Here is a 72,089-nt window from a genome sequence, read left to right as displayed (position 1 = left end):
ACCCTTTTCCTTGTGAGGAAATTACTCATACAGCTAAATTATACCAGTATATTATGAAAATGAAGTCATTCTCTTCCCAGGCAACTCCTCTTACAGCTAGAAGCCATGTCTGCTATTTTTACATCTTTCACTACTGTTCAGTTCTGAACTCCATGCAAAAAGAACTGCTCTTTCTCTTCTTTTTGTGGTACACAGAATGCTGTGATCTAGACAAGGATCACAGGATTAAAATCTTTTAACAGAAATAATAGATCCAGAATAATTTTGTAGCCTAAGGAGATTGAAAGAAAATATTTCTTTATACAGCATATAATGATACAGTCTAATTTCCTGAACAAGTAACTGATTCAAGATAGTAAAGCAACAAATATCCTACTGAGGAAAAAAGTTCAAAATTAATTAAAGAGGCAGAAAGAAATTATCTGAATAATTAAAAAGTCATCTCTAGTTGTTCAAAGCGAGATAAGCATACAGGAATATCTCTTTAGTTCTTATCTCTGAAAACAGATCAAAGATTACCTCCTTGGGATGAGAAAGAAATTCATTAAATCCTTAGTCATTCGGTGGAATCATTCACTTCAACAAAATTTGTCTTTGGTCAAGTTTGTAATTGCAGAGATGTAATAAATACACAAATAGCATGGAACCTCTTTCAAAGAGCCAAAGGAAAGCTTTTGAGAGCCACATTGACAGTGGCATGAGGTCTCCTGAGCATTCTTTTTTATAGGAAATGTTTAATTGCTTTTTATTGAGCAGAACCTTTCCTTCTGCTTGTAAAAGAAATTGCTTTCTGCCTCTGGTTCAGTCAGAGGAAGTTAATAGTCCCAGTTTCCTCTGGCAAAAGACACAGTTAATGACTGGAAGACTATCATAAACAGGGTTTATTGCCCAAATTACAATCCAGTTCCTAACCAGCCTTCTCATTTCAAATTGCCCTCCTGGCATTTTGGTGATTTTGTGTCTTATTATCTGGTACACAGATAATAAGTTCTCTGATATTTTAAAACTTTACATGCTTCTTTTTCTTCTTTTAATTTTTTTTTAATTGTATTCACATTGCTGGAAATTGTTAAGTTCATGTGAAAGGTATATTTATTGACTTCACAACACCAAAGTGCTTCTCAACAGAAGTGATTCTTCAGCGTGCAACAAAACCTGTGTCCAAATACAAAAAAGAAATTATTCCTTCTCTGCCCTGAAGCTGTTCCTTCTGGTGTAATATCTAAGGGCAATTATTAGGGCATGTATAAAAAATACGATTGTATAGGAAAATACTTGTGAAATCTTTAAGGTAAAATGTTAATAGAATACTACATATGTGATAATTATTCTTACTATGACATCATAAATGTACAGAGAGATTTGCAGTTAAACTAAAATCCCTGCTTTATAGTGCTATCAAAGAAGTCAGACATATTGACTAGGTGTAGCTGGTACTATGGTTGGAACATATTGTGAAATGACGAGACTTAAAGAAAAATTAAGTCAGATTTTCTGTATTTACCAATTTAGCAATGAGAAGTGTTATACAAAGCAAAAGCTAAAAATTGTGTTTCTTTGAAGGGGATTTCAGAAAGGAAGATTTTGGGATTGCACACTAGAGAATTTCTTTGCTCTTACACCTCATACCTAGCTGTCAGATTTTCTAAATAGATAGATACATCCAAGACAGACATTAACTCAGAGTGAAATACAGTAGCAAGAAATGTAAAAGCCAGGACAAAGACATAATTGCAAACACTGCATAAACCTAATCAATAAGTTGTATTGTCACAGATTGTCACAGAAATAACAAAAGTCTACAAAGAAAATAGGTTTGAAATGTGATCAAGTCTCATCATGAACTCTAAAAGCCATTACTGCATTTATATCAAACAAGGCTCTAGAATTTTACATTATTAAAAAATAAAAAACCAAAACAAACAGGATAGAGGGAAAAAATCTTAAATTGTGGGAGAAAACAGTGATGATTTTAATTATATCACCCACTCCCTAAACTTCTGAAGCATCTGAAGACTTCCAGCGCTATCATGGCGCTTCAATAATGCTGTCCTTTATAATTCAGACTGGTGATCTTTTAAATTTAAGTGTTGTGTAACCATCAGCATTGCAATTCTGAAAATATTTACTATCGTTGCATCAGGATTTTTACATCTTATATTGGCATTTTTATACTCTAAATAAAAATAACTATATAACTTTTAATTTTTCATTGAAAATGAAGTATCTGTAAAGGATTTCAAGACTGACAGGAAAAAAACCCATCTATGTAGAATAGGGATAACATCTAGTTTGCTTATGGCTAAGGATTCATTCAAGGATATATCTATGTCTCTGTAAGAGGTGTTTAAACAGGTGCAATAAAGATAGTAAATATTTTGAACAATCAGGCTAATTTATTAGAACACCTAATTAATATTAATACAGTATTTCAATGTCACTAACTGTAGCATACTACAGGATTGAATTAGAAATCAACAGTAGCAACTGACAGAGGATTGTGTAACCAGGGCATAAATGGAGAGTCTTCCAAATATTGCTTCTTTTTAGCTATAGTAAAGATTGTAAAAACGTATTTATTATTTCTAAAAAGCAAAGAGTGCTTTGAAGCACAGAATTTTGTTTAAGTCCAGTTTCAGCCTCACTATATTCTTTCCTTACAGTGTCAGTATTCTCTTTGGCTCAGAAGCTATTTTGTGCAGGGGAGATACCGAAAAATAATGCAGAAGACTGCAGCTGATGACCAATCCCTTAACATTTTTATTTTTTGTTATAGCTGTGATATATAATCAGTGATTTCCTGAGTCTGGTACCACACCAGAGAGTCATGGGCCATAGTACATGTACAGATTCTCCAGAAAAGCTGTCCCACTCCCTGGTTTCTGCCTGGGAATTGGAAGCTCTTCCGCAACATCAGCAACAGCTGCAGCACAAACATACTACAAGAGTTACATCAATCTGTGAGAAAAAGCCACTCTAAATTAACCCTGCTGAGCAGTGCCACTTTCAAGAGAGCTGTCCTTCAAATAAAAGCCATCAGACATTAAATTTGTCACTCTGTGTCTTTCAGCAATCAAGTGCCATCATTTCACTTTGACAGCAGAGAGAGGAATTAATCTCTATAAAAAATATCAAGACATACCTTGAGTAGTCCATGAAAGTGAAGTTGAGGGCTGGGTTGTTTTCTGCAGCAGGTACTTATTTCAACAATTCCAGCAAATGGAGAGAAAAAGGATACCTAAAACCAAACCAGAGCCTTACAACAGTAACGGAATGGCCACTTCTACAGCATTTCTACTCCAACATGTCCATTTTGAGACTCTCAGTCTATATTTCAACGTGACTAAATCCTGAAAGCCTTCTCTGAGTGACAAGTAGACAATCAGAGGACTCGGAAATCATAGCCTCACATGGGAAGAAGCGTGATACAAAGATAGCACCTTGCAGAGCACTCCTCAGGACAAAACTGCACCCTGATTTTTTCATATCCCACAGTCTGCATAACACTTTTACAGCCCCATCTTATGTCTGCCCTACTCACAAAAAATGTCCCAGCACTCCACGCACCTACAATGCAGGCAATCTGATGATTGTCTCACAGCACAAACCTGCAAAACAGGAAGGAGATGGATAACATGAAGTTATGGGAAAATAGGAGAAGAATAACTTGGTCTCTCTAAGAGGAGATAATCCCTAGAACAGATTAGTTCTACATACTCTGGCACTTGAGCTCCCTCCTCTCATCCCGGACAGAACAGATTGGCATTACGGTAAACTCAGTAGCCTGTAGCTGTGTTGGTAAGAAAGGCAGAATGTGTGTCACAACTCCTACACTCTACAAGTACTTTATGCATTCCTGTTATGGGACCTTTATTTTTTAAGTGAAACAAAATCCAAACAGATTAATCTGATTTGTTATGAACAAAAATTCAGTTGATTTTTTTTTTTTTTTTTTTTTTTTTTTTTTGTGAGACAAAGGTTACCACTACTGCTGGGCTGCTGCCTGTGTTATGGTAATTACAGGTCGTTGTTGTTAATAGTTGTTTTTGTATCGGTAAAAGCTTGGCTGGGGCGAGTTAATAGCTCTTCTCTCAGACAGTAAAGGGTGCGGTACCTCCCAAACAGCGAGGAGAAAAGACTTTGGAGGGGAGGGATATGCAAAATAACTCTAAGGACCAGCATGCTGTGTGGGACCCCCTACTCCAAACGTCCAGGAAGAACCCCAAAAACAACGAGCCACCTAAGAGAGACTGGGTGATGTCTGGACGTGAGGAGCCGAGTGCTGAGCCTGCAGAGATGCGGAACACCTGCGGAGTCCCTCTTACCCTGACCATGGGAGTCGTCCCGAAGCCGGGAGCCGGCGGGAAGGGGCCTGGAAAAGTAATGTGGAGGGGATCACCACATCCTAAAGGCTCCCACGAGGACCTGATACCCAGCTCCGCTCCTAGTAGACAAAGCTGCGCATATCTTTCTTCTCTGAGTGGCGCTGGGAGAGACGACGAGAGACTGCAGCCCTGTGAGCTGCCCAATCCTGAGCTGATCACTTTTAATAAAGGCATTAAAAAGGAGAAGAAGTCTCCTGGCCCTGTTTATTTCATTATTTAGCAGCTTTATAGCAGACTTGTAGCTACCATATGTTGGATAAGAAGATAATTGGTTTGGAGTTCTAAGAGTCATAAAGATCCAACTTATATCCACTTATTCCCGAACTAAAAGGATATATGTGGTAAGACAGTATAAAGTATAGTCTAATGGACTATTAAGAGAAGCATGCTATTACTGTGGCAGCCTTTACGTTTTGTCACTAAACACTTCATTAATGACCAATTAAAGAATACCCCTGAATTAGCTCATTTAGCTAGAGGTAAGTTTTTAAACAATATTTCAGAAAACTAAGTTGTTACCATGCAGCATATTGGAAAACATGGTGCATCAGAAAGATGTGCACCACTATTAATAACATGTCAATAATGTCCATTATCATCCACCCAGTTACGCTTCCAGCAGTACTGAACATTACCTTGGGAAAATCAGATCTGGAACATTAAACATTCCCCTTAGTGACAGGAGTGGTGCAGCTGCAGCTAACAGGGACACCACAGAGCAGGCTGTTGCTATCTCTCATAAGGAAGGAACGGAAATAACTTTCAGTGACCGCAACAAAATACACTGTTTTGTCTAGAGCCTTGCTTCACTGAAATATTTACAGATATCTTACATCAATGCCCATATGCTCAGTCTCAAGACTTCGGGTGATTTCATGGCATATTTTCAATTATTGTCCAAAGAAAAAAAGCACAAGATGGGCATCACAGTTTCAATGCAGGACACAGAGATTCATCCCCTTCTCTACAAAACAGCAGTCACAGCCATAAAAAGCCCTCAGCTGTGAAGCTGAGCTATCTGCCCTTTGGCCAGTTTATCCCCAGTTGTCACAGATAAGGAAATAATTAAAAGAACAAAAGACAAAATGCATGTATCAGCAAAAGAATAATCAGGTCATTTGCTCCACAGCTCTTGCTAAAAGTGCAGGGCTACAGTCTTCTGGAGAGCAGTTTTTCCCTACAGGAGCATCCCACAGCCGGCTGCTACCTGAGCCGTGAAGAGACTGGTCCAAAGCATGCGGCTGGAGCCTGTCTGTTTCTCACCCCTTGACTGATGGCAGATTCACTCTGTCTTTATACAGCACTATGATGAAATATACCTAAATTTTTGGCCTTTAAAGCAGCACCTCCCCAAGAGCACTGAACTTGAGAGCACCTGGCTGACCAATCAGCAGCAGGAATGGCATTTGCTTACACTGGCACCCAAGCCATGACTTCTCACCCACTCCACTCATTCCTTCTCTTTTGCACTTCATATCAGTCTCCGTGTTCCCACACTGCAGCCACCTACTCTTGTATCTCCTGCACAATTTTGATCTATCTCCCTGCAAAGGGAACACTCTCTGGGGACCCAAGCCACCAATGTGACTTCTGAAAAATTCATAGCATGCCCAAGTTTAGGGAAGGAGCTTCAGCATTTCATTGTAAGGACTTTTACAACTCCTGCATCAGAATATGAGAAGTTGCCATACCATGTCAGTTAAGTAACACTCTTATCATCTCTTCTTTTTCCTTACTGGCAACAGGTCTACTTTCTTTCTGGAATTCAGAAACAGCTTAAGAATTCCTCTCATCTTTGCTTCTATTTCCAGCTCAGTTTCTGAGTCTCTTATCTTCTCTTGCTCAAAATATTGTCTCAAGTGTGAATTGTAAGTACCTCTGTCTTAAATACCTGTTATTGAATAATGTTTTTTGTAATAGGATAATAAAACACTGCACCATATTTTGTCATAGGCAGCACAGCTGTAATTTATAGTGTGTTTTATGCTTATTGTCCCTCAAACAATAGAAACTGCTTTTCATTCTCCTTTGCCCTAGCATGGGACATAGTGTGTGTCCAGCCAAGTTCAGATTGTGTTGCTCTCTCTTCATTAATCCTCATGTATTCCACTCAATATAACCAAAAGTGGCAGCAGCAGTGTTGAGAGCAGCTGCAAGGTTTCTGGGATTCTTGTTATGGCTGTGATGAACTGCAAAGTATCCTGCAATAAACTGTAATCAGTAGCACATCACCTTCAGCCAGCTAACCTGCCTGACTGAATGTGTGAATGGGGAAAAAGATTCAAGAAGTGCCATGACTCAGAATATGCCTGGAGTAGGACGTACCAAGGCCCACTGCTAGTGAGGTCTCTGTCTTCTCCACTAGAACTTCACATCTTGTTGCTAAAACTTACAATCTGGTATCAGTTCTCTTTAATAGCAATGTAAAATAGATGTAATCCAAATAATTTAAATGAGCATAAGTAATGGAATGAGGGACATATTCTCTTTTATCCTACATTTTCGCAGAAATTAATTTTTTTCAGAGAATAATCACCACTTTCTAGAACTGAGCTTTTAACAGTATTGCAGTAATTTAATACAGGGACTGTCATTTTTGAGATTTCATTTTAGACAACATAATACCCCTTTCAGATTTTAAAAAAAATTGTAAGGTAAGCATCACTCTAAGAACAAACTCCAAGCAATGCCCACATTCAGCAGTCTGGGACATTTTAGCTCCTTTATATCACAGGTTTTTGCGCGGGGGCGTCCACGGCCCTGGAATCCGGCTATCTGGTGAGGGGCGAAGGCCAGGGCCCCTGCGCATCAGAAAACAGCCCCCCTCGGCGTCTTGGCCTCGGGCTGAGCTGGGTGATAGCTCCGAGCAGCGCGGTGAGAGACGAATTAGGAGGCGACCACTTGCTGGGGGTAAACAGTCGGTTTATTACAGAAGAACTAACAAGGAGGGGAAACACCCAGCAAATGGCCCCGACCAGGGGGCAGGAGAGGGTTTTAAGGGAAAAGGGGAGAAGAAGGCAGGGAAACCCGGCTATCTAATAGAAATACATATTTGGAGGTACGAAACATAACTGATATACTAAAGTAACTAACTGTTATAAATCATAGGAGGGGCTCCGGGGCTACAGCCAACCATAACTCCCAGAGAAAAGAAAATTCTCGAAACTTGGGAGGAGAAAAGGAGAAAAGGACTGAGCCCAAGGAGGAAACAACTTTCACTTTATAAGAGAAACCAGGGAAGGAGCAGTTTCATTTCCATAGCAACCTAACTGACAGGGTCCTGGGAAAGGAAGAAACCATTTAATACAGAAAATGGGGGGAGCAAACTAACAAACTTAAGAACACACCACAGCAGGTTTTGATATGGGTTGCTAGATTAATATATTCTGTAAAACATCCTAAAGATAATCCAAACGTAGTCAGACATGTAACAACCAATTCTGTAACTGCCATTTGAATACTTAAATGAAATAAATTGCTCTTTCACAGTTCCATGCTGCAGTACCAGGAGCTCATGGTTTCTCAGGGATGTACAGCAAATTGTCCACCAATTGCCTGTGGTGACTGGAATATTTTCCATTAGTGAGCCACACCGGTAAACTGAGAAAAGAGATTCAGGCCTAGCAAGTCACATCAGAGCTGTGGCCATCTCTGGTGATGCCGATTCAAGTAAAGCACTGCTTATCTGGCTCTTCACTCTTGTGCAACTTATGAACTCTCTTCTGTGTTCCTGGACCTCTGCTCTACACAGAGCTGAATTGGGCTAAGCTATTAATTGTCCACAAAAGATGATTTCTTACCAACCTGAACTATGATTTGCTCCAAAACATTTAAGTTTGAAATGTGCACTAAGCCTTGAAATGTGCATTTTCTGACCCTTTTTGACCTTGCCTGGAATTGAATTTTCCAAATTCACTCATACCTAAGCACTGATCATTTGCTTTATACTGAGTAGGGCTCCATCCCAATGTCTTTCACACAGACAGGCACACGGAGTGTTTGCAAGCACTTGAGCAGAGAGCAAGAAGAAGCATGACACTGTAAATCAGTGACCCCCTTCTGCTCTTGCGGATCTTAACCATGAGTATCTCCTGAGACAGAGAACTTCTCTGCCTTTCACAGATTTCTTTCACAATTTTCTAAATGGTTAGCCTGTTTCTTTGGTTTAACCTGACTGAGATCAGACTGATATACAAGGGTATTCTTTGTGTGAAAAGACATTACAAGGAGCTTTTCAGATTCTCTGGGGGTTAACACAGAGGATAATGGGTATCAACACTCCAGACTGTTTATGCTGTCTTCTAGCATCTTCCTCTGTGAATACCATTTTATTATTTACTACATATACTTCTGGCTCAGTCTTATTCCAGAACTAAACTGCTTTAAAAGATGCTTTTTTTTTTCAAAATATCCTTCCTTTCACAGACATGTGAGAGACACACAAAGTGTGTGCTGCTTCATATCTCATCCATAGACATCTGATCCTTTAAGTAAATTCCTCAATGCTTTCCATTCTGCATTGACCATTCTTAATATAATAAGCTCTGTATTTCCTACAGTCAGGAATGAGAATATTAAGTGAATTGCCTAAACAAAGATTTTAGAAAAGTGAGAACTGGAAGCAAATATACTGAGCACAAGAGTTTTCCACTGCCGTTTGTTTTCTTTCAGTAAGGATTTAGCAATGTTCAGCAACATTTTAGCTCAATATTTAAAAGCATTATTTCAGTATTACAGAGCAATACTGAATTGGCAATTCTATGGTGTGAACTTCCCCTATTATTCATTTTTCCCATTCCGAACATCGATTGTTACACAAACATCTATCATTTTGCCAGGTGTCACACTGATTGTGGTATGAATCTTGAACTGAGATTTACACTAGCATTTCTCCAAAGTAAAATGTTTGCTTCATCACAGAGTGGTTTGTGTTGTAAGGCGCCTTCAAAGATAGTCTATTCCAACTCCTATCCCTAGTCCTACCCCTACTGTGGGTAGGGACTCCTTCCACTAAAACAGGTTGTTCAGAGCTCCATCCAAACCTGAACACTTGAACTTCTTCCAGGGATGGGAGATCCACAGGTTCTCTGGGCAGCCTGTTCTGGTGCCTCACTACCCTCACTATAAAAAATTATTCTTTATATTCTATCTAAACCTAGCATTTTCAGTTTAAAGTTTAAAACAGTTATCCCCTTGTCCTCTAAGTACAGATTGTTATAAAAAGTCTTGCTCCGTATTTGTTATAAGTTCCCTTTATATACTGAAAGACCACAGTAAGGTGTCCCCAAATCACTTCAGCATCAATGGAATAACTGTGGAACTATTTCCGTATTGGATAAATAAGTCACATTTAAGGGTATATATAAAATCATGGGAATCAGCACGATCAGAACACAAACTAAAACATCATAAAACAAGGGTATCTAATATTCATCTAGACATGGTATATTTTAAAATTTAAAGGATCTGTGGTTGAGTTTTGAATGTATTTCCTTACATGTGGATCACTGAGTGGATACGACTGGAAGGCATCAGGGTAGGTCATCTGTTTCAACCTTCCTGCTCAAATAGGGTCATCCTAGGGTACAAGGCACAGAATTGTGTCCAGATAATTCTTGAACTTTCCCAGTGGAGAAGACCCCACAACCTCTGTGTGCCATCTGTTCTAGGAAAGGAAAGGTCCTGTGCATCCATTTTTGCTCATTGCCTCTTGTCCTATTGCTCAGCACCACCAAGCAGAGCCTGAATCCACCCTCTTGACACCCTCCCTTCAGATACTGATTGACATTGATCAGGTCCCACTCAGTCATCTCCCCTCTGGGCTGAACAGGCCCAGCTCCCTCAGCCTTTCCTCATAAGAGACATCTCCAGTCCCCCTGTCACCTTTGCTGCCATCCACTGAACTTGCTTCAGAAGCTCCATGTCTTTGTTGTGCTGAGAAGCTCAGAAGTGGACACAGCACTCCAAACTTGTCTAACCAGGGCTGAGCAGAAGAGCAGGATGATCTCCCTTGACCCGCTGGCACTGTTCTTCCTTGGACACACCAGGACACCATTGGCCTTCTTGGCCACAAGGGCAAAATTTGGGGGTTTTTTTCCATTCAGGAGCAGTTCAGAGCATCTACCAACCAGCACTGAGATGTCAAATCAATCAAAACTTGGCAGAGAGCTACCATCAGGATTCCAGATGTGGTTGTATTCCAGATGTGTTCTCTGTGTCAAATGTAGTAGGGACAGAAATAATATTCTGGCTTTACACATACAAATGTGTGAACTTTGCATGAAAAAGCTAAAGGTTTTATGTTAATACAGTGGATTATTTTTCACTTACTAAAATGCACACTCTATTGCCACTTAAAGATTCTGACTAGGGCTGTCAAACAAGCAATTTGATTTCAAAGTAATGCTGTAATTAAAACTACTGCTGGTGGGCATCTGGAACACAATGGGACTGCCTCTCTCCTAACAGAGATGTAAAGAAGTAATTGAACAGAGAATTTTGTTCATCTGCAGCTATCGCTACAATACGGATCAAATAAATTATACATTGGGGATACATTGTGTGCTTGTACAGGGGAAGTGAGAGTGTAGTTCAGTCCTTCATTTAACTGACACAAGAAATATGTTCTGCCTTGCTTCCCCATCTAGCCAGGTTTTTGCTACAGCCCTTATGGTTATAGAGCCCCAAAACAAGCAGTATTCCTCCCAGGTGAAGAGGGTAGGGAAGCAAGGCAGAGGGCCACCTCTCCAAAGTGGTACACCAATAGGTGACAAAATAATAACTTAAAGTTGTACTATATTCTTATTGTTTTTCTTCTGTTTCTATTCCTCTCCTTTAAATTTACACAAACTAACTCCAAACCTTGCAATATATCCTCCTATTCACCAGCAGTCACCCAGATATACCCTGCTCATACCCCACCACTAACATCCGACGCTTCCTTCAGAAGTCACAGAACACATAGCTCCGGAGAAAAGAAGAGACCTCACAACTTGTAAAAGTTGTAAAGCCCAGTATGCTTTATTACGACGCGCGCCGGATGCAAGACTCCCCAAAAGGGCATGCGTGCCCCTGGAGACTCCGAGTCCCCTTTTTATCCCCCCTTCCAAATGCATATGCATACAGTTTCAAATTAAGTTCATACATATTCATTCCACGCGACATTTAGCACTAATTCTTCTTTATCGAAGGAATTCCTAGGTCGGGGGCAGATTGACCTCGCGGTTTTCTGTTTTTCTTTCTCTGTCTCCTTGCTGTCTCTGGAATGCGGCCTCTCCTTCAGCTTTAGCTCCACAGACCCTTCACCTCTCCTAGACACTTCACCTAGTTCAGGATGGATACTCTGTCTCATTCTCCCCTTTCCTAGGAAATAAGTAAATTCTTTTACTTAAGGAAAATTTCCACGACAATAAGTGTCTTTTAGCGCTTTACCATGTACATTCGACAAAGAGGTTCGTACAGCTATTCGTTGTAGCATCCTACAGTTCCAAATTAACAATATAATAGACAATCCTAAGCTTATCCCAACTAATATTAGTAAAACTACAATGGGGTGACACAACTTATTAAGGACTCCATTCGCAGTTGGTGACCATCCAAAGATCACATCTCACCAGTGATTATCCGTATTTTATTCTTTGTAGAACTCTGGTTATTTCCTTTGTATCATGTTGGACAGTAATTAAGGTTTTCTTTCCACTTTCTCGGATTTCTTTCAAGACTTCTAATAGGTCTTGGTGCTTAATTAATTGTTTTACCAATGTAAGGTTCGCCCCGATAGGGGTAGGTGGTAGTCTGTGATACATTGTGTAATTGGCTGTAATCAGCTGGTGGGATGTTACTGGTACCAAATACGAAAAACCACACCCAATAATCTTAGCAAAATTACAAATACAAATACAGAGATTAGAATGGTTTCCACTAGACAGAATAACATCATTGCTATCAATTTGTACAGCAGCACAAGCAGTTCTCAAACATACACCCTTTTCCAGTATACACGAGCACAGTTTTCTGGTCAGTGACTGGATGAATTTCAAAGTGACAAATACTCTGTTCAGTGTCCAAACACATCCTGGGCATTAGCAGTATTGCTTTCACAAATGAATCCCATTTGTTCTCTAGTAATGCAGGATTCTAAGTTTACTATCTGCCACTTTTCATTCATCTTTTCGTGCCCACACTCTATGTTCTGAAGGATAGAGTGTTGTTTCTTCATGGTTTAATCTTAGGGCAATGATGGGATGGATAACATAAACAGTGGCATTACATATGGTAAGCACAAAGGCAGTGGCCACATTAGAAATAGGATCATAGGTGAAATTCACCATAATCCACCAGGATTAAAACTTCCTTTCAAAATCAATTGCATTATCCCATTCAATTTTCTGAATTTCAGCTGGAAAATTACCTTCACCCCTCTCCTATATGATCAGAGCTGCTGTTGCTTGTATCCATAACTGTGCTTGTATACAACTGAAAGCTAAAGACACATTATCTTGAACTATACTAAGTGCTTCTACTATCAATTTGTGGTCTTGGTCCCCGGCCTCTTCATACTTCTTTACTTTGGCAGTACTTTTGAAATCTGTCACTGGCCAGTTCCTAATGCCAATAGACATTACTATAAAGGCTGCTTCAATTTTGTTAGGCTACCCGCTGCAGCAGCCAGTTTATTCATCAGTATTTCTGAATCAATTCCATTTAAAACTCCTAATCTTGTCCCTAATATGCCAGTTACTGCTCACATACTTGATTCTCGTGGATTACTACAGTAGATATGTTTAATATAAACCTTCTTTATCTCAAAAGGTTTTCCTATGGATCCAGTATACTGATTAAATGCCAGGGACCAAGGCCATTCAGCATTGCTTTGGGTAGAGGTACTCTCTAGTTCTAAAACTTCAGTTATAATTCCATACAAAACAATTCTGTACACTAAAGTATGAGCTACTCCCGACCGCAATATACTCATTTTGCCCGAGTAAGTTTTAGTCTCAGTTCATTGTCTCCTGGTGTCACTCCTGAAGGGGCTTCTGGGCCTTCTTCACCCGAGAGTGATGGATCCAGCATTCTGCTCCTTGATTTTGATTGCAGTGAAGGTGGTGAGAGGTACTTGCAGTGGTCTCTCCCACTGTGGTTCCGAAGTCTTCTCTGTAAGAGACTTAACATATACATCAACCCCAGGCTATCCAACTCCCTGCTCCGAGTTCCAGCCACAAGTTTCTCAATTACTCTGAGCTGTTTGCTTAATGCCACCATGTAAGTGGACATTCTGGACATTCCCCTTGTATTCTATGGTCTTCTATAAGGCATTCCAAAAGGATTCAGCATTCCTTTAGCTCAAAAGGTTTAGTTTGAATTTGCAATAGTGCAGGTGGAAGAGCTTCTTGCCCCAGTCTTATGATTTGCTGCTTAATCAAATGATTCATTCTCTCCCCCTGGCCGCTTGATTGGGGGCGGTATGGGGTGTGAAGTCCTTAATCTATGCCCAGATGGCTACTAATCTGTTGCACTATTTTGGAAATGAAAGGTGATTCTTTATCTGAGGATATTGTGGCTGGAACTCTGAAGCGTGGTAATATCTCTTGTAAAAATGATCTGGTCACCTCTTGAGCTTTGACAGTTCTGGTGGGGAATGTTTCTGGCCACCCTGAAAATGTATCCATTAATGCCAGTAAATACTGATACCCCCCTTTCCTTGGGAGTTCTGAAAAGTTGATTTGCCACTGCTATACAGGCCCATGGCCTCTCCCAGTCTGACCAAGTTTTGGCCCGGGGGTATTTTGAGGTTAGTCTGGAGGCAAGGATCACATTATCAGCTCACCTGAGTGATAGTGGCATATAGATTCCTGACAATGATACAACAGTCCTTTCAATCAGATGTGTGTTCTAGAAAGCCTGTGGGAATTACTACTTCAAAGTCAACACTTCATTCCAGTGCACTCTGTATCACTCGCAGCCTTGGTCATTTTGAGAAAGGAGCCACACTCTATAAAAGGCTTTAAGTAATTAGGCCCTAGTGTGTTTTCTAGTGCCCTTCCTTCACTAGTAACCACAAAAATGGGAAGGGATTACTAGCTCTCTTTCAATGGTAGCCCACCCCTTGCAGTTGTACGTCTCTTTTGATTAGTATTATTGTATTATGGCTTACCTTCGAGGAAAATCTGTACCTCACCCTTTGCTGCTTTCTTTGCCTCTCCATCCGCCAGCTCATTTCTTTCCTCCAATTTTAAGCTCACTCTCTGGTGTGCCTTAATATGCTTTTTCAGGTAGCTGAACTGCTTCCAGCAGCCGGATTGTCTCTTCTTTCCCTGTGAGGTCTGCAGTCCCCTCTCCTTCCAGATGGCTCCATGTGCATGCACAACTCTGAATGCCTTTTGCTGTTTCTAAGGCATGGGTCCATGCATTTATCTCAGCATCCTGTGCAGAGGTACCTGTTGGTAAGGGTCCACACTCTATTACCTCTCTGCAGGTAGTCACTGTGAACTTTGCAATGTCGCTTTCTTGTCAGTGAACCAGGTCTCTGCATCGTCCGGAGGAGTGTCCTTTAAGTCTGGGCGGCTGGAGTAGGTAGCTTCAGTGGTCTCTAGGTAATCATGGTGTACTGCTTCTCCTTGATTCCACTGAGAAAAGAAGCTGGGTTGACAATATTAGTCACCACTATCTCTCCATCATCTTGCTCTACCATGATGGCCTGGTATTTCAGAAACCTCTCTGGTGAAAGCCAGTGGCCACCTTTTATTTCCAGTACTGCAGACACTGTGTGAGACACTAGCACAGTCATTTTTGTCCCAGGATAAACTTGTGTGCCTCTTGAATGTTCAGCACAACTGCTGCTACAGCTCTGAGGCAACCTGGCCATCCTTTGGCTGTTGCATCTAGTTGCTTAGAGAGGTAAGCAACTGCCCTCCGGTATGGACCCAAGTCTTGAGCCAATATTCCCAGAGCAATTCCTTGCATGGAAAAATAGAAAGAATGCTTTACTTACATCTGGAAGTTTCAAAGCTGGAGCCGACATGAGGGGACTCTCTAGCTGGCGAAAGGCCCGTGTGGTGTCTCTTGTCCACTGGAGATCTCAGTTCCCATTGGCAATAAGAGCATAGAGGGGTCTGGAGATTACCTTCTGTTTCACTACCTGTGCTTTTTTCTTTGAGACTCTGCGTCCTTGGAGTCCTAGGAAATTCAAAAGGCTTACCGTCCAGGCTTCTCTCGCTTCCCTCGTCTGAGTGGCTACTAGAAGATCATCTATGTACTGCAACAGCCTCCTTTCCTCTTGTGGAGCTTCCTGGGACTCTGGGTCTTTGCAAGCTGTTCTCCACTCGGAGTGGAGAATTTTGAAGCCTCCAGGCACATGGACTATGTGAGCTTGTGTTTGAATGCAAAATGTTCTGGCTGGCTTCGTGGATAGGGAGGCAAAAGAAGGCATCTCTTAGGCCTAAAACAGTGAACCAGTTTAGCTCAGGTGTTAAACAAGGTTAGTAAGGTCTATGGATTTGCTACCACAGGGTACAAATTCTGTGTTATCTTATTGACAGCCCTTAATCCAGTACTACCAGTTATTGGACTGATTCCTTCCTTACCTTCCTTTTGAGGGTACTACTCAGTTCTCACTGGTTGTGTTCTTCATTAAGCTTGATGGGGGAGCATCCCATGGGGGAGCATCTTTCACTCTCCCTGGTGCAGCAGAGGCCCATACCCTTGAAAACACTTATTTACTTATTCTAATATCTCCTTACTAATGTCTTTCTTAATTTCAGTGTCTGTTAATATTAAGCCTAACATCTTTATATTATTTGCCTCCAGAGTAACCTTTCTCATTTGAGAATGTTTAGCAAATTGAGCGAATTGTACAAAAGCTTTTAGGTACACATAGTACACATGTTACTTTAAAGGTTTGCAAAACTATGCCTTTTCAGACTGGCCAGTTGTTCATTCCCCACACTACAACATAAACATTCTCCACAGGTACTAAAGCTTTATTTAAAACTGAACACATAACCCTTGTGCTGACAAAAATTCTTCCCTTTTGGGAAGGTTACCTTTACCCCTCCTCCCTTACCTTGGGAGGAAGCCTTTACAAATCATATGTACTCATTTTGCGAACTGTGATTGCTTCGCATTTCAGCGTGATAATCCTTGCCTGATTTCATACGTTGCTATCTTATGCTGCATGCTGAACAACATGTTTGATTTGCTTTCTCTTTGCCTTGTTTTCCTTTTCAGGGGCCAAGACCAGAGAGCAGTCCGATCTCACAGTCTCTTTGTCATTCTGGGTGATTTCTTAAGACAAAAGACATTTCAGCATACAAAAACTATCCCATTTATCTTCCTATTATAAAACAGTACTAACAACAATGAAGCACTATAAATCGTTTTATTTTCTGAGCTGCTCTTACTGGCAACCTCCTCCCAGCGAGCCCCTCCCAAAAGGGGCTAATTTAGGAACCTGTTTGCTCTGGTCAGTTCTCATTATTTATTTCTCCTTGCCCTATCTCGCTTCCATTTGAACCTTTTTACAGACCTTCACAGTAGTTTCTCAGTTTTCCTCCTATACACACAGCTCCAGGTGGCAGGTATCAGATGTAATTCCCACACACAAGCTCTAAGACCTTAGGTTCTGAATCCGCTTGACCAGAAACCTTTAATTTACACTCGGGGCGTGTACCCTGACACATATTGGAACAGCAAAACAGCAATACCAGTGTCTCTCATAAACACCGCACTGCAATAATACCTGCACATCCAGCTTTTGCCCACAGGCCATTCCCGTGTTCCCTGGGGAGACAGGGCAGCCAGAGCTGTCCCTGTGCCCAGGGCGCAGCCACTGTCACCTCACACAGCCTGCTAGCCTCTTGATGTACCAAAGGCTCCCCGAAATTGCTCACAAAGGCAGGCTATTCGGTTTGTTACAGAGAACCTTAAATCCCTACAGCAGATTGTTTCCAGTAAAGACTTACTGCAGTACCAACTGAAGTCTCATAAATCTCATAAGTCTCATTAACTAATTCATCTCATTCACCTCTTCTATATAAACTCTGTTTTACAAAATATCAGTCTTTTCTAGTTCTCTTCTTGCACAATCTAATTAAGCACTGTGTCTACTTACACTTGTTTTGCTGCTTTGCAAAAAGGCTGTGCTAGTCACAGCCAAAACTCTGATATACCTGCAGACACAGACACACGCACTCACTCCCCCCTCCCCCTTATCTCAAATTCACTAGAGCCATGGCTTGAATTACTATGAGGGGGAGAATTCTTGGAATTCCTTTAACTCGCTTTATCGAAGTTAAACATAAATCACCGTACTATAGTTCTCCTATGTAAAATGCTACTCTTGTTGCAACAAAATCTTAAAATCTCCACAAACACCACTATACAATCTGAGAATCAAATTACCACAATGCAGCGGAAGAAAATCACCACACAAAATCACCGGGAAAGGGCATATTTCTCAAAGTGCTCACTTTTCTCAACACAACACAGCACACCATAATTCGGCATTTACTCAAATCAATTTTTCCTGGACACAATCAAAATAACAGCACACAGTCTAGAGATCAAGTCCAAACATCCAAGGCAAAGGAACTCTCTGAGCTCATACTCACGGTTAAAATGTACCAAATCTACACAAATCACTACATTCAAACACGATAAATACCATCACTGACATTCCTCCACTCGCTTCTCCGCAGGGCACTTCTCTCCCTGCCCCCGCAGCTTGCTGCAGCCGGCGCCTCTGGCCTCACTCGGCTGCTTCAAACACGGGGAGTACTGACCCATCCCCGCACTGTAGGGCACTGTAGATTTACTCTCTTTTATACACCATACACATATCACCTGCACAATCACAAACACAGTGCACTGGCCACACACATTAACCATACAGCAACACAGTGTCCGGACATCACACACACACACAAACAAAACACACGGGCTCACCAGTTCTGCTCCATCAGAACTATGAATCCTCAATACACACATACACGGGTTCACCCGGCTTACCCCCAAAGCCGCTAGCGGTCTGCTCTATCAGAACGACGAACCCGGCCTCTAATACAGCTGCTCTATCAGCTGAACCCCGTCTCTAATACAGCTGCTCTATCAGCTGAACCCCATCTCTAATACAGCTGCTCTATCAGCTGAACCCATGAACCCAGACGTCTCTGGGTGGTTTACTCCCTTTCTCTCCTTCCTCCCCCCCCTGGGGCCCCATACATACCGTATTCTCCTCCGCAGGCCAGCGGGTCGTTGTCTGTCCTCGCAGGTGGCAAGTTGAGACAAGCGGAGCCCCACCAGGAAAAAATCCTGGGGCGCGCCATGGAGGTCCGTCTATCCCCCCTGCCCCGCGGGGACAGAGAACTCCTGCCTTGGGTCGCCAAAATGTTTTGCGGAGAAAAGAAGAAACCTCACAACTTGTAAAAGTTGTAAAGCCCGGTATGCTTTATTACGACGCGCGCCGGACGCAAGACTCCCCAAAAGGGCATGCGTGCCCCTGGAGACTCCGAGTCCCCTTTTTATCCCCCCTTCCAAATGCATATGCATACAGTTTCAAATTAAGTTCATACATATTCATTCCACGCGACATTTAGCACTAATTCTTCTTTATCGAAGGAATTCCTAGGTCGGGGGCAGATTGACCTCGCGGTTTTCTGTTTTTCTTTCTCTGTCTCCTTGCTGTCTCTGGAATGCGGCCTCTCCTTCAGCTTTAGCTCCACAGACCCTTCACCTCTCCTAGACACTTCACCTAGTTCAGGATGGATACTCTGTCTCAGTCAGCGTCACCCTTTCTCTTGCGACACCTGAGGACCTTTCACAGCACCATAGCAATGTCCTCTCTTGCACCAAACTACTTCATATCACCAGACAGGTTTAGGAAACTGAAGACAAGCTTCCATGATGTACCAATCAAGAAGAGGTACCATTTAGGTGGCTTAGTAAAATACCTCCACAGACAAAATAATCTATTTCAGTACTGGGAATCTAGAGCTGACAATACAACTCACATTACTGTCACATGTACTGTGACATCAGGCAAAGCACAATCACAACTGAGTCAAGTATTAACATTTCTAACACTAAGGCCAAAGGGTATGTCTTCACAATAAAAATGTGCCCAAAAGCAGCATGATTGGGGCTGTCCTGGAAAGAAAGAAAAGCCATAAGCCAGTGTGACCCTATCATACTGGCAGGGCACTAGCAGCTCAGAGGCTTTCCAGCTTTTATAATTCTTTAGGTCTGGTTTGCCAAGCTTCAAAACTTGGCACCAGAGTGTGAAACTTCCAAATTGTTTCAATTCCAAAGACTACTGCTTACTCTGTGGAAGAATATTTACTAAGTTTTACAGTAGAGAGTTTGTTACTACCATCCCTAATTCTAGCAATACATCTCCCAGATCTCTTCAGATTACATCATGGAACTACAATATAGAATTATATCCAGATTGGTTTGTTACATCAAAAATTATAAGCAGTTTAATGGCAATTTCTCTTATAATAGTTTAGCAAATTTCCACTTTCTCACGTGATTTCTTTACATCTCTTTTGTAATTAATCCATTTACCAAAATATACAATTTTTTCTTTTTATAGTGTAAAGGTGCATAGTGTAAAGGTACGAGATATAATTCAGATTTTCTCAGATTTCAGAAGATGTACAGCTTTTGGTTTCCTTACATCAAATACACATTTATTCTTCAGCTACTTACAGAAAAATAAATCTATCCTTGCATCTCTTTGATCATTCTCCTCCAACCATTCAGTAATCCATCAGTAATTACAACTTCTTACTTTCTTTAGTCTAAAAGAGTGTTATTTATCACAGATTGTCATGAATCCTGGTTTTAAATTATCAAGAGTCCAATTGCTGACTGGAATGGGGAATCTTCTTTCTAATTAAATGGACCGATTTAATGTAAAAACTTACAGCACTTTAATTAGGTATATCATTATTAAGTACAAAAAAGATCCTCATTTTATTTTCTACCCAGACAAGGAAATACAGTGAAAAATAAGCATGTACCAATATAGTGCCTGACCTAGTAACACTTTCAGCATACCTTTGCAACTACTAATACGTCAGTATATGATGTCTTTAATTCCTGTTTCATTCCAAACACTTACTTGAATGTCAGGAATAGGCTTAAGCTTTTTATATCCAAACATTCCTGGGTATATTGAAAAATATTAAGTTACGAGTTGAAAAGAAAAAAATGGGATTAATTTAAACAGAAACAGGAAAATATAGAGCATCAGCTTACAGAAGAGCAGGACTCCCGCACACTGCTGCGTGTATGAATCATTTCTCTCCACTGGAATTACTAGTTAAACAAGGATGTGGCAATCCAGACTTCCAGTTCTTATTTAAGTCTTGCCTGGCTTACAGATGTTAACTACCATAGGAAGTTCTTATTGTAAACAACTGACAGGAATCTCTGGGACATTACACCTTCCTGAAGGACAGTCGACACCGGGACTAAAGCATCCCTCACTGAACACTGCAGATACAGAGGGAGCATGCAGCTTTCTCCTTTTAGGCCAGGTCTGGGAAAGACAGTGGCCAGAGACTTTTTTACAACAGAGGAGAATGCTAGAACGTGCTTTTGTGAAATCAAGAACAAGAGCTAGGAGATAGAGATGATTCATTAGAAAAGGAATTCAAAGAATTGTTCATTGAAGAACTTGTCTTATGATTCCCTCTCCATTTGGGCCAACTCAGGTGAGACCAGTATTTTCTTTATTTTTTAACACCTTTTAATGTCTTCAGAGTATTCATATCACACCAAAAGAGCCCTGCTTCCAAACACTGAAATTACTAACCTAGTTTGTAAGTGCTGATGAGAAAAAAAGACCAGGAGTTTCAGCAACAGGTTGCTGAAATTCCTCCTACAAATCTGATATGGGAGAATCAGGATTTAGCTGTCCAGAAGGGCTCAAAACCCCAAATACAGACAAACAGCTTGACAGGCTAGAATTGCTGTATGGATAAGTCTGAAACAAACCTCAAGTAAATAATTTATTCAGAACGTGCTTCTGTATTCCCTGTATTCCCCTTACTTGATATTCAATCTACCATTGTCTGCTTAATGCAGTCTTCACTCTGTATTTTATTTATACAAGATTTTTGCCTTACTGAGTTAAAAAAAAATTGACAAGATGCTAGGCACAATTCAGAAGCAGCAAGAAGTTCCTTGTCAGACTCATGAATCAGCTGCACAAATCAGCGCAAGCTTTTCTTGTAAACACACACAAAAGCATGCTTGCTAAGAGGAATGCAAGGCTACTGTAAAATGCAAAGGTTGGCTGTTTTTTAGAAAGAGATAAGCCAGAGTTACAGCTGCAAGCAAGTACAAAACACTCAGAAAAATAAATTTATGAAATTAAAAAGCTTAATATGGTATCCAAATTAGATATTTGTAATTGGCAGAGCAAAAAGGGTTCTTTAAGCATTCATAATAATACTTTTGTTTCTATGGCTCCTATAGGAAAGACTCTTCTTGCACAGAAATAAAACATACAGGAGGGAAGCTTGCTTTTTAGGGAAAAGGAGTATACCAGAATCTAAAATTCTAACACACATTAGTCTTGATTTTCATCCTGAAAATGACAAAAATCAAAAAGTTTCAAACACAATGGTACTTCACATCATGACATGATTAGATTTTATTTTTTTCACATAATTTACTTACTTTGAATAACACTAAGTTGACAGAAATCTCCAAATAGTAGTCTTAAAATGATGATTTTTCACATAGGAATGTAACTCAACCCTAGCACATTTCATTGACTTGTTCTGAGATTCCATCAACAAAGGGATAGTACATCATTATCATTAATAAATTGTTACCACTGTACTGACGTTACACAAAAATTAAAAAAAAAAATGAAATCCCCATTGTGTGCCAAAGAGTTTAGTCTGAAACCAGCTGTAGCAATACTAAACACTCTGACAATAGCAGATAGCTTTTACACTAGTTAAAGTAGGAGATTAAAGTCAATATATGGACATTGGCAGTAAAGTCACAAGCTGAGATAAAAGAATAACTCAAGGGTTCTACAAGAGGAGATCCTCTGAAAATCTTTGTATAACCACAGTGACCTCTCTAGCCCAGGGTATCAAAGTGTGCAATAAGCTACAAGGACCAAGTGAGAAAGTGGGACCAAAATTACACTGCAGTGTCAGGAAAAGGCAGAGAAGACTATTATTTACTCCAGCTGGACAAAGTTCCACATATAAAAGGCTACACAACTGAAAGAATGAAAAGGTAGAACAAACACTGGAGCAAGTAGAGAAGGAAAACACTTAAGAAGTCTGCTGCACTTAGGGCTCAAAGTCAATGCACAGAAAGTCACAGGCTCATTGAGTGGAATACAGCAATCCAGTCTGGCACTAGGTTAACAAATTAAAAGAAACTTTTTTGCAGCAGCAAATATGCATGCCCAAAAGTAACAATAACAACCTAGGAATTTAATATACAAAATGCATAGAGAAATAAAAAACATCTTAGAAATTGATTTAATCAGACTCATGAATCCTAGGTTTAAACTAAAAAATGTTAGTAGGAAAAAAGGCCCAGTCCTGCAGACCTTAACCACAACTAATTGCAATGGTTATGAAAGTACTTTGTAGCATTGGAGCAGTAGTCAAAAGGCCAGATTCTCAAGTTAGGCATGCTGGTGTTAACTCTTAAGTACAACTGGTGTTACACTGTTGGAATATACCCCATAAATCAATTAGATGTCTCTAGAGGCTGTGTCAGTTTACCTTCATTATGCAGTCAGAGAGTATTTGTAAAGCATTACAGACAGCTTATGACAAATTTATCTTCCTGAATTTTACTAAAAAGGAGGCATTGCTGAAGTCACTTGTAACTAGAATTGAAAAAGACTCAGATCCATATAATCTTAAAATGTTATTCATGTTTTAACCACACATTTTCAAATTTTTCAATCAATCATGATCACTCTGGGGATTCTCAGCAAAGCCAAAGTTGCCACATCACTGCAAGACTGGGCCTCTGTTCCGTTCAGTTAATTAATATTGTTACAGGAACTAAAAGAAAATAAAACTTGTGCGCTACAGCTGTGCAGTACCACAGTCATGTTAAAACCCTTTAGCTTTTATTTCATAGATGTGCAGCATGGCTCTAACCCATGGGCATTTATGACTGATGCATCTGCATGAAGCTTCTCATGAATGTTGCAAGCTTCTGAACATCTTCTACAGTCACTGCATTATATAAAGAGGCACGGATTCCTCCCACAGACCTGAATTGCAAATAGGAGAGAAAAAAAAAAGAAAGAACCAGAAAAGTTTTGTATATTCTAAAAAAAGACATTAGTAGCAGTCACAGACATTTAAATCTATTCCTACTCTAAAATTATAAAATTCACATTTATGTGCATGGGAAGCAATATTTAATTCTTCAAGGCAGGCTTGCAGTCTAGAGAAGCTTAGTATTTATTAGTTATTTACTGCTCCAAAGCTGTAGCCCAATAACATCAAAAAACTAATCCCACAAACACTACTGAACATTGGAAAGAACTCTTGCAACCAGGCAGACAAGCCATCTGAGACATTTTATACACTGATACAATCTGACCTCAAAAGATATCTTTGGCATCTGCACAGAGACAGATTTGCAGAAGAGAGCAGAATTCATGATAAAGCTCTCTGAAGCTCCCCACTTCACCTAAGCAGCAGCTGAGCCACCAGCAATCTCTGATTACAATCTCTAGACTGCTCATCTCAAGTGTTGCCAAACCAGTATGAGGAGCAGCTTATGCGTGAGAAAGGTTGGCAAGTCAATGCACAATGCCTGATGCTGTACCACTGCAGGAACAGATTTCTCTGCACAGCACAGAGACTACTTGACTAATACTTACCGATGTCCTTTCAGAGATATCATGTTAAGTTCCACAGCTTTCTCAAGGAATTTCTTTTCCAGGGCTTCATCGCCCTTGACACTGCCAATGCGGAAAGGTACATTCATTCTGCTTCGGCTCTTTCTCTCCACTGGACATCTAGAAAGGTTGCAGAACGTAATGCTTAACCCACTTTGTGCTAAATTTGTATTTCAGCTACATGCAGTTTGAGAAATGAATAATCACACCTGTTTAAAACCGTAATCAATCCTTCACAATCAAAACTATCATTACTTTCTGTGAAAGACAGCAACCTTCCTTTTTTAACCAAGTACAATAATGGAAGTGGTAAAGTGGAAGGCTTATTAACCCTTCCTGACACACTCAGAATTGTGCCAGGGGAACAGACACAAGGCTTGTATACAGACCAAATTAAATTTTAAATAAATAAATAAAAATTAATAAACAGTTACTTTGGCTAGGTGAGGTGATTACAGGGAATTTTGACTAAGTCTAAAGCAGTTTCTTCTCTTCCTCTTTGAAGATTGACTTCTCAACTAGCCAAAAGTGCTGCCAGAATTATACTCAGCTAAACAGAACTAAAGGAAATACAAGAACACAGCATAAAAAAATTTTCATAGATATTAGAAACTTCTGTTAGTGACTTCAGTGCACCTTCTAAATTAACATTACTCAGAATCACGAAGCAAAGAAGAGGTATCTCTAGAACAAATCTTGCAGTGCATACATGGCCACAGCATTACAGGAGATGCATCACAACTCCTTAATTTCCTAAAAATTTATCTGAAGTGAAAAACTCAAGATCTGTGTAATTTCTCTACAACTATTTTGTGAAGCTAAGAAATTATAGGGGAGGAAAAGAAGATTTAAATATCTTTTTTAGTATTTCTGCTTATAAAGGAGATCTGAAGCCTTCAGGTTTATTTTTTTTCTAAGTCTGATGATGTAGATTCTTGCAGACATTCAATATAAATGAGTGTTCATAAACTGCAAGTGGATTTCACACCTATTATTATGCTAATTGGAAATAGCATAGTGAGAGAGAATGAGTATCATTCTTTTTAGTTCCTCTCTTGTTCCTTTGTCCAGATGTCCCCATGATGAAAAGAAAAGAAAAATCCATCATAACACCTGCTGGTGCAAATCTTCTACTTCAGGTTCAACCAGGAAAATAATGTTCAAAAAGGCATATGCTTCTGAGCACTCCTATATTGGAATTACTGCAGCCATGCTTTAGTTTTAGAATATACAGTTGCTACTAGGCAATCTGATGTAATTCAGTGCAGAGACATTGAAAAACAAACTACAAATGGCACAGAGCACTTCATGGAAGAAAGGTTCCATTTGCTAAATGGCTTGTCACATGGCTTACTCAGGGAAGCACGCCACAGATTAAGTGCCACGTTACAGCTGGGAAGGTAGCTTCAAATTAAACCTTCCTTTAAGTTATAGACACAATTTAAAAATTCACAGTCTTAACTGTATTGCTTAGGAAGCTGCATACAGCTCAGTCAGTGAAGCTTGTTCTGCTTTCCCAACTGACTATTTACCATCCAATTTGCATTGCATTTCCCACTTGTTGCCTTACAGACCAACTTGCCAGATACAGATTTCTGTTTGTCACAAAATGTTTTTTTCAAGGCTTCATTTGCTTACTGACGTCTGTGAAAAACCCCCAGGATCTCCCTGGAGTAGGATCACAATCCTGATCATGGTGATACTAAAGGGAAAGCTGTTTTCATTAACTAAATTAATAAGAGGAGTGTATTAAATATTATGATGAAACTTTATCCCTGACAATTATGACTGCAGACAGCTTTAATTTAAAATCCAAATTTAATTTGCTCTATCCTAACTTGGACTTGAAAGTAAATTAGGTCCCCACACTGTTGCTTTTACCCTGAAGGTGAAAGAAATATTTTGCAGTTTCATGGTCAATTAGTAGTCTGAACTTGGCAAATAATAAAATTATTACAGTACCAGCTTTTAACTATGCACAGGTCCTATGAGCTCAAAAGTACCTGGCTATTCTATGTAAAATGCAAGAGGGTTAAACCTGCTTTGGAAAGCCAGCAAAAATAACTGAAGAAAATCAACTGTGCATAAAGTACATAAAGAAAATGTATTCCATTTTGAGGTCTGATCTTTCTATTTTACTTCAGGAAGTGTTTCAGAACTTAACATAATTAGCAATAAAAATGTTCTGCTTACCAGAGGCAAAGCAGAGTCTTTGACTCCTGGAAGGTGGTAGGCAAAATACAAGGCAAAGGGGTCTCTACAATTTCTTACAGGCAATTTTCTCTGTTTTGGTCTACATGCCACCAAGAGATTCCATAAGCATACAAACCAGCATCTGCCTCTCTGTTCTTTGTATACTCTTCTCCCACGCTTCTGTTTTGTTCAGTTTAGAATATGTTTTTAGTAGGGTTCACTACTAGTCAACATGATAAGTTGAAATAACTTCCTACTGGAATGAGACTTATCTTTGGACAGTTACCAAGTGAATGGTTCACTCAAATGGTATCTCTAGGAGTCCTCAAAAAAGGTGACTTCAAAAATACAATTAAACTCTCAAAATTTATGAATGTTTGGTTATGTAGCAAATATTGAAGCAAAGAGGAAAAGCATAGGAACTTACGAATAAAATCCATTAGATTTGTCTATAATATCATAAATCATCCGTGACTTGATTAAACTGTGTTTATCCATAGCTGCAGCTCCACCATTATTCTTTATCCATTCCAGTACCAATCCCATGATATAAATACTGCAAAAGGAAAGAACATTTTTCAGTGAAATTATTCAAACAGGAAAAAAATAGGTCTTGTCTAATAGGTCACAAAATCTTTCAGTAACACAATGACGTGTTTGATTTAAGGGCACTTAAGACTAACAAATCAAAACCTAGACTATTTTACAAGTTATGACAACTCAGATAATGTTTTCTGTACACAAGACAAAATATCCTGAAATTCAAATGTCACACATATCTGTTGGACCCATTTTAATCCTTTGCACCATAGAAGGACATGCTTTCTGCAGCCCAGCAGGGCTCCCAAAGACATCCCCAGACACGCTGCATGCGCTGCCAATTCATTGCCTACTCAACTGCCTCTCAGGTCCTGCCCAGAAGGACTACACAACTGCCTAGTGGGAGCCAGATTCAGCAAAAAAGTTAATAGCATTTGCCCTGTGCAGCTGCTCTAGCAAAAATGCAGGAGTAAATCTCAAATACATGTATATTAATATGCCAGAAATGTAACCATATTTTCACAAATGTTAAAAATAAGAACTCTAATCCCATGTCTGTCTACAAAGACCTTTTGCCCACATGAACAGTGAAGTTTGGTGAAACAAATTATGATGTATCACACTTGACTGTTACCAGTCAAGTTCTTAGTAGAGATCTGGAAGCCTACTGGCATCACATGGCTTGAGACCAAGAATTTCAATGCCAGTCACTAAGTGCAACACAAAAAATCCTTAATGCCTTTTGCCTTTGTGCTTTTGCTACAAAACTCAGCTTGTTCAAGTTCAGACATTTCCCACGACTGCAACAATTTACATAAAAACCTGCTCACAAGTTTTTATGGCCTATATCCAACAAGTTCATTCTTATGAATCCCTTCGTTAATGATTCCAAGGGAGTGCTCAGAGAACATTACCTTACAAGTTTCTCTAACACATATCTAGCAGGAGGCTGTTTAAAATTTTGCTGCTTTTTATTTCTAAAGGGATGCCAGTACCAAATCCTTGAACACTTCCAAAAAGCTGCAGAATAACCAAGATTACAGACTGCCATTTATAGGAAGTACGTTACTGCTCTGAGAGCACAATCTTGCCACATTTATGACAGGACACTATCAACTATTCCAGTGTAAATTATTTAAGTGAAGTATAGACTATGCCCTTGGCAAATATACAGAGCCACATTCACATCTTGCCCTCACTTCCTTGAGCAAAACTTTTTGGACAAATGAATTCCTGGAAGCCAGCCTTAGAGCCATTCACAAAACCCCAGACAGCTAAAACCCTTTATCCTTCCTTTACATCAATCAAAATAATGTTTCTGGAACAACTTTAAGCGCAAAATGCATTTCAGAGCTTGCAAATGAGATTTTTATAGCAAATTCATTGTTAATTTTAGCTAAACAGATTAGGGTCAAAGAGTCAACTATGTAGTGCCATGAGGTTAAAGCCATTAGCATCACCCTAATTTAATTTAACATTTTGCTGAAATAGCTTTTGCAAATTCAGTTAATATTTCCTGCCTGTTTGCCAGCAAACCATTAACAAGTGCAAGGAAAAGAGTACAGAAAAAGAGAACTAAGAAGCTTTGCCAGTTCCTTAAACTGGAACAGGCAGCTAGGGCCAAGCCAAACAGACGTGCATCCTGCCAACATTTCAGTCTGTTCCATTCTGTATTCTGGAGCGTACTCCAATGTGAGTCTGTAGCATGAAGTGAAATCCAGCAAGACAGCGATGAGAAAGGAGAAACTGTTAGTTCAACTTTATTTTCAGTTCCCTTTACCACCCACTACTCTGTTAAGGCTACTGTCAGATACTGAGTAACAACTAAAGCAGCACTTTCTTTTCACAGGTTCTTTGCAATGGCTAAAATAAGGCTGCAGAATTTGATTTGTTTTGCTTTTCAAATCAGAGGAACAACACTGTGTCCAAGTACTCAGATTAAGCAGAACTTCAGTTTTTCAAATGGAAATAGCTTTGTACTTGGAAAACATGAATGGCTGGATTTAAAACCTGGCATATTCAAGTATACAGTGTCCAAAAACAGTATGTGTGACTTGGCAGTCAGGCACATAATCGATCATGAAATAGAGGTTTCATCAAGCACTGGAAAAGACATACATCCTGCCTATGCTACAAAGCTACACTGAGCAGACCAAAATCTGGAAATATTGAATAGCTAATTCTTACTGGTGTACCCAGCCAACAGGGCAGACAGGCTGCCAGTAAGAATGCATAATTACAGCACTACATACTGTAGAGTATGCACACAACTTGGGGGAACAAGTTCTGCACTGTAACATCTGGCATAAACAAATGTTCACTAGATTTAGTGTTCTGTTGAGAGAGATAGCTGCTCCTATGTCATGGCAATGGTACACTGCAGTGACAATCAGCAGATTCAGAGATACCTAAATTGAGTAAAATTTGAAGTGATACTAATTGTAGTGATGGAATTAAGTTACAGGGTTTATGTATGAGAATCACAGAACGTTGGGTCTGTACAGTAAGTGCATTTAACTTATGTTGGAGATCATTGCAACCTAACTTTGCCATTCTGGAACATGCAAACAAACTATAAGAGCTGAGACTAATTATCAGTATAAAATTTCATTATGAAACTATCCTGAAAAGGGAATCTTTATTTTCAAAGTAATTTTAAAAGCTTCTGGGGAAAAAATTATAATTAGACAGAAGATTTTCTCTAAATACTCATTTCAAAGGATGCTGGCATAAAAACTCTTCAGGATAAGAATGGGTAGATACTACTAGCTCAACAGCGAAGCATGCTAGTAGCAAAGCACCATTTCACTAGTTATCAGAAGCTACAAGATAGCTACAATTTAAAAAAGCAAGGTATAGTCTGATCTGCTTCTTGCATAATGAAATCATCAACCACATGGCAATTTTATGATTTTGATTGCTAGCAATGTTTATAAAGCTAGATAAATTTTATCTTTGGATGTCAAACCAAACACTGAGATGGCATCAAGGAATTATGCAAAACTTTACAAGAGTAAAAGCAAAGCAGCTACTAAAATGGCTTTTAAATAGTTCTTATACATTTTCATTTCAAAACCAACAGTAGTGAAAGATGTAGAAAGAACAAGAAATATTTTAAAATATTAAAAGAATACATATATTCTTGTAATATCATACACTATTTAAAACTTTAATCACAATATTATTTACCATTTTCCAGTAAAGAAAGTCAGTGGGGATCTGGAGGTTCAAATGCTCAGAACAATGTCAAGAAGAAATTAAATCAAACTATATTTGGATCAAGAAGCAAGTCTAAGTGCCAAATTACCTCCTTGCAACTGACTAGTGCTGTGCTCGTGTAAACCAGAACTGCATCCCGAAACTTCTACAATGGAGCTATGACATATAATATTAACTTTGAAAAAGGCTACATCTTCTGTGGCTGAGTCGCAGCAGGCAATGCAAAGCCTACTGGTCACACAGCCGGACATTTCCCATGCTCTCACAGGAATCACGTGAAACACCCCAAGGTATCGGTGGCTTGAGGGCAAACAGGGAACTTTGGAAGCTTTTCTGGACAAGAGCGGCAGGTGGCAGTGCGGCAGCTTTCTGATAAAGGATATAACACAGCAGGCTGAGTTACCTGTAGCAAGGCGGAGTGTTATACAATGAGCTATTTGCTGCCTGCGTTTTGTAATCCAGTACAACAGGGCATTCCTTCAGTGCAAATCCCAGCAAGTCCTCACGTACTATTACAACAGTAACTCCAGCACAGCCAACATTCTTCTGAGCACCGGCGAAAATCACACCAAACTTTAAAAGGAAGAAGAAAAGAACTTGGTAAAATGCATTCACTTGTAGATCTCATTACTGAGTAATACCCCAGACACACTAGTCAGCTGAACAGAGAATGTGTTGAAAATTAGCAAGTTGTAGGTTAAAAGAAGAGTTAGCAGAAGTTCTGATTTGAAAGTGCACTTACACCTACTCAGCTGAGGAAGATAATCACAAATTTCACAACTGTTTGCTAAATGTTTATTTAATAGCTGCAAATAATTCTCAAGGCAGCCTGTTGCAATTTCACACTACTCCAAGCAAATTTACTAAAAACAAATTCCTACACAGTTCACACTATTTTCAATCCATCTGGAGTTTCAGAACAATCATCATAAAATTCACCTGTACAAAGAGGCAGATCAGGAAAGGCCAAGTTGAATGCATTAACAACTACTCCATTTTGCTACACACAGGTAAGAAAGGTCAAACATGCTGCTTCACTAGTCAGTAACACTTCTACAAATAGTATACTTTACAAACATAGTAACTGCCTATGTTCTGCTCCTGCACTATCTGTGAAACAGACACCATAATCATGAGGTAGAGGAAGCTTTAGGAGCTTAAAAGAGGTTACAGATTTTTCATGACAGAGGCAGGATTCAAAAACTTATTAACAGTACTGTGCTGTAGCCATACACTATCTGCAGGCTAAATATTATTTAGAAAACATTTATTTTAGCTGTTATTTTCTTTTAGCAGGTATTTTCTTCATCAGTGAAGATCACACAGGAGATAAATAATCTTGGGCAACTATTTACATGAACAATGTCAACATAGTTCAGTATGTTTTTATGAGAAAAAGGAAAATAGACATTGAAATCTCAAACCTGAAATGTCAACACTTCTATCTATCATCAGACACTCAATTAACAAAGCACGACTTCCTTAATTTCACTGCTCAGCATCTCTAGCTGAGATGCCGAGACATTCAAATCCAGACATTTCAAAGTGCTTCACTATATGCATTAAATTTTGAAAATGCTTTGTGCAGTCACTATGTCCAATTGTTTACCTTGGAAACATCCACAGGTTTGGACAGGAAGTTTGATGACATATCACAAACCAAGACTGCTCCTTTGACATCAGGTACAAAGTCAAACTCCACACCATGAACAGTTTCATTAGCACAATAATACACATAAGATGCATCCGGATTAAGATTCCAAGTGCTTGGGTCAGGAATGCCTAAGAGCCAAAAAAGAAACCCAGAGGTCACAAGTAACTTTCTTGGCATGCAGTTTTACCTGAACATGAAACTTAAGCGTAAACCAAGAACAATTTTGCCATACAGACTATTAATCATGTTGTTCCCAGGAAGATAACGTATCTGCAAAGTCAATACAACAGTGCATTCCCAAAATTCCCTGGTGAGACATCATTACGTTTGCAAAACTTTTTGATTTTCACCCCTTTTTCTTCAAATTATTTTCCTCCCATTGCAATAGCAGACTACAAACTACTGGCCTAGAGATTCAAAACAGCATTTCAGAGGAATTCAGACACTAAGTCCAAGAATCTTCCTGCTGCCTCTGGAACCACTGAAACATCCAAATTCTCACTGACAAAGTTCTCTAAAATTCTGTTTCTGTGCAATCCCAGAAGCATTTAAGTCTTGCCCAAGCTCAACAAACACAAGGTCACCCACCTTTCTCCCATTTTAAGCTTTGCAACTGATTTACAAAGCTAAGATCTGCTCTGTCAACAGGCAATATACAGGCATGTCCTGACAGCACAGAACAGGTTTGGCATAAACCTGTTGCTCTCCCTTTCTTTTCTCCTCCAGGACGTGACGGGAGGTGGAGGGAAGGGTGGGAGACGGTACCATTGCCTCCATCATTATTTACTGGCTCTCCTCTTATCTAAAGCTATGAAGCGATGAATTTCACTCCCCCAGACCGGAAAGTTGTAGCTTCAATTCCTTCCTGTGCCTCACAGAATATAAACTTACTTTCCAAGTTAGTGTCCTAATTGCCAGCTAATACACTAACTTGTATGGGAATATTCTTTGTCTTCTTCCCATTCTTTTTAGTTCAAGTGCTGCAATTTGGACCAGAGGGAAGAAAAGTGAGCAAAAGTAGCAGGAGTAGAAATAGAACTCATGTATTCCTGGCTCCAAGAATTATTTATGTATATTCAGTGACACATTGGTGGGAAAGATAATTTAGGAAACCTTAAAAGTGGGTAAGAGAATTCAGGTCTCCCATGTCCTGGGTCAACAAAGTTAAAATCTCAGACCTGCTTCTGAATTTTAGAGCATTCTTGTTACTGAGTGTACATGAAATTGAAATATCTCACAATATCCCTGTGAATAGCTTAAGAACTCAGTTAAATATTAAAAAAGACCTGAGTGAGCCCAGACAATTTTCCTACTTAGACACTTTTGTCTTGACACTTATTTTCTGGCATCTGCTCAGCCCCACTTCACCATTTTTTTCTGGTGGAAAATGTTAAGCCATTAAATAAATCTGCCAGTGTTGAACAAAGAGGGGCATGGCAGACATTCTTTCGAGTGCTGGGCAGTCAACTCTAGTTAACATTCAACAGCCCAACAGCAACATTGGATCTGTTTTTAGAGCGATTCTAAAAGCTAAGCATTCACATGGACGCAGATGCAATCATCAACTTACTTGTATAGGCTCCTAGTTTGGGATGGACGATATTTACTTTGGCATACTTCTCTGCTTCTTTAGCTGCTTTTGCTGACCAGCCTCCAGTAACCACATAATCTGCCTGTCTTGCCTCCTTTAAACCAATAAGGTTAAGCGGGACTGCACTGAACTGAGCAGATCCACCTCCTTGAAGGAAAATAACTTTGTAGTTGTCCGGTATATTTCTGCATAAAAGAAATAACCATTTATGTTACTCTCAGGTTACACAGGATGCACACAACTTGATATTACGCATTTAACTGTAACTGAGGAAGAATGCTGCCATTTTAGAAGACTCTTTGCCTAGAGGTTAGATCAATCCCACTAACTTACCTCAGCACTGGTCTTGAGAAACAGCTTGTTTAATAAATATTAAATATTTAATAAATATTAAATATTTAAACATTTAAGAGTACATGCTATGAATTTTAGTGATTCCTGAAAAAAAGCTTCCAGCCCTGGCACTGCATGAAACAAACTCACTCCTGAGTAGCTGTACACAGAGACTTGAGAGATATTCCATCACAATTAATGCTGACTTTTAATTTATCTATTGGAAGCATCATGACTTTTCTGTCATGAAGTCACCAAAGTGCTTACAGTAACACTCAGCTCTGAGACCCTTCAATTTGAAACTGCAACAATACAGTGAAGTATACATGCAGAGCAAGTGCAATAAAGAGTTGCTCATACAATCACAAAAATTAGATATCCAAATTATTCATTAAAATTCCTTTGTCAATGATTCTGGCTGGACTGAGGGTCAAGCATTTGTGTTAAATGGCTGACATTATTAACTACTATGAGAACAGTAATTCTAATCCATAATATATTCATTTCAATTTTTTAAAAATGTGTCATGCTACGAGTAGGAAAAGGGCTCTTGCTTGGTGATTCTAACACTGATCCACAGAGCTTTGTTAATAAAATAGGACTTATGGACAACGTTCAGATCGCACTTATACCACCAGAGAACTGATTTTTATTGTTTGCACTTATTTCTTTTAGTTCATGTCCTTCGTTAATTCTATGAAGGTGACAAAAACCAAAATTTCAAAACAAACTCAGCTAGACACGTAAAACACATCATAACCTAATTAAAATCCATTGTCACATTCAAAAACATAAGCATCAAATTTACATATAAGAAGATGGATGTCCTCCTCAAAGTTATTACTCTACAACACACTCATGAAAAACACCACCAAAGAGGTGCTTTCAAGGACAGGTCTCCATATTAGACATTAGTGATGCAACTAGCACATGCATAACAAAAATAAGCAGAAAGTAATTCACTTACAGCAATTCACGCATGAGATTTTCAGTTGTATTTAGAATTTTTGTGAAATCTGAAGACCGATGGCTCATTTCTTTGGTGGAATAGAGAGAAGAAATAACATGAAGATGGTAATACATGAATTTGATTTTAAAATCGTGTTAAGCTTTAAACCTTTTACACTGTGGACCCAAAATGTCTGAAGGTTGTCCTTCCCAGTTCCTACTCTCTTTAAGTACATAAAAACTACTAAATACCCACAGAAGACTCATACCTGCAGTCTTGTCCAGACACAGGCAAATCCCATTCATCGACACTTGGCACCCGTATGACCTTATTACCAACAGGAACAACCATATGTGTGGGTAAAAAAATAATCTCTAGAAAGATTTCATTCTTCCTCATGCTAAGAACCTTCTCTGCTGCTAATGCTGTAAGAAGTATATAATAAAGCACAGGAGAAGTACAGGTTTTGTTCTCTTACCTTTAGCAAGGCTTCTTCACACAGTAAAGCTAATTAAACATTAAAGACAATTACACAGTAATTCCTTCTAAATCCATAGGCTGTCTTCTACGTGTAAGTGTACAATTTAAATATTAATCTGAATTGTGCAAAGACAGGTGCACGTTCTACTTTTAGCAACTAATAATATGCTCACCATCTTGATGATAAATCTTTTGTGCAACTGGGCTGAAAAGCCAGCCAGCAGGAGAGCACTGCTTTCCTAATGGGAAGGATGCTATACATCTATGTGGTATCTATACACCTATATGGTATCTATACACATCTGTACAGATACACAGGTGTTAGAAACTGAGCCAAAAAGACCAGGAAGTCTTATTAAACAATTCAGTTAAACAACAAAATAATGAAAAATGTAGATTTTTTAAAAGTCTTACCAAGAACACTTATACCAAGTCCTTTGTAGTCCACCAATTCTTTCTGTGCTTCTAGTAACACCTATCAAAATAAAAAAAATCCAGAAATAAATTAAGGGAATTTTCCACTATCTGGAGTCTCTGATGCATCATGCCTATGCCAGCTGCCCCATACTGCAATAACCTGACACTCGTCAAGTGAGAGTAACAGAAGTATATTACCAATACAATTTTGCTGTACCTCCTAGCAGCTTAAGGCTTTTCATAAGATAGCAAATATAAATAATATGCTTGTTGTGGAGACTATGTTGTAAGTTATTATTTCAAATGCTACATTTCCAGATTTGTGAATGATTTCTAGCAGTTGAATGGAACTCTTGGAACTCTTACATCTAATGTTTGCATACATACTCTTTCTAAGCATGCATCCTAAACACTCACTCCCACCACTCCATCCTGTGTCCTTTCACTTGACTTGTGCAAATAGGACAACCAAAGTATTGAAGAAAACATAACAAGAAAGATCAGCTTGAGCCAGCATGACAATGACTGGTTTCACCAAACGAAGTTCCATACTTTCTGAAGACAAGCCTCCATCTTATTAGGAGTTAAGAAAGAAGTTAAGCAAAATTTTGAGACAACCAAAAAAACCAGGTCACCAGCCAAGCAGTGCTTCAGCCATCCTTTTTTTTTCTGCCTTCTCCCCAGGTTTTAAGTATGAAGAAAGTAGCAGGAGATTCTAACCACTGGATTTGCAGCTTCTGATTTTGGTAAATTCTTGTCTGAGAGCCAGAACAGTCTTGGCTGCTCTTAAAGGAAGAAGAGGGAGCCCCAGTAGAACCAAACAAATGCTGCACGCATGCACCCTGACAAGAAACTGCACACTCTGGGCAATTTCAGGAATAAGAAATCTACCTTGCTGACCCGGTGTCTGCATGGCCTGTCAACTGTAACAGCTGGCTACCAAAAGGTCAACCAAAAGATTCTGAAGTTTTAACCACCACATTTTACAAGCAAACTTATCCATTCCAGAGAAGGAAGGAAAAAAAGTAAGGGAGAAAACACAGACTGCTAAGAGTAGTGCTGGCTAAACTGCTTTATAAAATCCAACTCTGTCAGTAACACTCTTAATCTGAAAACCTGCACATGCCTCACAACTGACATGTATGACACACATTATAATCTATGAAGTGCTCCGTTTTTTGCTTTACTGAGTCTGCGTGCTTCATGGGCAGCATCAGCCCACAATCAAGAGGCATAAATCATCGAGGTGATACAGCAGTCCACACAAGAGCACTGCATTTTCAAGAGGGTAAACAGATTAATAATAGGGAGCTCAGCTGTGCCCACCTGCACTCCTCCAAACTTAAATCCAGTTTTTAATCATCTCTGTCAGAGCTGGGAATGGAGGCAGTGCTGTGAGAGCCCCTTTGGAATCTAGAACTTGACACAGAACAACAAATTTCTTTGCAGCAAAAATTTTTGCAACCTTATCCAGAAAGGGCATATCCTCGAGAAAAGAGAAAGGAGGGGAAAGAAACACAAACAAATAAAAACAAGAAAGTTGCTCCGCAGCAAATCTGTTAATCTAAAGAATTTTTTAAAAGAATTAACACATAAAATAACAAAGTATATTATGAAGGATACTAAGAGAAGAACAACAACAACAAAAATTCCACAGCAGATAACCCTTAAACTGAGTGAGGTACGTACAGTTCGGCAGAAACCACCCCTCTCCATATGTAACTGTATAATCCATGGCTGCTGATGCAACTTTCCAGAGGGTTGAGTGTACATTATAACTTCTTATAAAAAGGCGTCTTAGGGAATTACCATGCTATTTATCAACTGACAAATTTCACACTCCACAGAGTGATCTTTGCGCGCTTAGGTCCTACCTTCTATCCCAAAACTAACGATATAGGTGCTGGTGCCATATCAACCAGCACTAAAAAAACCCCAAAAACAAAACCCTAGAGAGTATTCGAAGAACCACACTCGAGCTCGTTTGCAAAAATCCGAGTTTATCAGGGAAGCTCGTTGTAGAATGGAAGACAAGAGGTTTTGGCGCTGCGCGGGTAAACTCCGGTAATTACATTTATCCCCCTATCCCTCGCTTTGCAGCCGGAGCCCCGCCGAGAGCCGGGGCAACGAGGACACCCGGCCCCGCCGTGCCCCTACTCACGGAGCGCGGCAGCTTCGCCGGCCCGGCGCCGAAGTTCGCGACCTGCCGCCCGCCCTCCGTCGCTGCCATGCTGCCACTCCTGCCCCGTCTGCCGCGGCCGCGGCACTAGCCCCTCCGCTATAAACCCGCGGCGCCGGGGCAGGCACTTTCCACCGCTGTCCCGGCCGCCCATTGGCAGCGCTGCCGCGGCGAGGCCGCGTGAGGGGAGGCGGTGTGAGGGGAGGGGAGGCGGTGTGAGGGGAGGGGAGGCGGTGCGAGGGCCGGGCCGGGCGGGCCAGGGGGCGCCCGCGGCGCTCCGCGGGGTCCCCACAGTGGCGCCCCCCCCGCAAGCAGCGCAACGAGCCTTGGCTGATGCAGCCGCCCACGCTGAGTGGGCGTGCGGACAGACAGACAGAAAGACACAGACACACACACAGAGAAACACACACACGCGCACACACGGTGAATGCACATCCTACTGTAACTTCCATCCTATGCTTTTCCCCCACGCGGGTGCTGTAGCAGCTCTGGGATGCTTGTTCCCAAAGCAGTCTGGGTGAATGCGTGAGGACTTAAAAAGCAGCGACCCACAGTTACAGTGAATTTTAGGAGATCCTTCATATTTCATATGAAATGACAAGAGGCAATGGACAGAACCTGATGTACACAAGTTCCACCTTACTTACCTTAAGAAAGAACTTAATTGTACAAGTGACCATGCACTAGAACACGTGGTCCAGAGAGGTTGTGGAGTCTCCCTCACTGGAGACAATCACCCAGGTACAATCCTGTGCAATGTATTCTAGTACGTCCCTGATAAAGCTGCGAAGCTGGAGATCACTCACTTTATCCAACCAGACCGTTTCTGTGATTCGTCTTGAAAGAGATGGGTTTACAGTACCCAGATCTATTATTTTGTGTGAACTACTTGCCTTGTAGAGTAGGAGGATCCTAGCCTTCTATAAGCCAACAAGTGTCCACATGTTGAGCAATTTCCCCAGAAAGTCTGTTGCAGGCAAATTGCTATTTGAATTTCATCAGAGAGTAAAAACAGGAGAGCTGTGAAACTTGATCACCTTCACATAATGGATAGCATAGCTTGGACTTGCCTTGAGGCTTGCCAAATCCTAGGTTAATATCCCTGAGTACTAAAGCATTCCTCCCACAGCTATCTATGGAACAGATCTGCAGCATCTTGATTATTTGAAAATACAGAGGTAGTACAACTGAACTGTTGTAATTGAGAGAAAGAGACTTTTAACTCATTCTGTTTTCCAATTGTTTCAGGCAGAGATATTCTGCCCAGGTCAGTTTTCAAAGTTATTTTAAAGGCAGTAGCAGTAAACCAATTTTGACAAAGCAAGCCATGAAGTATGACTGAAAAGAAATGGGCATTGCAGAGCCCCATAATTTCCAAGTATATTGGGCAAGATTCACCATTCTCATATGTAGCTGTATAAAGCACAGCTCTGGAACACATCAGATTGCCCAGTCCTTTCCTGTAACGCTGGCCTATTTTAGTCTCATGGGTCTTCACCAAGCTTATCATCAACATTAATCATCTGTAGAGAAAACTGCAAGTATTGATGTGTGTTATTTTGTGAATTCTGAGATGTATATAAAATACTATTTTTCATTACCAATTGTTTCACTGAAGAAATACTGACTATGTGAATTTGTTCCTTTTCCTGTCAAGCCAGGTGATACCTGGAAGCACAAAAAGAATTTATAGACCACAGCCTGATCTGGTATTTAGTTGAAAGATTTTCATCTTAAGGAAGTTGTTTTGTTCAAAAAATTGTAAACAGAAACATTGGTATTAGAGCAAAGACAACTTTCATTTCAATGATAGCTACAGCTTAAGAAAAATCTATCAAAATTGCTTTCAGACACCAGAATTCTTAAGAGATAATAGCGAACTTCACATACAACACAGGCTGGATACATTATCTTAAAACACCAAGGTATTGTTAAAGTATGTCTCACACCACAATGCCAAGAACAACTGTGTTACTTCTTAGTTATAATTAAACAGAAACTATTACTGAGATCCATAACAATATAGATGTGACTAAAATTTTAATTATTTTTACTAGTATCTATAGGTAGAAGCAAGATCAAAAGATACAGGTGTCTCATATAGGCTTTTTTCAGTATTAAATCTGAAGTACCTGTGTAGGCCTAGACATGCAATTTAAAACTCCAGTTTGGCTAGGAAAATGGTATCCAAGGTAGTAAGGAGTAGTGGAAGCAATCAGAAATAGTGTAGGTTGGGGATTCAGGTCATGAAGCCTGCCTACTACTACAGAAAGTGCTTCAACATCCTGCCAGATCAGTCTTGAATCCTAACTGTGTGGCACAAGGGAAATTAAAACTTTGGAGTTAAAAATGTACTCAAATGCTGACACAAAGAGCTAGAAACACTATGAAACACTATGAAAATAGAAACACAGCAAGCTACTGCTGGTATCAGCTCAGAGCACTGGTGGAAGTACCAGTATTGGAGTTTCAGTTCACAGAAGTCTTATCCTGACCAGAAGGGTCAAAAATAGCAGCTCCCACGAGATCAGAGGACAACTCCACTGGAAGCCTTGTCACCGGGAAGCTTTAGAAAACCCTCTTCATACCGTGCATTGATGGGAAGTATATAAAATTGGAAAGAATGTATAAATGTGAAATTTTTGCTGTGGACAAGGGATCATTATGCTTTTGCAGATGGAAAGAATAAAGAGAAACAGTACAGGTCTCATTACAGTTTTGTTTGTATTGGATTGAGATTTCTCCTATTTTAGTATTTTGCCAGCAGCAATTATGATTTCATGTTTCAATCAAAACCCATGAATTCTATCATGGAATCATACCAATATTCATAGTCACTCAATATAAGCTTTCAAAACCACAATTTCCAGGAATGCTTCTGATTTCTACCATTTGACTGAGAATTTCAAGTGCCACAATTTCAAGTGCCATCAGTCCGTGCAGATGAACCTGGATTTGTGTAATTAACACAAAAGCAAAGAGAGCAGTATTTATTATGATGCATAACTGGAAAAACCAAGACAGATTAAAAGTGTAAATAAGTCTTCAGAGTTTTCAATGAACTTTTATTAAGTTCATTGTGACTTCATGTTATGCTGGACAGCAAAACCTTGACTACTGCTGGAAAAGAATCAGCTCACTCAAGGAGAGCATATGTACATGAGTTCTCTGTCTGGTACCACAAATGGACGTCATTATTAAAAGATAAATAATGCTGACTACATAGCAACCTGGCAAGCGTTTCAGGAGGCAGCTGGGATGTCTGGTCCAGCAAACTACTGAGATGAGCAAATTTTGGTGAAACCTTACACTTTGGTGGTTCAAACAATGGTTTGGGTCTATTTATTTTGTTTTTCAGAGATCGAAGTCCTGAACTGTGAAGAGTAGGTCTTCAGAAGACTAAGTGAAAAGAGAAAAAATATTGAGCTTTATGAGTAAACAGTAACATGTTCTCTAGCAAATAGTTGGCCTATTGATTTCAAGCTTTTAGGTCAAACAAGAACACAGACAATTATGTAAAACATTAACTAATAGCAAGAGAATGAAACTGTTTCTATTCCAAAACTCAGGGTAGAAAATGGTTTCCCAAAAATTTAAAATAAAAATATTTTTACTTTTTATTAGAATACTTTATTGTTAAATATATATAGAATATATATGTTTATATGTGTAAAATACTTTTTGTAAATGAGTTTTTAAATTGTTAGAAAAAACCTTGGAAGTTCTGATGTATTCATGACAACCTCAAAAAAAATACTTCTCCCCAGGCAGCTTCAATCAAATGTCTCTGCCAATTTCAGATCCAACTATATATAAAGTATGCAGTACAGATTCTTACAGTGAGAATGCAATACCATAGCAGCAGTAACACGAAGAATCCTTCATGTTTCTGATTTGACAGGAAAAAAAACATTAAGTTTAAAAAAAAAAGTTAATCCACTGAAAAAAAGTATGCCCATCTAAATTGCAAACTGCTTGGTCAATTTTGCTTTAAAAGATGATTTTTGATGTAATTCACACTCTAAATGCAAATATTGAAAAGCAAGTATTTAACATGAAAGATACTAAATATCACCTGCTTTTGGGCATGTAATATATAAATTATTCTAAGTTCTTCATGGTATTTTTAGGGACAAGTAACAGATTCCTAACTCCTAACCTCACAAATAAAACACTTCTGAATTTATAATTTTATCCAGTATTTCTCAGTGATTAGCTTTAGAATTTTACATTTTAAAAAGGGAATAGGTAGCTTTTTACTGCTGAATATTACAGATTGCAAGTAATTGTTTAGTCAGACAAAAATCACAAAGAATGAATGAAAAATCAGACAAGCAGTTGGGAAAATATGTGAAAAATAACAGATTAATATATTACCTTCTAATATTCTGAAATGACAAAGTCTGTACGAAGAACATACTTTCATTGTGCAATTATTTGTGCAATACTGCAATAGCTAAGGTAATCTTGTGCTATTTGCTCTGTAGGATTGAATTTGAGGATTCATGAGTTTTTTCATATTTGTCACGCAACTGGAGTCAGTAACTTCTACAGATCCTATGTGTTCCAGAAATCACATAGCAGATGACTGAGTGAAAAATAGTTATGGGCTGCTTTTTCTCCCAGTCCAGGCTAAATCATCCTGTCTAGTTCCTGTATGTAACAAGTATATTCTAGTTCAGAAGCAGCAAACCAGCTGCCTGTGCACAAGGACAAGAACAAGATGCCGGGACGATTAGAGTTTTAAAACAGTGGTAATTCTCTTAGTTTTACATTCTCACATTTCTCTAGATCCTGAGAGCAACCTGAGTTAGACTACACATCCTCCAGAAGCCCCTTCCAGCATGTGCTATTCTATGATCTACAGTCATAGCACTAATGATGGCTGTATTTAAAGTTTTCCTATAGCAATGTTTATGGGCTCATTTTTGACTCTGAAACTTCTGCTAATTTTCGGAATGTCATACTCACACACTGTTATGCAGGAATTGATGTTTGCCCCAAAACCATTTCTGCACTCCCACTGAAATACACTGAAAATAAACACTAGGAAAAAACTGTACTCAAATTAACTTTATTATTCTCAAAAATCTGCGATAATGAAATCTGTATGTCGAGTCCCTCGTGCGTAGTACAAACTCATGGGTACCATTTTAGCTGCATCACATGTTTTCAAAACTAAAAATCTAGTGACAAAGAATGTAAGCATGTAACAGGAATACCGAGCAGTATGAAATGCTTTAAAAAGTCCAAGTCTACAAAATTTTACAAAAAAATTCACTCATTATACTGAGACATCCAAAACATAATCTTGCAAGTGCAAAGAACAGTTCAAACATTTTAGAACCACTTCAAATGCTGTTAACACTTGTTATACTTTCCTGTATTTCAGAGACAGATCCTACAGTATCAGTTCCAGAGCTAACACTTACTGTCTGCAGTCTACTTTTGTCTCCTCTCACTCCGTTACTTGGAGCTGCTGTTTCATTTGCTAGAGGAATGTGTTTCTTAGAGGAATAATTTTTGCTTTTTTCACCAGGAATACCATTGGATATTCTGCTATCATCACTTCCAATTTGTACACTGGAATCAGCAAATGAATGCAGACTGGTAGCCAACTGCCTTGCTGAGTGATGTCCTTTTACTTGTTCATTTTGTTTGACTCTTCTCTCAGATAATACTGGAGTACTACTTCGAGGCTTATTCTCTTTACTTTGGTTAATTGTTTGAGCTTCATTTTCCCTCCACAAACCTGGCTGGTACTGCTGTCCAGCAGCCTGAAGTTCTCTCTTTTCTTTAAGTGATGAAAAGGCATTATTCACAACCATCTGGGATTGAAATGTGCCAGGAAGAGGAAGTTGGATGTCTCCACCTCTGTTCTGAAACAAAAGATTCCAATGAAAAGACAGGCAACTAGAGGAGAGGGACAAGAAAAAAAAAAAAAAAAAGGAAAAAAAAGCCAGTTTTGAAACTGCCACATATACTGGAGTCTGCAGAGCAAAATAGAGTCTTTACCTAATACAGGTAAGAGACAGAGTAATAGCAATTGAACGATCTTTATCACCTTCCAAAACAGATTTCTGAAGATTGTTAGGGTGATAATGACACAGAGTAGGCACATTACAGTTTCACATCTAGTTTCAAATCTATACCAGAGATGCATCAGTTAACAAAAGCAGCCAAAACTTAATCACATCTATCATCCCAAAAAACCTGCAATTCTTTATGTTTACTAGCAATTCACAGAAGTGTAGTCTCAACACTCTATACCACAACACCTACCTGTTACCAGAACCCAAACTAATCACCAGTATTGGGAGGCAAGAACAAGAGTCTTCAAACTGCAAAACTGAAAATTCTCTCCACACTGTTAAAACAACCCCCAAATTTTTAACATTACATTTAAGGATCTCATGTGTTCTTGAGGAAATTAAAATAGAGTAGGAGACTTTGGATATAAGAAACACACTGGAATGTAGAGTGATTCTTGGTACAACAGTTTTATTCAATTTGGACATAGCTATAGGCCTCCAGTATCTAAATTTTTAACAGCCTTTAAAAAAGCCTGGTTTTTTTTTTTCTTTGTTACAGAAATTTTAATATCTCCTTTGAAAAATCTGCATGGTTTACTATTAATTCACAGAGTAGAAGGTCAAACTTTATGCAATATTTACAAATATTACAAATTTGTAGTTGCCTGAAGCTCATGTCATGGCCGCAGAGAAATCTAACAGGACCGGACATATACACTATAATTACTTACAAGAAAACTTATGATTTTCAGTAGGTACATTGTATAGCCTTTCCTATAAGACCAGGGTTCTTCAAAATACTATACTTCATTAGTAAATGTTTCTAAGAAACCTTATCATGTTATTTTCCAATTTGAATGGATGCATTCCACTACTGGAACTTCCTATTTCAGACAAGGAAACAACAGAATTACCACCAAAGCTTAATATGTTACAAAGTACTGCAGTTCATGCTCCAAGTGGTAAACACTTTAAGCTTACACTAATCACTGAATTATTATGATCTGTATAAATGCAGCTACAGCAAAGGGTTGCAGTAATAATTTCAAGAATCAGAGGGGGATTAACAGCTAAAAAGTACATTAAAGAGTATAAAGTAGAATTGCCTCTAGCATTCCTTATAAAGACTTACTTTGTTATTCTCGGTATGATCCTGTCTTTCTTCTTCAAAAGACTTCTCCTTTACCACGTTCACAGGCTTACTGAGAGTAGCATTCATTTGTGGATGCCCCAAAATACCAAAATCTGATTGGTCTATCCCAGCTAATACAGCAAGCTGTCCAAGCCTGTAAGGTAAATGTATAATATAAAATCACTATTTTTATAAATATATATATAAATTATTCTTACTTTTTGAAAGACTCAACATTCAAAACCAGAAGCAGAATCTGTTAAAAGCTTTGAACATAGTTTTCTATTACTTTAAGTGAAGCTCAGAGTATCTTAACTAAGACAAAAACAAGCAGCTGAAGGTATTTTCTTGTCTTTGCACAAATTAGCCTGCAGAATCAAAACAAGCGTTACAAGGCTGAGAATGAAGTTCTCTAGTTAGCACTGAACTCAGAGCAGCATACTGGCAATGAGATTCCATGTCAGGCAGAACAAAGATTAAAACTCTGTCCATTCAAGCAGAAATTGATGCACATCTCCAAATCGCATAATTTCTTGACATGTCAATGACAAGCTTCACAAATACAATGATATTGGGTCACCTGCCAGCTTGTAAGTTGGCCAAATCAATCACATGTGGGTTTTCAGCCTCAGTAAAAAGCTGCAGTCATTAACTGATAGCATAGCATATGATAAAAAGAAGCTTACTGAGAAGAGCATTCTTCATGACTGGGATCCTGTAATGCTCAGTGAAGCTCCTTATTTACTATGAATAGACATAGGGCTGATATAACGAAACTTTTTTCATGCAGTGAAATTGCATTTTTCCCTTCCTGAGAAATCTGAAACTCCTGTAGTAATGGCAACTCTACAAACCAATTGTCACAAAAATTAAAACAAAGCCTCATGGTGAACTTTACAGTAAGTCAGAATCATTGAATCATGGAATAATTAAAGTTGAAAATCATTGAATCATTAAGGTTGAAAAAGACCTCTTAATATTATCAAGTCCTGCCTTTAATCTAACACTGCTAGGTTCATCACTAAACCATGTCCCCTAAGCACCACATCAAGATGTTTTCTGGACACTTGAAGGGGTGGCCATTTCACCACATCCTTGAGCAGCCTATTCCAATGTCTGACGACACTCTCAGGAAGAAATTTTTTCTATGTCCCTTCTAAACCTCACCTAGCGTAACTTGAGGCCATTGTCACCTAGGTCCTGAGTTACATCACTACAATTTGCAAGTGGGAGATAGGGAGGGCAAATAAAGTCTTCTATGATCTTCTCTGAATCCACAAAGTAGACTACAATGCATATTCATATCATTCCATTCTTGTGGATGAGACTGCCACACTTGGTCATACAAACTTTACAAGCTGGGTTCAAGCTGAAATTCTTTGAAAAATGGGAAGGATGAACCATCCTCTGACAAATTGCAAATACAGTGGTAATACAAATTTCAATCAATTTTCTGTAGTAGTAGTAGTACTACTACTACTATTACTACTAGTAGTAACAATAAATACAGACTTAAAATACAAAGGCTGGAGATACAAATCCCACGTAGATTTCCATACTTCAGTTTGTGACTGGAGAGCACAAGGTAACAGGACACTGTCTGAAGGCAGTTCAACTGCATTTTGAGTCTTTCATATTGTGGGAATGTTAAGAGCCAAAGGTGATTCACTAAAGACCTGGAAAGAGGCTTTAAGAGAAGCTTTCTACTCTTTTGGAATAGGCTTCTTGAAAGCCTTTCCTGAAGACAGATGCATGAACTTAGCTGAACAGTACTTAGATCATGCCTTTGCCACTAGGAAAAGACTAAACAATAGGTAATTTATTTAAACATTGGTCATTTATTTTAAAAATGGCTAATTTATTTTCCTTTGCTCTCTCAGACTACACACCTAGAAATCTGGCAGGGTAGCAGGCAGCATACTTCATTGTGAGGATAATTTTGAAAAGATCTCAGGAAAAACAGCAAGACTAAAAGTGACAACCTACCCAGCATCTTTAAGGAGGTCTAAAAAAGCATGAAACTTTTGAAAAGAGTTCTCAATGCTGCCTAGAACACCTTCATCTTCCAAAATCATGTTGGTTACTGACTGTGCATGAAGAACCTCGGATAGGGAGATATTTAGACTCCTTAATCTTGCATTTTCAATTTCCAGCTATGCAGGAAAAAAAAAAAAAAGAAATTTCTTTCATTTTCAGTTTAAAAGACCCCAAAATATCAAACCTCACCTGTGTGCCTAAACAGCAGCATCACAACTGATGTAACAAGATGCAGAGTTTGCTGTACCACACACTTTCAGGGCACTGTTGCATGAGCTCTGTGCAAGTCTGCTTATCCACAGATGCAGTTCTATGCTTCCATAGATATTCCTGCAGGCACTCACAGCCACTGGCTTAGCACTGTCTTCAATATGTACAGAATGTTACAGATCAAGTACAAGCGGAAAAATTTAGCTTCCATATTGTTTTACTTTGTATGTATTAAATGACATGTTAACACCAAAGAATTTATTTTACCATTAAAAACTTTAATGAAGGCCAATGCCCGCCTTATATTCACCCCTCTATACTGGGGGTATTATGCATACTACTGTTAATTCTCCCCTGCACTGTGCATCCCAAAACTGAAAGTTTAAGATTATTCAATCTTTCTCCACAACGACCAGTAATCAAATTGATGATGAAACTGAAAACTGCACGATCACCACAGGATATACACGGTTTTGTGTTCGAGGGAAGCATTAACTCACTCATTGAAGATTACAGCTATGCAATCAAGTACTAACACAGGCTTTCTGTCTTTTATTTTTTATGAGAGGATGAAAAAATTACAGATTTTGAAGTGCACTGTAGGTGATAAATAAGGAACAAAATAAACACTTTTAGAGATTAATGCTACTTGTTTTATTCCATCTCCTCGTTCAAGGTGCTAAATCCAACCAGCCTACCCTTGACAGAGGAAGATTTCTTGTAGGGGGTGTTCAGCCTAAAAAGCATTTAAGGATCTAAACAACAGACAGGTAGCAGAGCCCAATGGTGCACATCATATTGCAGGAAGATGGGGATAGTCACACAAGAGGGCTACAATCTGTCTTTGAGAAGTGGGGAGTTCTTTGTGGGTATCTGCTGCAGGGTATCACCTGTTGCTAATATTTCAAAGGATATCACGGCTTTCACTTCCCCCAAATCACATGTAAGGACCAAATCCCTTTGCTTACACTACCTTACACTCAACTACATAACAAGAAATTCTGTTTATTCATGCAGAAGAATATTTTTAGGTCAGCAACAGCAGAGGGGAAACAGACCTCACAAGTCAACTGTGGTAAGTTGTTCAGTTTTGTCAAAACTGAACTGCACTTCACAACAAGTGACATGCAGAAAACCATCCAATATGGTTAATGCCTGCAGAAATAAAACTTAAAAATCAAAGGTACAGAATAAACCAAACTGAACAACAGTTGCGACACACAGCTTTCAGCACAAATCATGGTTAGTGAGTTGGGAGACAAAGAACTATCTATGTGTACATACTCCAAATAGATTTAATCACTTTCTTGAGAAAAGCAAGTATCAGGATGTCCCAGATCATAAGTGTTTCAGAAAATGAATAAAACACATTGAAAGAGTAGCTTGAGCTGGAGTTCAAGGCTCTGGAACAGAATCAGTAGAACAAACATTACTAAACACAGATTTCATCACTGCCCTTAAGAACAGTAAACGATCCACGTGACTTTGAACTGAAAATCTGGAAGTTACCACATTAGCAGTCATTGATAATTACCCCTAAGCAAGTGCATTCTCTGAGCAGTGCCTCCTTTAAAAGTAAATATCGTCAATAGTTAAGTATCTTTACCTCTAGTAATCGTTCCTCAGCCTTTACTCTAGCTTTCTGTTCTTCCTTTAGTTTTTCCATGCATTCTTCCAGCTCCAACTACCAAAACACAGATAAACTATAATGAAATTTATCTCAAAATGTCAGATTAACATGCAATAAGAAAAAACTTAACAGCTAGCAAATGGTATTCCAAACATACCTTCTTCAAAAATACAAGACAGAGGCCTACCAGTAGACCATCTAGGATGCAAAATATTAAGACAGAGAAGTAGAAGTAAGTGTTATTCACTTAACAGATTTGTAAGGCTGCAACAGATCACATCAAATTACAGTCCAAGTCTTTTTGGTCTATGAGATAACCATCAAGAACATATGTTCTTCTCTACTTACCCTTCATTTTTTCAAGCATCATCTTTAACTAAGTATATCTACATCATAAAGCTCAAATTGGGCTCTAACAAGAAATCCTTAGCAGCCATATCTAGATTTTCCAACTATACTCCTTAGCCAGGATTTTATTCCTTCCTTTATCCCTTCTTATAATTGTAAGAATACAAAATTCTGAAGAACTGTACTCTAAGTAGTCAGAATGCTAAATTCTGAAATGTAAGAACTGTACTCTTTCTAATTGGTTTCATTTAGCTCTTCAATAAAAAGCTTTTCACAATTCTAAGGTTAGTGTTGAGTTAACAAGAATAAAAACAAATCCAAAACACCTAATAAAATTTATTCTAGTCTTATTCATAATATGCCTAAACTTGTATTTTAATTAAAATCTCAATTTCAGTAAGAGCAGTCAAGATTTGCAATACCACATTTTCTTGCATCCCAGCTGAGCATTATTGTCTTTAATTACAGCATCTGAACTAGAAAAACAAGAAAGAATTTTTGTTCTTGTACACCTTAACAATCTTCTGATTTAAAAGGTGAAAACTGTTTGAATTATCACACTATTCTATTTTTCAGAGATTAGACTACACAAATTAAAAGTATACAAAACTTCTCCATTTCACTTTGTGTACAAGCACATATACGTAAAAGGACACTGCATTTTGTACGTACCATATCAACCAGTTCTAACGATAATCAAAGATTCAAGTAGTACTGAAATAGTTTGTTTACTAGTAAAAGCTTTTCCAATGCATACTACTGCACTTCATATAAGTAACCAACTGGGAAAACTAGTGTGCAACAGAAAGCATAGTAAAAATAAACCTTCTACAAATGCAAAGGTGTTATAAGTTGCAAGGTACTTTTGCAACTGGTTCCAAGATGCAGGTTCTACAACCACTCCAAGTGATGACTACCAGTCTGTCACTATTCCACTGAAGCCCACTCCTAAAATCCCTAGACTAGTATCAACCAAGCAAACGCTGCAAGTAGAAAACTATAGTCATATTTTTATCACACTCCTATTTGAGCATCAAAGCAGATTTAGCACTATGTCTAACCTGCAGGCACAGGGTGGGGGGCAAATATCTAAGGAGAACCATCCACAAATATCATAATCTTACTGCCATCTATCTTTGAAGATGTGGAAATAATGGGAGCTACAAAACCTCTACTTACACAGAAGCTCAGCACAGAAAGCAGAAACCGTAATGTTCTGCACTGACAACTTGACAGTCCTCCAGCCTAGCTCTGAAGACCAGTATAAGCTATCACAGACTGAAGAATTCTTACCTTTCCATTTATAGTGCATGTGCACATGTATAATCATTCATATTTTGAAGTTTCTAGGATGCAGGCTAGAACTCTACTTTAGAAACCATAGCTCTCTAGTATTTTTGTTGTGGATGGATTTTAGATAATTTTAAAGATGAAAGCGCTGACCTTTTTCTTCAAATTGCTGGTTTGTAATGCTAAAGGTCAGTAATCAAATTATTACGATTTTTTAAACAGAAATGTAGATGTTTTGCAGTGATGTTTAAACTTGATTTATCACACTCTATATGTACATAGTATTTCATGGTTATAGACTGAGTTCATAACAAAACTGAACACTGCAATTGCATCTCCTCATAAGCAGTAGCAAAGCCAGCATTTAAGGAAACTGATTTGTCACCATTGTGTTACAACAATATGTACATTTTAATCTTTGATTTGCTTTCAAGAAATTCACTAGTTTACACAACCCCCTAGTCTCTGTGAAGAAAAAAAAAATTAAAATTGATATCAGAGAGGTAAATGTACATCCAAGCTACAAGACTAAGCCTTCAAGTATTACAGCCCAGAAGGATAACACTGATAGACTTTAAGATGAAACTGAATATCAAAAATACAGGTAGTCCTTAGAATTACCATAAGCAGTATGTCTGGTTCAACATAGACAGAGGTATAAAACTGAAGTTTAAAAAATTATATTTTAAAAAATTTAGTAACTGATCAGCCATGTTCTTTTATTTGACTGCATCATACTTTAAAAAAAGTTACAGTGTAATCTCTACTTCTTTGCAATTCACAAAGTAGTGAGATGTAGAAAGAGTTGCCCTGATAACTAATTAAGGGTAAAGTTCACCAGTTAAATCCCTAGTTAAAATTTAAAAGTATGGGAGTTACCTCAAGTACATACATCATTAAAACCAACTGTGACATTTGATTCCCTCTAGTGGAAGGAGAGAATATTTATCAATTATCAATTTTCATTTTTCATTTAAGCAGATACTAGGCTTTCACCAGCCAGGGCTTTTTTCTTTTTTTTATGAAAACACAACTAAATACTACTACTACTTATATTAAGTAGTATGCCTAAAGCCCCTTTTTCTGCAGAAGGATGTAGGGAAGTTCTCCAAAACTTGCATACTTAAGTGAAAGTCTGGTCCTTCAGTCACATCAAGAGATGCCTGGAGAGCTTTTTGTTGACAAAGCAGCAGTTTAAGGAACTCTCACCCCTTACTGTTTATTCCTACTCTGCATTCCCATTGTTGCTTTAACACAACTGGTAGTCCCATTAACTGAAAGGTCTGCTACCACCAAATACACTGGACTACTTTTCAGTTGGATTAGTTCCTCAAGGCATGTCCCCTCACAAGCCACTGCACAGTAACAGCTGTTTAATGACAGTCTTATGATCAGACAAATGTTAAAAAAGGCACAAGAGAAAAAGATTGAAGCCAGAAATGAAAAGGCTAAGAGAGAGAGGGAAAAGAGACAATTCAGCGGGGCCAATTTGATAGTTTGATTCCGCTGTAATGTGAAACCTGCTTTTTGTGAATGTAACAAAAACAACGGGTGAGGCACAGAATCAGGTGCAGATTGCTTAATTGGTGCTATCTGATAAGCAACCATGGCCTAAAAAAGTATTTTGGTTTTCAAATTCAGAAAGTCATGAAAATCTGGACCTTTACAAGCACACAAAAATCAAAACTTTGGGGTAGGTTACCAAAATGTGTGGGTTTCTCTACAAAGAAGTTGAAATTAATCATAAATTGTCTCTTCCTCATAGCTGCCCTACATGTAATAGTACAGCTAACACCGATGTGTTAGCTGTGGTATGGTCAATATGACATCCTAGTGATCAGTATGACAACCCCTCCCCAGAGCACAAAACATTGCATGCCTCTGCTGTGTCTTATGAATATAATATTCTTCCCTCTCCAAAAAGCAAGAATAAATACATCAAAAGCTTTCTGCAAGCACAGTAGTTCCTACATACAAGTTTTTGGAGCAATTTACACGTGACATAGAATTCTATGACTTCAGACAAAGTGCTCTTGGTAAGAGTGTTGAAGCCATCACACAGCACAATGTCAATACATTGCACACTAACAGCAAAAGTTGCTATAAAACTAATTTCCAGCAACATGTGAAAACCTTGAACAAGAGTTCTAGGGAGAAGAAGGTCTAAAGAAAAAGTATACATCAGCTGAAAAGGCTGGTAGTTATTCATGCAGTATTTGTACAGTCCTTTTGCTTTCCACAACTCTATCCCACCTGAAACATTTCCATTACTAATAAACCTACAGCAAGTTAACTTAACTTCACTCCTCATACACAAAGACAAATATACAGTCCAATATTTAGACATACAAACAGCATATTCACCCAGCATGGTGCTCTGACAACGACCTGCAAATCCAGACTGACTGTATATCTTATTTACAGAAGTAATCATTGCTTTCTCTGAACAGAATTAAAATCTCAATACTTTAGACTAAAAACAGTTAACTCATTTATTCTGCCTGAGGGTGTTACCTTATAATAGTGCTAGATTACCTCAGCAGCATTACAGAGCCACTGATATACACCTTTTCTGCACCCCTTTCTTTTATAAGATTCCCAATCAAGATATTTGCACAAATAGTCCGTTTCACTACCAGCTAAGTTTTTTAAGTATCAAAGAAGTAGAAGAAATAATAAAAAGCAGATGAAAAAAGTTTACTAGGTTCAATTAAAAAATGAAATTCAAACATTTTCAGCTCTTTCTGTAATTATTTTTAAACAACAGTCATTTCTATATTTTAATTCTTAGAAATAACACTAAATTACTTTTATAAAGGAAATACTTGAAAGAAAATACTACAGGCAATAACATCAATCAAAAGATCTGTGTACTATGATGCAAGATTGGAACAGAGAAATTACACATACTGCAGCTGTATTAAGTTATTCTGAAATCCTGCTCCAAAACTGGTTATTTGTTTTATTACAATTTTCTGAATAAAACATAGTTTAACTTATATAATTTGTCTTTACGGAGTCTAAGGCACTGAACATGCTTCTTACCTGTAACTGTTGATATTGTGCTACATCAGTCTTATCATCTAATGATTTCAACAAAACAGTCTGCTGGACAACATCCTCTAAATCTTCTGTGTCTTCAGTTTCAGATGTAGAAGCACGTTCTAGTGTCACTTTCACAGGAACAGCTGTCTAGTTACACCAGAAAAGAAAACCATGCCCACTCGTAGCATTACAATGTTTAGCAAAAATCAAGATTAAATCATATCAAAAGCTTAATTTAAATACAGATGTTTCCCAGAGTCCTTTACAATGTATACACATTGCCCAGCCATACATCAATGAAATAAATTTGCATAAAACAATATTGAAAAAACCAATTCTGTGTGTGCCTATGTTGAGTATTTGTGGTGAGGATTTAGCAGCAGAGTTAGCCCCTGCAAGGCACAGCCAGGACTGCCCCACACAGGACACAGCCAGTCTCAGCTGACCGTTTGCAAGGCATAAAATGCCAGACAAGCACAAGAGGTGGGAACAAAAAGAGTGAGAAAAAGCAGAGGGAACATCAGGCTGGGAGCAGGAAGAGGTGTTCCATGGTGGAGCCAACACCCTCATTCCAGCCAGGGAAGACCTGTGTCAGAGCAGAGGGATGGGTCAAAAGTGCTGCTGCCCACAGGCATCCTACGATACCCAAGTTTTCCCAAAGGACTGCAGTCCATGGGAAGCCTACACCAGAGTAGAGGATAACTGGTGGCTTCTGCAGCCATCAGATCCTTCTGTGATGGAAATGAGATACAAAGGAGAAGGAAGACAGATGGGGTTTTTCTTCTCCTGGTAGAGCAGCTCACAGAGAGGTGCAAAAACAAGCATATAATCCAAATCCAAGTCAGGAAAGATGGTGCAGAAAGCGTTCAGAGAAAAATGCTGTTGGTTATTCCTATTGCCTATGGAGGGATTGTGCCTATACTCCAACTCAACTAGCTCCTAAGACTAAGAACCCAAAAAATACAGAGATAGAAATTGAAGAAAACTAACTATCAAAGAAGATTCAACCAAAGGCTGATGTAAACTACTTTTTTTTTACTCCTATGAGTGATAATTTTTAAAAGTATGTTCCAGTCTTAGCTTTCAGACAATGAGAATGTGTTGAGAACATTTTCCTCTTTTTTTCAGGCAGCTACCCACTAAAATAAAACCAGTGTGTGAGAGAAACAGTACCTGAATCTTCAATGGCAATTCCCCAGCACAATCCGCTGCCCTGCCTCTGAAGTTCAGAAAAAAAAAAATCAAAACCATACTTTTGAGGAAAGTTTATAATGCTCCGAACACAAAATTCTAGGACAGGTGAAGCAGAAAGAGTAAATAAACAGCATCAGACACTGCACTACATCCCTTTAATCCTCATTACATTCTCATTTTGATTAGTACTCCCTAGTTAATCATGATTTAGAGCAACACTACTGGATGCTAACATTAATATCTTCAATAGGCATCTTGCTTAGTTAATTATTTTGAACTAAAGTTGATAGGAGAATTTGGTGTTCAGTATTTTGAAAAACAAACTTAATTACCACAGTTGCAATATAGCATTAAGAAATTTTTTTGTTTAAATAGTTATATAGTCTCCATTTTGAGAGGCCAAGATCTAGGGAATGGATTTAAAAAACTAAAACAAACAAGAATTGTTTCAAAAGACAGCTTTCATGTGTAAGTTTTTTTCAGTTTTATTTTAATTTACCGCTCTTAGATGATCACAATAATTATGCTGGTATTGAGTGGGGTGAAGCAGTAAAAAGAGGCAGGGAAATACCTAAGCACCGTGGACTGGATCTCAACCCAACTATACTAAAAGTTTAGAATGCTAAACGTGCCTCTTCAGCTGTAATACATTTGATGAATCATAATTAACAAAAGAACAAGCAGAGAAGGTAAATTTGGCTGTGGTGGGGTTTTTTGCTGCATATGAGTGGTTATCATGTATTTTTGTGTATTTTAAATCCTTACTAGAGAAGAATTTATGTAAAATCCTCAAAATGTATATAAACAGAAAAAACTCTGACAACAGTTACAACATTCTGTGTATAACTTTCAAATCATATTTTAAAACGCTAACATTGCTCTCTACTGTATTTATCATGCAAATTTTATGGTTTAGTATTTTCTCTTGTACTATGAAAATCTCACCTGTATCTCTTTGCACGTTCTGCAGTCCGCCAAGGAAGGAAGCCCTTTGTGCCTGGTGGTAGTGGTTTTGGTGAGTAACTCTCTCTCACAGTAGAATTTTTCTTCCCAGGACTTACAGATTTTTTAGATGATAATCCTGAATTGAAGAGCAAGACCAGAAAAAAAGAGAATTCATGATACCTTATTATTCAAATGCGAATTCACAGCTTACTGTTCAGAAAATTTTCTATGTGATACATAAGGACTGTAGGAAATCTGCCATTCAGTCTAATTTTGCAAAAAAAAAAAAAAAAAAAAAAAAAACTTGATCCAAAATCTTGAGTTTATAAGATGGTATACTTAACTGCTGTTAGGTTGATGCAAGACAAGCTGGTTTTCAAAAAAGGAGGCAAAGCTCTGTAGCAGAAGAGCTTAGAGGGTTTTAGACCATCCACCACAGACAGTACAGGCATCTATGTGTTTCAAATTGCCCTCTAGTGGCTTTAGAGTGAAGAACATTAATTTATTTATGGGCAAAATAATTAAAAATAAAGCTGATACTCATGCAGATCACTGGTATAGGACACCAGCAATCTCTTCCTTTCAGAGCAATAATAAGAAAAAGTAGGGTTTACTGGTCTGGTATTTTGCTGTTTAAATCATACAGCATCAAAGTAGACTGAGAAAGAAACCTAATGTGGATCATTATTAGAATATCTACCAGGAGTAATTAAACTTTTTATCAGGGCAAGAGGAGCCTCACATTCTCTCTAAGCCAGAAACCAGTAAGTCTTGAAAACTAATCATCTTATATTTCCTACAGTTAAACTAGTGAGAACCCAGATTATTGTTTTTCTGAGATCAGTACAATAACTGATTTTGCAATGGTTTAGAAATGCATCACTTTGTTAACAGGATTCAAAATCTCAACTCATTCTGAACATAATAAACTGGATAGTTTTCACCTTGACTTTGTCCTTCTCTTAAAAAAAACAATCCCAAAGCACATAAAAACCCCCCACACAACAAACAACCCCCAAAAGAGAAAAAAAGACAAAAAACCACAAAACCCTCCACAACCACATTTGCCAGGCATTTTTTCCTCCCACTACCACCCAGATCACGTACCTCTCTGCTTCCAGATAACTAGAGTGAAGACAAGAGACAGTGAAATGTATTACAGTGAAATTTTTAGTAGCTTGCTGAAAAATGTTCAGTATCACGAGTAGCAGTACTAAATTATAAATATTCAAGATACCTATGTTATTTTAAACATACTATTTATAATAGGTTTACATGAAGTTAAAAAATGTCTTAGAACACTTTGTACATCAGTTAAAAAATGCATGTTTGCTTGTTCTGGCAGAGGACAGCCTGCTACAAAAAGGTTACAACAGCAGGAGAACTAGACAACTTACTACTGCCAAGCTTTGCAGAAGTGAAAGCTTGCAGAGATACAGAATAAATATGTGCAATGCTTCCACACATTTTAAAGTCAGCATATCCTACTATTTTTCCAGCCATGTTTCTAGCAGCACTAGAAACAAGAATAAGTTTCCTACAGATACCAAGGATAATAGAAGATGCATTATATCATTAAGAAGAAACATTTTTTTTCTATTTGGAGACAAATGTTCTGTAAAACACTAATATTTAGAGCCCTCATACATTTTTTTTAATTTAAGCTCTTAAGCATTAAGATAAAATTTTCTAGACAAAATGTACTATAGGCAGAAAAAACAAAGAATTACCAATCCGAATAGTAGCTTTTCCTTTCCGACCACTTCCTAGGACAATAGTTCTTTTCTTTGGCTTAGTTTTCAAAGCATCTTTGGAAGACGGAGACATCAGCCACTTAAACTAGAATTTGGTTTATTTTTTAAAGAAAAAGAAATCTGTTTAGCAACTGACAGTTGAAGAGGTGCTTATTTAAAATTAGTTTGTCAGATCTAGAGAACACTGTACTTATAGGAAACTTTATAAGCTGTAAAATCAAGAAAAAACAGAAGTCTCACAAGGTCCAAATTTAAGCAGATGATAGTGTATATTACCAGAAAGTGTTCCCAAAACATCACTACAATATCCCATCCAGTATTATCCTTTCTCCTGTGGAAAACATTCTCCTTCTATAGCAAAAATCTCTCAGCATCAACCCTATAGAGAGGCAACTCTGGCTTCTGCACTTCATTCTCAGACAACTGGCTTGATAGGAATGACTGGCTCAGACCAAAGCTCTCCAGAGTAACAAAACCTTCCCCAATGCAATTTTGTATTACTGATAAAGTCAGTATTTTAAAAAACACGAAGTCTATTATTATTTGCCTGTAATGAAAATTCATCCTTACAAAGTAAAAGCCCCAAAGTAAAATTAAAAGACAGTGATGATCGAAGGCCACAGCTGTATTTCAAATTTACCTTCCTTACAGCAAGAGTTCTATTCCTAAAGGCTCCCCTTGCCTTGATAAAAAGTATAATTACTCCTGGCAGATATTCTAAAATTACTCTGCTAAAATTACTTACTTTTCAATGTGCATCACTAATACAAAGTCTAGTGCTGGAGCAGTCACTGAATAAAATACAGATGACACTAACACAAAGTTTGTCTCACATGGCCCTAAATCCCACATCAGAGTACTAGAAACAGTATGCCAGAGCTATTCCCATCTAAAGCATTAGAATGATTAAAATGCCATTACTGAGCTCTAAGTTTAATTCAAATTCATTATTGTCAAGAAGATCTTTTTCTTTTCACATTGGATACAATTAAACCTTGTATAAATTTTGCTGTGTCTCCAGGTGGGTCTGGTCCCTGCGCAAGTGAATTGATCATTTTAAACTAAAACACACCCAGAAAGTGTAAAATTAATTTGCAAGCTTCTAAGAGCAAAAGTAATTTTAATTTTGTTTTGCCAGACACCTAAAAGAGCAGCGTTACTAGGTTAAATCAAAAGTTCATCTAGCACATAGCCTGTCTCATCTCTGCTCTTGCTGTAAACCATCTAAGCATCCAAGTATAAAAACAGCAAAATATAAAAACAGTGCTCTGAAAGTATCCTGTTTTGTAGACACCTTCAATGGATTTTCCCTTGAGCTATTTACAGTCTCTCAGAAACCACACAAACTTTCATCACCTATTACACTTGGACATACTTATGATTACATATCTATGATTTCACCAGCAGCATTCTAGTGCTGCTAGAATATATAGCTTTTGTTTTAGCAAAGGCATCAATTAGCAGTAGACAATTACTCTTGCAAACCCAAAAAAAAGGCCCAGAACAGAATCAACTACATGCTACTGAAAAACAAACACCCACTTTTTACACAAAGCAGGATGGAAGGAAAGACAGATGTGACTAGCAGAAGAAGCAAAGCTATGTAGTAAGCCAATGGAAGTATTTCTTCATCCATGTTGTTAATGAAGTATAAAGAATTACTAGCAGTGCTAATAAAACTCAAGATACCACACTAACTGGTTGAATATAAAACTAAAGTCTTGAGTCAAGTAATCTTTTAGTACATGGGAGATTTCCCAGAGTTGCTTCTTTCCATGGTCTGGTTTTCCAATTATCTTTAGCATTTCCAGGTAGATGTTATTTTCACATGATTCCTGTGATATTTTCTACATTTTAATCCCATCTGCCAAGCAGAAAGAGTACTTCTTCACAACCAACCTCAACTTCTCAAAAAACGTCTTCTAGAGATTGATGTGGGGAACTGTAATAATCCTCCAGAAATTCTGTACACAAACTTTCAGTTTATTTGACAGTCTCTACACATCCACAGCTCTGTCTTTATTTAGTCTTTTCAAAAACCAAAAGAGCATTAAATTCCAACACAAGAACTGGGATTGCTGGGACTTCTTTGAGAACTGAATCACATTTCTGTATATTTGAACAGTATACCTAATGATAAACGGTCTAGATATTCAGTTTATGTGCATTACTGTGAACTCTCTGTGGACAGTTAGACCAAGATGAATGGGGATGATGTACTTAAACTGAGCTCTGTTTTCATAGATGGTCTGCATTGAAAGGACAGGCTTGAGCAACTTTATAAATTTTGGTTTACAGAAGTTAGAGACAAGAAATAAGTTCTAAAATAAATTAAGTGCTAAATTACAAATTGTGGTTTCCTTTACTTTTTAGTTAGAATTTATTATTACCATGTTGACAAGGACATATGTTGTAGAAAGCCCTCCAGCAGTCCTGGAGCAACATTTAATTAATATTCTATGGTAATACCCAAACACACACACATTTCCATTTTTCTTTCCATTAAATGGATATCCAGGTTTTATTACGTGTGATAGTTTTAATTCCATAAGAAATCATACATGGAAAGAAATACAGAAACATGTTCATTATAGTGGTTTTAGGTTTCCCCCTAGAGAGTGGTTTTTTTTTCATTTGTACTGAGTCAAACTTCTGTTTAGAACCAGAATAGCTGTTTCAGATTCATTCTGAAAAAAGTCATCCTTTAAAAAAATAAATGCAATGGAAGCTATAAAGAAAATCCCAAATTCATTCCAAAATGTGTAAAACACACCTCTGAGTCAGCACTGCTTCCATTCTTGAGAACTCTTTCAATTATCTTTTTCATTAGACCATGACCTAGAATGAATTAAAACACGGTTTTAAGAATTTTCTGTAAGAGACAATTCTTTTTGTGAACAAACAGATCATTGACTAGTAAGTAGATATTACCTATTCTGGTTGTTTTCTTATGTTAAAAATATTTAGCAAATTATCATGGCATGTTCTTTTTTTCTTGAAAGTAGTTTACCTTTCCCCATATAGTTAATGAAGAAGAAAAAAAGACCAACAACCACACAAAGAGAATAAATACAGACACAGATACATACCAATTAATGGATTTTTTCTTACGTCAAGTACCACTAATGTTGTGTTAGTTTGAAGAGCATCTAATAATGACCTTGCTCCTTCATTGGATATTCCGCACTGCTGCAAATCAAGCGCTAAAATGTTTAAGGAGGGGAAAAAAAAAAATCAGTAGAGGTAGTATAGCATTTAGTTAGTGATTTAATTTAATAGTTAATGTCTAAAAAAATTAATCCTGCTGAAAACCTCCGTTTCATAGAAAATGAAGCATGAGAACTGAGGACATGATGATAACAGTCATCAAAAAAGTGTAAAAACCGGAGCATTGCTTTCAAAGATCACAACTAGCACTTTTCAACATTAAGAAACAGCTGTTAACATCTGCAGAGGAGGTAATATGAACCACTCTACAACCACTGTGGGCAACCTGTGGCAGTGTTCAGTCATCCTCAAAGTAAGAGGGTTTCATCATGTTGAGGAAAAACCTCCAGTGTTTTCATCCCTACCCACTCCATCTTGCCTTGTCCACAGGTACCACTGGAGAGAGTCTGTCTCCATTTCCTTTACATCCTCCTTTCAGATATTTGGACACCTTGATTCCACTCTGAGCCTTCTCTTCTCCAAGGCAGACTCCTATCTTTCTCAGTCTTTTCTGAAATCGGAGCTGGTTTAGTCCCTTCATCTTAGAGGCAATTCACTGGACTCTCTCCAGTAGCTCCAGTTCCCTCCTGTACTGCACATTCCATGGCCTCACTTGTGCTGAGTAAAGAGGAAGAATCACCTCCCTCAACCTGCTCAAAAAGTTTTTGCTTAATGCATCCAAAACACTAATGGCTCTCTCTGCCACAAAGGCACCTTACTGTTTCATGGACAGCTTACTGTCCACCAGGATCTGCAGCACCCTTTCTGCAAAGCTGCTTTTCAGCCACACAGTCCCTGCATGTTCTAGTGCACAGATTATTCCTGTCCAAGTGCAGGACTTTGCACTTCCTTTTCTTAAACACCATGAAGTTCCCATCAGCTCATTTATCCAGACAGCAGAGGTCCCTCTAGATGGCAGCACATCCTCGCCTTTCTAGGGATCCAAGAACGACTATAGTTTCCTGAGTCCTTCTTCCCAGACTTCTTGAAAATAGGCAAGACATTAGCTATCCTCCTCCAGTCCTCAGGCACACTCTCCCAAATCACCATGACCTTTCAAAGGCTACTGAGAGTGACCTCAAAATTACATCAGCCAGCTCCCTCAGCACTTGTGAACGCATCCCATTAGGGCCTATGGATGGCTGTTTGTCCAGTTTAAGTATTCTCTAATCTGATCCTCTTCCATCAGGATGGATGTTATCTGTAGACCTGCCTCAAACTAGAAAACCAAACTATAAAACAGGTATTTTATTCCACACACAGAATGCTATGATTTACACCAGCACTATTAGTAATTTTGTATAATTACTAGGTATAGCAATACATATATTGCAGAACAAATTCATTCTCAAAGATACTGACAGACAATACTAAATAACACAACAGTATTCAGATACTTCAAAAGAGGAAGAGAAATTTCTTTGGGGAAAAAAAAAGAATACTCTTTCCAAGCTACACAGTAAGCTACTCCTCTGGCTGCAACTGTTATAACTGATAATTTTAAGTCTTCTGCCTGCCACTACTATATTTTAAGAGATGCAGTAGTGAGATATAGAGATAGTAGAAAAGATATTAGTAGAGATAAAGAGATATGGAGATCCTGCTGAAATCCTTACAGCAACTAGTAACAAGCAGATATGCAGTATATCGGGAATTTGCTGGTATAGACCAAGTGCCACATTATATGGAATATCTCATTACATATACATTAGTATGTCTATAGTTACTACGTAAGGAAACTCTTGAATTACTCTGCTGCTCATTAGTAAAAGACTTAGTAATACCTTTTAGCCAAAGGTCCTCTCCTAGACAGTCCGCAAAGGCACTTGCTCCTCTATCTCCAACAAGCATGTTGCAGTTGAAAGTAATCCGCCTCAAACCAGTCATATATTCAAGGTCAGGTCTCCTGTAACGTAGGCTGTCAGCCCAAGCTTGACCATGTCTTCTTATTGCCTGGTGCTTTGCAAACAAAGAAGCTGTTAACAAGTGAAATGGCAAAGCCATAATTGAGGACAGGATGACAAGTTACCTTTTTCTGTAAACCATGTCCAATGGCTTGAATGTTGGTATAAGAAATATATGCTGGTATAAGTACACCATTCCTGAGTTCAAGAAACATAATTAATTTTTAAACCTTACTGTTAAGTCATAATTGTTGTGACTGCCCAGTTTGCAAAGCAAATTATTAAACTTGCTGCAAATTATTTTATCACCTTCTTTTGACAGACACTTTCAAGGTACATTGAATAGGAAATAAATACATACTACAAAAATTTTGTGCTTTCACAGAAATCACAATTAATACTAATTAAAACACAGTACCAGGCAGAAATCTCCTGATCATTTAATCAGCAGCTTCTGAATTGTAAACTTGATTATTCTTACTCAGAATACTTGAGACATTTTTCAAAATTATTGACAATGAAAGAAACACCCTGAAAACAGGTGTCAGATGTTTACAGGCCTAGTCCTTATTTAAAGAAAATACTTTATTATTTATGTTTTTTTCTAAGAAATAGCAAATTTAAATTCCACACCAGTAAACTAAACTACTTTTGTCATACAAATTCACACCTTTCATAAGAACATACACTTAATTTTGGTATTCACACAAGCTCCTCATGAAGTGCTTTAACTGATTTTGGACTTTAAAGCAGAAGTAAAAAATTAAATTTATTAAGTTCTTACAAACACTCTATTCTAAGAAAGTTCATTAAATTACCTTTAATAAATTTGCGATATGTTCTGCCCCTCGCCACGTGAGGCTACATGCTGTGAAGTTAAGAAATCTGATAGTAGCTGTATTCTTTATACTCTGACAGATTGCTGAAGAAAACAAAAGCACACGTTATCTACACACAGCATTTCCACATTATCAGAACATGCTTTTTCATCAGCCTGTTAAGAGACAGCTTTAAGAGCCAAAAGCTTTGACAAAGAACTAGTGTTGAAATACAGACTATATTTTCAATACAATTAATGTGTTCTAAATTCATACATTTCTAGTGCAAATGTTCAGCAAAGAATATCCGAACAAGTTAGAAAATATTTGATTTCAATTTACTTATAGAAGCTTAAACAAATCAGGAAAGGGTAAAGAAATACAAATGCTGTTTTAGATAAAAGTATAAACATCACTATAAAGTAGTATATGTATTTACTAGCCTGAAGTGAAGAAATTCAAGTCTTTAAATGCTACTGAGTTATGCAGAATAAAGATTGTTCTTATAATCTCTATAGACAAATTTAAAACAGGAATGGAAATACTGAAAATTTTGCGTACCTATTTGGAAACTTAAAAGAGAAAAGTATATTTACAGGTTTTGATTCTGAACTTACTTTCCAACCCTCCATCTCCAATTGGACAGTGGGCTAAAGAGACATTTTCCAGAGATGAAGCTGTGGCCAAGCCCTGAAAAATAATACAAACAACGTTGTTACCTGGTTGAAAAGAAGAAAGAAAAAACAAAAAAAAAAAGACCAAACCACTCATCCTCTGTTCCTTACAAGAAACTCTAGGGGATTCAAACAAAGGTCAAAACCAGCAAACATTCACCTTCAGTTTAAGTGTGTTCATTTCTTTAGCTTGCAGAGGAAGCTTGTCTGTGGGCAACCAGCAGCAACCCCCCCCCCCATAAGTCAGTCATGCGCAAACTGGAGCTTTCCAGTAATACATCTAAGGATCAATTTCTATCTCCGTGGTGTCCCACAACTTCCTTTCTACCACATACATGCACAGTGGTTTCAGTCATAAGTCTATGTCATACACCTCAAGCACATGGTAGAGATGTTGCTAAGATCTTTCTAGTAAGCCTTGTGTTTCTGAGACATTCAGTTAAGACCAGGTCATGCTGAAAGTCTCAGCAGAATCATTCTTTATGTATATGTAAAGACTACATAAGATATCTTTGCATGTATTGTCTGCAACAAATACATGCAAAGATTAGTTGCTACTATTCTCTATTCTGGGCAATTTGTATATTTTGTACTATATGTACTATGTATTTGTACATACTATTATATTCCCACCTTTGTTAAAAGTGCTAGGTCTCTTTCCCTCAGAAGCAAACCCTGCAGTTCTAAATGTTTTAGTACATCTGATATACTGAGACAGCCTTTCACAGCTTTGCACAGTTGGCCAGTCAAGTCTTTTGGCAGAGTTGCTGGAATTCTCCTTCTAAAGTAAGTTTTGCATCTTTCAACACCTAGTGAAAAATAAAAACCATACATCAGTAAAATCCAGTCTGTATTGGCTTAAAAGCAATTATAATAATATCTTCCTTGTTTTTTGTACTTTCTTAAATTATAGCAATTCCTTAGGCATAAGAATTCCTCCCTCCATGTATTCAATCATGCAGATGTTTTATGCAACAAGTTTTAACATGCATACTTCAACATACTTATCTTTTATACAGACCTGATTCTTCAAGACCATGTTGATGTAAACTTCTCATTTTAATAGAAGCCAAAGTCTTATTATGCCTGAGAGCATCCAGAAGTGGTGCCCAATCAGTAGCTTTGATGTGATCCACAATGAGATCAATAGCATCATGAGTCACGTTAGCCTTCACAGCTTTCAGAGGGAGAGAGCCTTGAAGTTCACAAAGATGTTCATAATGTGAGAAGAAATCCAGCATGCACTGCCTTCTTAATTTGACTGACTCAATCATTTCTTTTATGTGCTAAATTTCTCCCTAAAATAAGAAAGAGGAAAAAAGCCATAAACTTTTTTTTCAATATATAACTATCTTGCATCACAGTGCCAATCCAACACACATATTCAAAACATGAAAATGTTCCTGGATATTCTCCAGCATTTACTAATCTTTAATGTGTAGCTAAAAACCTTATGTCTTATGATGCTTACTACCTGCGCAAGTAAAGTTGCGTGAGTAAAAGGGCTAGGGAAAAAAATCCCAAACACCAAAAAACAACTCATTTGTATTTTTATTCTCCTCACTCTAACAGGTATAACAAGAACACAAAAGCCCAGATCTTTAAGCACTGACTGTTGTAGAGATCTTGCTTTCATCTTAAGATTTAACTTTGTAGCATCAAGGTCTGCCCAAAAGCCTTGGACACTCCCTGACCCACCATCAAGGGAAACATACGGAGCCAGTTGTGAACTTCTCTGCTACTTCAGTTAAGTCTCAATTATCATCATACATAATAAAATTTGATTTCCTAAATATCTTTGCTATTGCATACTGGATATACATATCCCAGTAAAATTCACTAAGCACTTTTCAGGCATAAGGTTTTGTTATACTTTAGTACCCACAGAGAATAACACTACTAACTTCCAAACAGAATCTCTAAATACTGCTATGACATAGCTATTAAGAGTTAAGTAATTCTACTGTCTCAATAGGGACACTTGTCAGTATATTTAGAAGATGCATTTATTTATTTATTTATTTATTTTCAGGACAACATTAAGTATTCCACACAGGATATCACACATTGCAAACTTTTTTTCTTATTTGTCACAGACTAGAAGCATTAACCAAGCTTCTCAAATATTCTGTATGTCAAATTAAGACAAGTTATACTGGACACGTGAGGACAGCCATTTGTAAAAGCATAATTTAGAAAAATAATATATTGTTAGCATCTAAATGACTGGAAATATAGTAAGATATTAATTCTAATAATCCAGTTCCTCCACACACTTTTACCTTTTTTTAGCTCCGATTTACTAGCATTTAATGACCACACTGTGGCCACAGGAACAGAAATTACTGAATTATAATCTTACACTTTGGGTTTGGAAAATGACCATCACGTTTAAGGCACCAATGGCTTCTGGTAATGCATAAATGTGCAAAATATTAGCCTTTTTTCTCCAGAGCTTAAGCAATATTGTTTTCATGGAGGCTTTCACTGCAACATCTTAACACCCCACCTCTAACTGAAGAAAGGAGCTCCTGGCCCTACCACTGAAGTTTAACCCACTTGTAGGAAGACACAAAAAGAACAAACTAATCAGACCCAAAAGCTTTCCAAAAGGAAAACTATATAAATTTGAACTCTTCTGCACTGAAGGTGCAAGCAACCTGATACCACCTTTGACTTGAGTGGTTCTGAGAATGTATACAGACGATACCTATCTACTCAATACGGATCCAAGAAATCACACTAGCTGGCCAAAAATTACGAGAAATATACAGCACACAGTAAAACTGAAAAATCCAGCTCCATGTTAGGAGTTTTCTGGAACTGTAAGTTTGTAGCGATTAAAATAACCAGCTGGCTAAATGTACAGAGGGCGGGCAAACGGCACCCAGGAGCACTGCCAGCAGCAGCCACGGCCAATGCCGACCTGCGGGGCACACGGGGAGGCCGAGCCGCGCTCACCCTGGGCGGGCGCGCCTTGCCAAGCGCGGTCTGGGGCCCTGCCGGGGCCAGGCACCCGTCACAGGACCTGGTGCACAACTGCGTTTAAGGATGTAACACAGCACCCAGCGGCTGACAGCTACGGTTAACACCGGGGTAATAACAGCGGAGCTTTTATGCTACACCGACTCAAGACCGACACCGATTCAGGGAATCACTTCAGACCGCACACCACTGAGCGGGCATCAACAGGGGGCTGGGCTGTCCGCCACCACCTCGAGGGCTCTCGCCAGAGGCGGCCCGCAAAAGACATCAGCAGGGTCGCTCCCGCGCCCACAACGGCCTCGCCACCCCTGGCCCTGACGGCCCCATCTTCCCGGAACCGACTACGGCTCGCTCCGCGGGCACTCCGCTCCGCCTACGCGCCGCGGGCCGCCGTTACCGCTGTTAGGCGCCGCTAACCGGCGCTGCGCACCGTTACCCGCCGTCACCCGGCACTGCGCAGCGTTACCCGCCGTCACCGGGCACTGCGCACCGCAACCCGCCGTCACTGGGCACTGCGCACCGCTACCCGTTGTTACCCGGCAGTGAGCGCCGTTCCCGCACCCCGCGCCTGGGCCCGGCGCCGTTGGAGCGGCCGCCGCGTGACGCGCGAGCCTGGCCCCCGATTGGCCGCCGCCCCACCGCCCTCCCGCCCGCGTTCAAAATGGCCGCGCCCGGCCGTCGGGGCGGTGGGGGTGTTACATAGCAACAGTACCGCGCAAGAGAGTACCGCTTCCCTTTCCTGAAGAAAAACAAACAAACAAAAACAGAAACAAAGGCAGAAAAAAAAAACTTAAAAAACCCCTAAAAACCCAAACAAACAAACAAACAAAACCCCCAAAAACCAAGAAACAAAACCAAACACAAACAAACAAACAAAAAAAAACCCCTAAACCCCAAACCCATAAAACAAACCAAAAGCCAACGACGCAGTGCTAGAAGAAAGCAGGCACTGCTTCAGCTTTCCGTCAGCAAAGCACGCGATGTAGGAGCTCCACAGGTAGGGAGACGTTTTGATATACAGCAGTAGCCAAAGCCAGGCGGCCTGAGCCGTTCAACAGGGTAACAAACTCGTATTTCACAGCTGTGTTTCCCATTAGGTTGCTAGGTTACACAGAGTTTTCATTAACATTCAGTACAGTGCATTATACGGTGTGACATTTAGGGCAGAATAACTCAAAATGGAGTCCGGGTGTTGCTCCTAGGACTTGCAGTTCATTCACGGATAGGGACACCAGCTAATTAGGAAAAATTTTTACTGTAGGTTGATGACTAAGAGCAATTTGGTTATTTAAAAAATTGTGCTTGTAATCTGCTCGTAGGCAGCGGGATATAAACTCTTAAGGTGAGCAAGCTCCAGAGAGCTTTCCACAGAAACTAGACAGGCTGCTAGGACATTCAGAGGACACTGTGTTTACGCAGATGCAATGTTACTCGCTGTCTTTGACTGACATCAGAAGCAACTGAAGCACCTTAATAGCTATCAAGTGTACCAGAACAAGACTTATTTCAGTAAGTCTGACATCACCATCTGTACAAATGCTTCACTGTGACATTTGAGGAATTCAATGTAAAAGACAACAAACATAGGACCATTATCAGTGAAATGGCAAAACCAATGTTTCCATAACTGTATGACAAAATATTTCCTGTGCTTGCCATAAATCTTGGTGTCACAGACTAAACTCAAGCAAAATTAAATTAATATATTTTCAAGAATCTTTACTTTTAAAGGTTTATTGTTCATGCTACTTAGTTACACAGATATCTCCAAAACTGAAATTCAAATTCTTGCTGAGAAACTGCTTCAAGTTGCTCCCTACCAACCTTGGTTTTCTTTAAAAAATACTGTTAAGTGTCCATTTCCTCAGCATTTGATTCAGTGCTTTAGATTTGTTTTCTATTTGCAACTCTATTTTTTTGTTGTTTGATTTAGGTTTGGGTGGGGTTTTTGGGGCTATTACTTTTTTCTGGTTGGTTGGTTGGTTTTGGTTTTGTTAGCTTGGGGGTGGGGGGTGTGGTTTTGTTTGGGTTTTTTTTTTTTTTGGTTGGATTGGGTTGGGGGCTTTTTGCGACACAGAATTTTGGTATACATGACACAGAGCTTTTGGTACACCTTCCAAAAGGGAGGATTATCAAAAGTGTTCTGTGTATATCAATCATTGAGTAGGCCCTAAACACAGGCTTTGTGTGGTACTTGTGATGATGTCTCCTTCTGCACTCCGGTCTCCCATGTGTGGGCCGTGCAACAAGCCCACAGACTTGTTGCAGAACACACCTAGAGCAGGTAGCTTGAAGTCCTACACTGGTTGCAGGTTGTGCCCTGGCTGGTGGGAAACAGCTGCAGCCCCAAACAATGAGCTTTGAAGGCACACTGACCTCCTGCCTAACAAAGGGTACTGTCCTGGAATGCCAGCCATCACCCAGAGCCTCTGCAGGGCACAGTGAACAGGGAGAAGAGCCCATGTACCACATAATTTTTACTGTTGTTTTATGTTTTCTCTTTGCTTAGAGATCTCATTTATTTTGGAATATATCCTATGTATTGCATTTGCAACTATAATAATTACTTTCTTTTGTAGTCAAAGGCAATTCCCTTTGCTGTTTTAGAGCTTCAAAAGCATAAAGTAATTTGGTGAGATACCAGATGTCTCTGGAGAGAACAGTCCCAAATAGACCCAATTCTGTCACTTTGGCAAATGATGTCTTCTTCGCCAGTCATCATTTTGCTGAATTTGTTTGAGTGATTTTTGTTCTCACTGTTTTCTTCCTGTATCCTTCTAGGCCATATGCTATTGCAAATTTTTTTGTTAATGTATAATTTAATTTTTTTTATCTGATTCAACAGTACAAGCATTTCTCAGTCTCAGACCATAACCAATGTTATCTTTCTTGGAGACATCTGGAGACAAAAAGGGGCTATGCACTCCACCCTGTTAGTGTTAGTGGGTGGGCAGCAGATGTTTTCTCTTGACTTTATGAGGATGTCTGGAAGGTACCCTACTTGATTGGTGTTCTTCCACATTATCACTTACTGCCTAGTAAGGATGTGTTAAAGGAACCACTTCACATTGTCCTTTCTCTTTTGTTTTAACTCCCCTATCTAGCCTTTTAAAATCTGCTTCCAATCTGGCTTTAAATACCTGTCTGATTCCAAAACAAAATAACTAAAAATTATTTTCTTCTTTTCTGCAGAACGCCAGTGGGGTTGAATGCTAAGTGCAAAAAAGGAAAAAAACAAAATTTCCAGAAATATTTGACAAGTTTTAAAAGCTGCTGACAGGGCAGCTCTGTAGAGCTTTTGTCCAGAAGCCTGAGAGGGTCCTTTGTTTCTAGGTGGCAAGGTTCATCAAGCAAAGCTGTATTGGAAGAGCCCATAAATCTGCTTAAAGCATGGAGGAAATAGTTATTTCATTTTGCCATTATTAGATAGCTTTATCATATTTTATTGGAAGCTCATAGTTGCATAAGTGCCCAGTGCTCCTTATTATTTGCATTATACCGTAACAGGACTTGACCCTTCAACACACACTAAATGTGACAAACTGGCAGAATTTCAGTGTCTAGTTCAGGGCAACCTAAAAGCACATCAAGTTAAAAAGAAAAGTCATTGTTTTCACACCAAGAGATCCAAAAAGGTATGAAACTCGGTGTGAAGACAGAAGTTTTTCTGGTAATCCTCAATTGTACAAAACCTCTTGCAACATAGACTGGGTACTGGAAACAATGGTAAGAAAATATGCTTCAAAAAACCTGAAAGGAAAGAGGAAACTTGGCCAAGATGGAAGTAGAAAATACTTTATGGACCAAGGAGGGAAAAAGTGCTGAATATTCCTTGTTTTAGAAATCTTGGGTTGGACAAGATTTGGGGCATAGACATAGATTCAGTTCTCGTCTCCCTGCAGAATCTGGTGATTCCCTCCATCCCATTAGCACTCCTTTTCATAGCCTTGGAAGCTCCACATCCACGTAACAATGACAGAAATGCAAGGCAGGACTTGTTCAGTGGAAATTGATTTTTTTTTGTATTTATCTTCCACTGGCTTGGTTTGTGTTCTCAAAAGATTGTTGTTTCTTTCACTGTCAGATATGTACAGAAAACCTTTGCTCTCCTTTTGTCTCTTCTTGTTATTCACTATCTCCCCTTTTCCTACTTTTAATTTATTTTCTCTTTTTGAAAATTGCTGTTTAACTGTATCAACAATCTAGATACAAAAGTCTTTGAAAAGAAATGATTACTCTCCAAAAGTTGCACTGAAAATTATCTAGATGAATTCTGAAAGTCATAACTGTAACAAGATGCAACACTGAAAAACTCACCTAGAAATGCAATTCCCTAAAGTTAGGAGATGAGTAAATACTGAGTATGGAGGATATAGAAAGGCAGCATGAACAAAAATAACAACATTATGGACCATTGCAATAATATATATTCAATAAGATATCATACATACAATATATATCATTGTATAGAGAAGAAAATATATAACATGTATAATTATATGCAATTGTGCACATAAGCATATAAATTAAATATGTAAAATAACATATGTGAAAGAACATCTCTTTTTCCTTCTGAAGTTAAGCTGAAAGGTCTTATGTGCAGGAAAAGAACACACTTTAATTAACTGTCCTTGATCCTAAATTTTCTCCTATATTGGGAACAATTTCAGCAGTTTCATTACACAAAGTTTGTCATTTGCTTCTGATTCACTACACAGATCTGCACAGTCTCAACTGCCAGAGTAAGTAACAGCAACAGTAGTAATTACTATACACTAATTTTGAAATATATACTAACTTTCAGAAACAATGCTGTGAAAGGATAGAAAACACGGGTTTTCATTAAGGTAGCTGTCAGATATTATAAAATCATAGTATGGTCTAGGTTAGAAGGTACCTTAAACATCATCTAGCTCTAGCCCCCCTGCCTAGGGACATCTTTCACTAGATTTGCTTGCTCAGAGCTCCATCCAGCCTTGCCTTGAAAACTTCCACAGGGATGGGGCATTTGCAACATCTCTGGGCAACCTGTTCCAGTGCTTCA

At 38.6% G+C, this 72,089-nt stretch overlaps 2 protein-coding genes across 9 annotated transcripts; both read right to left on the bottom strand.

The window, feature by feature from the left end:
* Positions 1–22,020: 22,020 nt before the first annotated feature.
* Positions 22,021–37,977, bottom strand: PSAT1 (phosphoserine aminotransferase 1). The gene is made up of 9 exons (XM_064735671.1): positions 37,823–37,977; positions 35,659–35,719; positions 34,783–34,852; positions 33,462–33,667; positions 31,847–32,019; positions 30,641–30,810; positions 26,906–27,034; positions 24,268–24,405; positions 22,021–23,649 (listed from the first exon to the last, which is right to left on the bottom strand). The coding sequence occupies exons 1-9, from the start codon at positions 37,889–37,891 to the stop codon at positions 23,544–23,546; spliced, it is 1,122 nt and encodes a 373-aa protein (XP_064591741.1). The 5' UTR covers positions 37,892–37,977; the 3' UTR covers positions 22,021–23,543.
* A 4,918-nt stretch (positions 37,978–42,895) lies between these two features.
* Positions 42,896–68,087, bottom strand: CEP78 (centrosomal protein 78). 8 transcript variants are annotated; one of them, XM_064735347.1, is made up of 17 exons: positions 67,958–68,087; positions 65,082–65,358; positions 64,694–64,869; positions 64,004–64,076; positions 63,387–63,490; positions 62,449–62,623; positions 60,547–60,660; positions 60,231–60,295; positions 57,434–57,542; positions 56,811–56,828; positions 55,704–55,839; positions 54,738–54,783; positions 53,565–53,711; positions 48,858–48,935; positions 46,991–47,157; positions 45,005–45,158; positions 42,896–43,719 (listed from the first exon to the last, which is right to left on the bottom strand). In XM_064735347.1, the coding sequence occupies exons 2-17, from the start codon at positions 65,332–65,334 to the stop codon at positions 43,192–43,194; spliced, it is 2,343 nt and encodes a 780-aa protein (XP_064591417.1). In that variant the 5' UTR covers positions 65,335–65,358; positions 67,958–68,087; the 3' UTR covers positions 42,896–43,191. The 8 variants fall into 8 exon arrangements, with proteins under 8 accessions (XP_064591417.1, XP_064591419.1, XP_064591415.1 ...); XM_064735349.1 differs by lacking the exon at positions 67,958–68,087 and adding an exon at positions 67,582–67,653; XM_064735345.1 differs by lacking the exon at positions 67,958–68,087 and adding an exon at positions 67,476–67,644.
* Positions 68,088–72,089: the final 4,002 nt, after the last annotated feature.

The sequence above is a fragment of the Zonotrichia leucophrys genome, chromosome Z (genome assembly GCF_028769735.1).
Source record: "Zonotrichia leucophrys gambelii isolate GWCS_2022_RI chromosome Z, RI_Zleu_2.0, whole genome shotgun sequence".
Lineage (NCBI taxonomy): Eukaryota > Metazoa > Chordata > Aves > Passeriformes > Passerellidae > Zonotrichia > Zonotrichia leucophrys.
Note: the sequence above shows the minus strand (reverse complement) of the source record. Positions and strands in the feature narration are given on the sequence as shown.

Excerpts from the sequence above, each read along its gene's own strand:
- PSAT1 (XM_064735671.1), bottom strand. The coding sequence starts at position 37,891 with ATGGCAGCGACGGAGGGCGGGCGGCAGGTCGCGAACTTCGGCGCCGGG. Across the intron at positions 34,853-35,658 it reads ACTTGGTATAAGTGTTCTTG|AAATGAGCCATCGGTCTTCA; the intron begins GTAAGACTTTTA and ends ATTCCACCAAAG. Across the intron at positions 33,668-34,782 it reads AATCTCATGCGTGAATTGCT|AAATATACCGGACAACTACA; the intron begins GTAAGTGAATTA and ends TCTTTTATGCAG.
- CEP78 (XM_064735347.1), bottom strand. The coding sequence starts at position 65,334 with ATGATTGAGTCAGTCAAATTAAGAAGGCAGTGCATGCTGGATTTCTTC. Across the intron at positions 64,870-65,081 it reads ACATGGTCTTGAAGAATCAG|GTGTTGAAAGATGCAAAACT; the intron begins GTCTGTATAAAA and ends ATTTTTCACTAG. Across the intron at positions 53,712-54,737 it reads AATTGCCATTGAAGATTCAG|ACAGCTGTTCCTGTGAAAGT; the intron begins GTACTGTTTCTC and ends TGGTGTAACTAG.